The sequence below is a fragment of the Lactuca serriola genome, chromosome 1 (assembly GCF_051521515.1).
Source record: "Lactuca serriola cultivar US96UC23 chromosome 1, Lser_US96UC23_V15, whole genome shotgun sequence".
NCBI classification, from domain to species: Eukaryota; Viridiplantae; Streptophyta; class Magnoliopsida; order Asterales; family Asteraceae; genus Lactuca; species Lactuca serriola.
The window spans coordinates 149,554,254-149,626,342 of record NC_136408.1 but is presented as its reverse complement, the minus strand read 5'-3'; the positions used below and the strand labels follow the sequence as shown (position 1 = coordinate 149,626,342).

General features: G+C 37.4%; 1 protein-coding gene and 1 long non-coding RNA gene across 4 annotated transcripts; one reads left to right on the top strand and one right to left on the bottom strand.

Moving 5' to 3' along the window:
* Window positions 1-42,235: 42,235 nt before the first annotated feature.
* Window positions 42,236-48,249, bottom strand: KOB1 (elongation defective 1 protein / ELD1 protein). The gene is made up of 11 exons (XM_079037339.1): window positions 47,792-48,249; window positions 47,316-47,465; window positions 47,159-47,211; window positions 46,828-46,936; window positions 46,576-46,710; window positions 45,147-45,191; window positions 44,849-45,036; window positions 44,608-44,749; window positions 43,034-43,080; window positions 42,850-42,937; window positions 42,236-42,743 (listed from the first exon to the last, which is right to left on the bottom strand). Exons 1-11 carry the CDS (start codon window positions 48,128-48,130, stop codon window positions 42,453-42,455), a joined length of 1,587 nt encoding a protein of 528 aa, XP_078893465.1. The 5' UTR covers window positions 48,131-48,249; the 3' UTR covers window positions 42,236-42,452.
* Window positions 48,250-48,983: 734 nt separating this feature from the next.
* On the top strand, window positions 48,984-50,707 carry LOC145071352 (uncharacterized). Of its 3 annotated transcripts, none has more exons than XR_013690413.1 (4): window positions 48,984-49,186; window positions 49,471-49,906; window positions 49,992-50,060; window positions 50,319-50,707. It is a non-coding gene; the product is annotated as an uncharacterized LOC145071352 (long non-coding RNA). The 3 variants fall into 3 exon arrangements; XR_013690417.1 differs by having other exon boundaries at window positions 50,153-50,707; XR_013690412.1 differs by having other exon boundaries at window positions 49,992-50,707.
* Window positions 50,708-72,089: the final 21,382 nt, after the last annotated feature.

The following is a 72,089-nucleotide window of genomic DNA, read 5'->3' as shown; positions in this document are numbered from 1 at the left end:
AAATTCGTAGTGTCCATACGGAGTTTTGAAAGCTGTTTTGGACACATCACTCTCATGAACTCGTAGCTGATGGTACCCTGACCGAAGGTCTATCTTGGAGAAGTAACTGGCTCCCTGGAGTTGATCGAAGACGTCATCTATTCGTGGAAGAGGATATCGGTTTTTGACGGTCAACTTGTTCAGCTCGCGATAGTCGATACACATCCGGAAGGATCCATCTTTCTTCTTGACAAACAATACCAGAGCTCCCCAGGGTGAGGAACTCGGTCTAATGAATCCTTTACTGAGCAACTCATTGAGTTGACTGGATAACTCCTGCATTTCTGCTGGAGCTAAACGATACGGAGATTTCGCTACGGGAGTAGCTCCAGGAATTAGGTCAATACGGAACTCGACCTGACGCTTGGGAGGAATTCCTGGAAGCTCTTCGGGAAATACATCAGGAAAGTTACAGACTTCGGGGATGCTCGCGAGGTCTTTAACTTCCTGTTTCTCTTTGATTACATGGGCTAAGAATGCAATGCACTCCTTTCGCAGGAGCTTTTGAGCTTTGATGCAGGAAATGATACGAAGATTGGAACTAAGTTTATCGCCATAGATTACGAGAGTCTGACCCGAAGGAAGGTTGAGACGGATGGCTTTTTCGAAACAGAGGATATCAGCATGATTGGGACTCAACCAATCCATGCCAATGATGACATCAAAGCTCTTTATGGAAACTGGCATCAGATCAATGGGAAATGAATGGTCATTCAGGGTAAGGATACAACTTACGAATATCTTGTTAGCGCTTTCTTTCTCACCGTTAGCCATCTCGACGGTAAACGTTTTAGTTAAAGGTTGGGGATTATGTTTTAGGTTATGTTTGAACGAATGACTAACAAAGCTTCTTTCAGCACCCGAATCGAAAAGAATACTAGCATATGAGTTGCTGAGAAGGAACGTACCCAAGACTTCAGTGGGATCGGCGACTGCTTCCTCCCATCCTATGGCTAGGACTCTCTCGGTATTATTAGTTGTTGACTTCTTAGAGCAATTCCTTTTATAGTGTCCAACCTCTCCACAGTTATAGCAGGCTTGACCAACGCCTGCTCCAGATGGTTGATTGGCCGATTGGGCCAGAGCTTTACAGAATCGGACCGTGTGCCCCTTCTTACCACAATTGGTACAAGATAGTTCTCGGCAGGGGCCTGGGTTGTGGTGATATTTTCACTTGTCACACAGAGGGAGATTACCAGCATATCTGCTAGTAGGAGTTGGAGCTGTGGACCCTACAACAGAAGCAGCAGCAACGGGGGTAGTAGCAGCATGGACTGCTACAGTCTCCTGTCTCTTGGAGGATTCTTGTGAAGATTGACCCTTCTTCTTCTTCCAGAACTTTCTCTTCTCACCACTCCTTTTAGTCGGCTCAGAAGCGGTGGTGGTTTCCTCGATGTCATCACTGTGATTAATTAGGGTTTGCGCTAAACTCTTGGCACTATCATAGGTATCCGGACGTGCAGCTCAGACATTTCCCTTTGTTGGTTGGGTCAATCCCCAAATGAATCTTTCGATCTTCTTACTTTCAGGAGTGACCAATCCCGGGCAGAGAAGTGCGAGATCATTGAATCAGGAAGTGTATGCAGCAATATCGGAACCTTTCATGTTCAGGTTCCAGAGTTCATGCTCTAGTTTCTGCATTTCACCACAGGGACAGTACTCAACAATGAGGAGTTCTTTCATGGCTTCCCAGCCCATGGCATTGGCTACGGGTAGGGTCAGGGATTTTACTCAGCCGTTCCACCAAGTCATGGCCTTATCAATGAAGGTACAGGCTGCGAACTTGACCTTATCAGATTCCGCACGGGCATAGATTTCAAATATGGATTCGATTTTCTCGAACCATCGGGATAAGGAAATGACACCTCCAGTTCCATCGAAGGATGTTGGTTTCGCATTCATGAAGTCCTTATAGGAACCCTCCTTTCGGTGTTCCTGATTGCTTTCCTGATCCTGAGTTTGAGTACCACCTCCCGAACCACCAGTGTTCAATTGAGACATAGCAGTTGCCAACGCGGCGGTAATAGCTGCCTGAAATACCACGGGGTCAAATTCAGGAGGAGGTGGTGGCGGAGGGTTGTTGGTCTTTGAGCTGGGTCTCTTTCTTGGAGGCATCTTGATCTAATAAGATCAAGAAAGATGTGAAAACCCGAAATTTCCATTTTGTACGAACATTATCTATTCAATAGAAGCTAGACCAGTTTCAATGAATTTCAGACTTTTCCGAATAAGTTTGTGTACATTAGGGTTTACGTTTAAGGAGATAGCAGGAGAGTGGATGCTCATGGGTTTGTGAAACTTGAGTATTTCAAAACTTCATAATATTAGAGTTCAATTCTGGAATAAAAATATTTTCTGCCAAAAATATTTCAGGACTATAAATAGATTTATGAACTAAATTCATTCATTATTCACATTTCCAACTAGAGAAAAGCCATTTTCTCTCTCATGGATCTTCGGGTTTTCATCCCAAATCGTGAGTACACTTCTCTAGTTGTTTTATAATGCTTGTTATATGCTTAATAACATAGATTACATGTCAAATATATGAGATTCGGGAGTTTACCACCCAAGAACGTTCTTTGGGAGCAAACTCCAAAATGAGGTTTAAATGATACCTAGTCCCATTTCCTTGATAACTAACTAGCTTAGGCTTGTATGTATGTATATTTGAGGATAGAAAACAATCAAAAACACCAAGCTTAGGGTGTTCACAGCCCAAGAACTTCTTGGACCGTGAACTCCAAATTCAAGGGCCAAAATATGCCCTAATCACTCCTAAGGCTTTAGACATTAACCCCCATTTACTCCAAGCTAATTTGTGGACTTTAAAAACATCAAAGGCACCCCTTAAAGGGAGTTTACGTCCAAGGAAATACTCTTAGGCCGTAAACACCAAATAAGGGCACCAAAGTGTGCCTAGGGTCCTCATTAGCCTTAAACAAATGCCTAGAAATTATCCTACTTGTGCTTAGCACTTGAAAGAATAAAAATACCCATCCCTTGAGAGTTTACGGTTGTAAACTCCAAAAGAAATGGTATTTTGGCCGAAAACTCCTTAAAGGAGTGTATTAAGGCCCTAAACTACCCAAAGGATTAAACAACCAAGTAAGGCTTATTCTAGAAATCAAATAACACTTCAAAACACCATTTACCACCAAGATTGGAGTTCACGGCCGTAAACTCAAGGGTTTACAACCGTAAACTCCTTGTTTGGGGTTTATTGAGGAGTAAACACTTATATAAGGCCCTTTGTTACATTAAACCACTTTAGCCTTGTCCCAAAACAACTTAGATGCAACCATTAGGACCTATAACACTTATACACAGTGTTTACATGTTCCTGAGTGTCCCAACTTATTTCATTAGTTATTATTTGGCTAATTAGTTATATATATGCTCATTATATGATAACTAGGCTCGTGCGTGTGAACAAGTCTCTATTTGCCACCTAGCACAGTATCCGACACTTCAATCCAATCCACTCACCGCAAGTGAGTTCATACCCCTTTAATTAACCTTTGAAATACTTTTAAATGATTTAAATACTTTTATGGGGGGAATACAAGTTAAATACTTATATTTATTACATAAATCACATGTGATTAATAACTAGAAAACCAATGATTTTATCACTGTTCAAACTGTTTATCAAACTGCTTTTCTTCAAAATGTTTTACAAACTCTTTTACTTATCAAATACTTTTATTTAAACTTTGTTATACTTCTTATAAATTGCATGCCCATATATGTATAGATATATAAGAAATGTTTAAAGGGCTTAGGAAGGCCATCCGCCCTATTTCCTTTTTCTCGATTTGGATGTGGTCTGGTGGGATTTCGGGTAACCGTCCGAAGGTCGTTTCAATATTAATTATATATCAAATGTACATATATAGACATAAAAGTACTTCCATATTCATGCATATTAGTCACATCATTAGTAAGTTACCATCGGGGTAACACATGATCATACTACTACAATTTCTAGATCAATGAGTCAATTCATTCATGAGTCAATACTTATTACTATGAGTACATATACAACTATACTAGAAAGAGAACATGTACAACTATACTAGGACGAGAACATATACAATTATACTAGAACAAGTAGCATTACATTACATATACATGAATACGTTAACAATTGTGATCCACTGTATCGGAGCATGCCTTAAATGTCATGGCCCGAGTTGTAGCCAAAATTCTCTTGGAGGGAGAGCATGAGTTTGCGTATAGATCTATACTGGATTGACTATCCTACACCTTGTTGCTAGCTACAGCCGGACCTGCAGGTCTGCGGGTGCCAAAGGTCATTCCGTTATTACGACCATTCGTATGTCGTTGTTACCAGTCGATAGTATGGTGCAATTAATCACATGATACCTTAATATAAATCCGGTTTAAGGTAGTTAGTACAGTAGTAGTTCCTGTAATACAACACTACAATACTACAATAATTTACCCATTACATATATTTAGTGATTATTTCACTTAAACATTAATGTACAAAATATATTTTGTTAAATGATAGTTACACTTGGGAAATTACACACTTTTACAACAAATGAGCATACAAAACAGTTAAGCCTTGGTAGAAGGCTACTTTAATAGAAAATATTGGTTTTTCTGAGAGATTGAAACATTTACAAACATTTACTTACATTTTACAAACTTACACTTGAGACATGTTCAAACGTTTTTTATAATAAACATCGACACTAAAATACTTATGAACTCACCAGCTTAATGCTGATAAACTCTTTCAAAATAACTTGTATTCTCAGGTCATCAGTAGACAGGTACCGAAGCCAGCTTTTGAGATGATGGAGCGCATCCAAGACTCATCTTATTATTTTGATTTACATTATATTTTTGGTGTCTAAAACTGTACAGAACACGCTTGTATATAATTATATATTTAATGCAATTGATGATGTTGTTTGCTTATTTACTTTTACTGTGTTGTGATACTTTACATGACGTCCTCTGCCCCAGAACGTTTCCACCGTTCTTGGTTTTGGGGTGTGACAAAAGAGAGGTTGATAAGTCCTCTGAATTGAATCGAGAGATATGACAGATATATATTCCGAATAAGTGATAAAGCAGGAAAGAGTTAGCAAAGCAGGTAAACTATCGCTAACGGAATGATTAAGGATCTATACGTGAACGAGGATTTCTACAAAGGATTGGCTCGAGAAATACTCCCATAGTATTTCATGATTCGCTACAACACTAGCTCGATGTTTGTGGTATTAGGGTAAGTTTTAGGCATGCCGCATACCACAGTCACTCCCAAGCACATGTTGGTCGTGTCTCGAATGAATATAGTTGGCCAGGCTATATTGATCCTAGACACGACTACATACTGCCCAGGTTTAACCGCAGTACACAACACCCATTTACTTATGTTTTGTTCTACTTGTAGTTACAGATCTCGACGGTTCGGTATACTTATATACTTTTGAAAATACTTATAGTTTGAAGATACTTTTAATTCAGAGCACTTAGGCCCATTAGTGTTTATAGTTTTATACCATGTAATGTTTGGTATACTTTATTCACTATAAACAAGAGCACTGATACCAATCTGTCACACCCCGAAAACCGAAGGCGGAAACATTTCCGGGGTTGACTCCACGTTGAGTATCAAATCCAATGCACATAGTAAGTAAAGTAAAACAACCATTACATTACATATTGAAAAGTTTTACAATTGTTTCAAATGCAAAGTTGTACAGTTGTGATACATAGTATATAAATAAACAAAATGAAACAGCTCTTCTGTGCACTCCAACTTTGGACAAAAGGATCTTCGGGTAACGTTGACCTGAGAACACAAGCAGTTTGAAAATCAGCGTAACGCTGGTGAGTTCATAAGCGGTTTTGTTTTGTGAAAATGTTCAAGTTTCCTTTCTGTTTCCGAAAATGTTACACACACCAAGAAAATCCCATATTTTCTTAAAAAGGTTGGTTATTGTTTCTCAACATGTAAGGTAAAGTTGTACACTGAAAACACGTATATTCTTGTGGAAATGTATAGTTAGGTTATCTGGTTTGTTATACTATTTTGGTTATGTACAAATGTATTCCCAGGAAAGTCTCATACTTTCCTGAATTGTTGGTTACCAATTGTGAAAGATGTAAAGTTATCCGGTTTGTTACACTTTCTAGTTATGTACAATGTTTCCCCAGGAAAGTCCTATACCTTCCTGATTGTTGGTTATCAAATGTAAAATATGTACTCTGAAAGACATGTTACCCTTCTAAGATGTGAAGTTATCTGGTTTGTTACACTTTTCTGGTTATGTACAATGTTTCCCCAGGAAAGTCCCATACTTTCCTGAATGTTGGTTACCAATGTGAAAGAAGCTTACAGAAACCTGGATATCTTGTGAAATGTATTACGTTATTCATTATTACTATTAACTAAATCTATGTTATCCTAATTGCGAGTTCCATAACCACACGATAGACTAGATATGGCAATAAGTAGTCTACATCACCTTATGACTTTCGTCACCCTTGAACCATTTTGGTTCGGATGTAGCTAGCAGCCAGGTGTGGGGTAGTCAGCCCCGTATAGATCTATACACTCAAGTTACGCTCCCTATCCAAGAGATTATGGTTACGGGTGTAGTCCTCCACTCGTGTATCTCTGTGGAGTGTTCCCCGAGGACGTGTCTCCAATCATACAGGAGTAACAAATTTACTAGTAATAATACGATAGTCCTCCACTTGCGAATCTCTGTGGAGTGTTACCGAGGACAAAACAGTGTACAGGCTTTATGTTCAATGATTCTAATGTCATGCTTTTAACTGATAAAATGTGGAAAACCATTTGTGAAATATCTATAGAACATAACAGTTTAAAAATCCATTTCACAAATATATGTTTACGTGATATGCATGTTCAAACGGTTATCAGTTGTAACAATCAGTGTTAAAAGCATATAAAATGTGAAACACACACATGAAAACAGGTTTTGAGTACAAGTAATCACTTGTACTTTGCTTGTGTTCCCCCCTGAAAACCGTGAAAAACAGTGAAAAAGGGTAGGGTATGAACTCACCAGATGAGAAAATGCGACTGTTTCGAGTACTAAACGTTGGTTCGGGGCTTGATTACTCGCGATATTCCTATGTAAAATGGAATAATGTCCAAATATATCTAATTAGATTTACAATTACTAATTAGATGGAACATTTCACTCCAATGAGCTAAAACACCTCAAAACGAGTGTTTGGAGTGACCTGGGTGACATCTACGGACTTGTAATGAAGCGAGGGACTTGGGAATTGAGTTTACTCCTCAAGAGTAAACTCCCTAATGAGTTTTCGGCCATATATCCCCTACATACATGAGTTCACGGCCGTGAACTCATGTTTGGATGATTTTGAGTGCTAAATGACTTGAATGGACATGGGGAATGCTAGAATGGATTTTTCTAATGCCTTGGATTGAATTGTATGAACATGTACACCAATTATGGGAGTTCACAGCTGTAAACATGGAGTTTACGGCCGTAAACTCCTCCAAGCTCAATCCATATTTAATTTGTGATGCTTAGGACAATCACATGTGATTCTAACTAATTTTTCCAAGCCTTGGTATGAATTTAGGTCATCAATGACACATATTTAGGAGTTTACGGCCCTGGAGCATATGCTATGGCCGTAAACTCTCAAATGGAGGGTTTTTAACATGTTAAAGTCCCCAAACTATTTTTAGATGATTCTAGGATTTATTCCAAGGCTTTTGGTGGTGTTGGATGGCTTTTTAACATGTTACAATGGGTTTACTCCCCATGTTTGAGGGTTTTACGGCCCAAGCACATTCCTTGGCCGTAAACTCTTATTTTTCCCTCAAAATCCATGTTTAGGGTGTTCTAAGTCCGGGTTTGAAAGCCTTAAGGTCGTAACTAAGTCCCAATGATGATTTGGAAGGGTTAAATTGCTCAAAAACCCCAATTTTATGTGTTTACGGCCCAAGCATGCTCCTTGGCCATAAATACATGTTCCAGGTCCAAAATCACAGTTTAAACATAGATTTGAAGGCTTAAGAGGTTGGATAACAAGTTAGGAAGGTTACTTCTATGATTTGGAGCCTTAATTCATTGATTTTGGACCTAAATATTGGACGAGGAGAGAGGTTAGAGAGAGAGTAGTGAGATGAAGCAAAAGCTTCAAATGAAGGCTTAGAACACTTTAAATAGTGTTCGGGAATTAGACACGGTGGAATTCTACCCGATACCGGCGTTAGACGGGGCTTTTGGTCGCACCCGGCCAAGTTGCCATAACCCAATATGGTTAATTCTAGAAATGTTCCGATCACTAGAATGGGGTGTTAGAATGATTTCTAAATGCATTAGGACACCCATTAAGTCATTTTAGATAATTACAATTTAATGACTTAATTAAATAGCTAAATCGGAAACGAATTTGGAAACGACGATTCGTTGATCGAAATGGATTACGAAAAGGGGTTACAAGTAATGATACGAAATTTCGGGTTGTTACAGGTTTTTATACTTAATTCACTATAAACAATGCCCTGATACCAATCTGACACACCCCAAAACCGAGAACGGCGGAAACGTTCTGGGGCGGAGGACGTCATGTAAAGTATCAAAACATTGCAAAGTAGTAAACAAGCAACAACATCATCCATTGCATTAATAGTATAATTTTAATTACAAGTGTGTTCTTTCTAAGTATAAAACAACATAATGAATATTCAAAATAAAAGACGAGTCTTGACTACTTCGTCTTCACAAAACCTGGTCGTCGTACCTGTGTCTTTGTGACCTGAAAATACAAGTTATTTTGAAAGCGAGTATCAGCAATAAAGCTGGTGAATTCATAAGTATTTTAATGTCATTGATTTGTACATGAAACTTGTAATAAAAGACATGTAATTGTTTTGAGGAAAAGTTTGTATAAGTATGAAAATGTTTGTAAGTAACTGTAAACGTTTGAAAACCCTAGAAAATCCCATATTTCCTACTAGTATAAAAAGTAGTCTTTTACCAATACCCGACTGTTTTGAAAGAAGCCTTATACAAAGACTTGACTGTTTTGAAAGTAGCCTTCTATCAAGCCCGACTGTTTTGAAAGTAGCCTTCTACCAAGACCCGACTGTTTTGAAAGTATGAACCTCTACATAAGTGAAGGTTTTTCCTTGTAAAAATATTATTATTCAAATCTAATCTAGCTCATCGATTATGTAAATGTGTCACAATATAAAGGTAATAACGAAGATAGTCTATCTATATCAATTAGATTGTACCTCGTCGTTCATGTGAATGTGTCACAAACTAAAGGTAAGAAGGAAAATAATATAATAAGTAAAACTGTATCCTTTTGTAATAGGATATTCATGGCGTGGAAACTCGTCGAACAGTGTAACCGTAGACACCCGTCGATGTACATTTTCCCTACTATAGCTAACAGCCTTGGGCATGGAATGGGTCACAATATAAAGGTATTAAGGGGTATGAACTCACCTACAGTGAGTGATTCGGATGGGAGTGTCAGACAAGTGCTTGGTGTCAAGTGAAGACTTAAACACACACAATGATCCTAATAACATATAAAGACATATGTGTGTATATATATATATATATATATATATATATATATATATATATATATATATATATACAATTAGTGATTATAACACTAATTAGACAAGTATAAACATTCTAAGGTGTGGAAAACACTTTGGTCAAAGTGTTAGGAGGCCATTGGGTTGCAACAAAGGAGTACAAGGCTTTGTTAGTGAGTTTATGGTCCAAAGAGCATATTTGTTGCAGTTTACGGCCCAGGGGAGTTTACTCCTGGCCGTAAACTCTCAAATGGGTCACCAAATGAGGCTTAAAGCTATCATGTCTTAAGTGGTTAAGTGTTTCAAGGCTTAAACAAGATGCTAGGTGGGTTTAAGGTCCAAGAATGACCTTATATTGAGTTTGCAGCCTGGGGACCACCTCCCCATGAGTTTACGGCCGTAAACCCATGGTATGAAGTACCATTTTGTTTCTTGAAGTCCCTAGTTCAATGGTGTAAGGTTCTATACTAAGTTCCAAGGCTTGATAAGGTGTTAGGATGCATTTTGCTCCACTAAAAGGGGTTTACGGACCAAGAACATGCCTTGGCCGTAAACTCCTTCGATCGTGTGATTCTTTATGTTTTCTAAGCCCTAAAAAAGTTAAACCTAGAGTACAACAAGTTAGAACAAGAGTACTTACGATCTACGAGTTAGAACAAGAGTACTTACGATCTACAAAATGGAATGATTTCACGGATGAAATCATGTAAGATGACTAGTTCATGTAAGATATCAACTAGTTAGGACAATAAACTTACGAGATTTGAAGATCGAGGACGAAGATCGGGATGATACTTGAGAGGATTTCAGTCAAGGGAACTAAAGGAATGAACTAATGACCACTTTTTCATCATATAAGATGGAGTTTACAGCCCACATGGAGTTTACGGCCATAAACTCCCATGTGGTGGCCGTGAACTCCTTGTAAAGTTGTTTAAGGTCGTTCCCTTGAGCTATAACTTCGGCAGATAAACCCCGACACTTATCCCTTAAGTGTACAAGGCTCAGAACGCTCAAATAAACTCCTAATTGTGCTAAAAGAAACAGAAATGAGTCTGACTTTTAATGAAGTGTTTGACTGTATGGGATAGAAATTTTCGGTTTGTCACAATAAGGACATAATCTCATTTGCGAAGGAATCATACTCTTTGTCCCAGAAGGAACCATGCTCTTATTCCCGGAGGAATCATACTCGTGTCCCCGAGGAGCCTCTATCTCCTGTCCCCGAAGGAACCATCTTTGTATACATCTCTATCTTTGTTATGTGACTCATCACATAACACTTGTCTCATGGAAACTTTATCTCATTATCTCATTGTCACACCCCAAAACCAGGAACGGCGGACACGTTCTGCGGCGGAGGACGTCATGTACAGTATCACAACAGTGAATAGTAGTAAACAAGCAACAACATCATCCATTGCATTAACAATATAATTTTAATACAAGTGTATTCTGTCAAGTTATATAGACACCAAAACATAAATCAAAATGAAAGATGAGTCTTGAACGAGCTCCATCTTCTCTAAAACCTTGCTCCGGTACCTGTCTACTGGTACCCTGAGGATACAAGTTATTTTGAAAATGAGTATCAGCTTTAAAGCTGGTGAGATCATAAGTATTTTAGTGTCTGAATTTGTAAGAAAGTATTTGTAAGTATGTGAAGTGTAAGTATGCAAAAGTTTTGAACCTCCTAGAAAAACCTATGTTTCCTACTACAAGTATCCTTCTACCAAGGCATCTAGTATCAATGTGTGTCTCTTGTAAGAGTGTGTATTTTCCCAAATCCGACTATCATTAACCAAAAACCTAGTTTTTACATTACCGTGCATCGTGTGAATATTCACGAAGTGAATGTAATGGGAAAAATATTATAGTACTCTAGTATTGTAATAAGTAACTACTGTTGTACTAACTACCTTAAGCCAATTGTAATTTAAAGTAACATGTGATCGGCCTGTATCCTGCTACCGACTCTAGTAAAACGACGATGTAAGATGTCGTAAGAAATGACATTTGGCACCCGTAGACTTGCAAGTCCCACTGTAGCGAGCAGCAAGGTGTAGGATAGTTAATCCAGTATAGATCTATACGCAAACTCAAACGATCCCCAATTAAGGAGATTCCGGATACAAAAACGGTCATGGCAGGTAGTGTCATGGCCCGTTTAGTGGCTCACCTAACTGCATGAATGTATATGTAATGAATGTGCTAGTTGTATTGTATGTTCTCCCTCTATCTAGCCTATATGTATTGTAATGTTCTGCGTGTACTAGCTATATTGTGTGTTCTCTCTATCTAGCAAGTATTGAAATGTACTGTGTGTACTAGCTGTATTGTGTGTTCTCTCTATCTAGCAAGTATTGAAATGTACTGTATGTACTAGTTGTATTGTGTGTTCTCTCTATCTAGCAAGTGTTGACTAATGAATGAACTGACTCATTGTAAGATTCTTTGTTCTAGTAATAGTATTAGTAACTTCCTAAACTACGCATATCGTAGTTTACTAGTAATATGACCTGTACGTATGAACATGAACGTATACCCTTGCTACCTAAGGGTATTGAATTGACTGGTAGAACTTTTATGTCTATATATGTATACATAATATATAACTAATATTTAGACGACGTTCGGACGGATAACCGATGCCCTAAAGCCACATCCCAATGAGGAAAAGGAGATAAATCGAGCTAGCCTTCCTAAGTCCTTTAAACATTACTTATATAACTATACATACATAGGCATGCATTTGACAATATAAAAGTATAAAAGAAGTTTTGTAAAACCATTGAAAAGTTTAGCAACTAAGAAAGGATGACTTGATGTCAGTTTGTGTCACACCCCAAAACCGAGAACGACGGAAACGTTCTGGGGCAGAGGACGTCATGTAAAGTATCACAACACAGTATAATAGCAAACAAGCAAACAACATCATCCGTTGCCTTAAATATATAATTTTAATACAAGTGTGTTCTGAACAGTTATAGACACCAAAAAATGTAAATCAAAATAATTAGATGAGTCTTGAATGCGCTCAATCTTCTCAAAAGCTGGCCTCGGTACCTGTCTATTGATGACCTGAGAATACAAGTTATTTTGAAAGAGTTTATCAGCATTAAAGCTGGTGAGATCATAAGTATTTAGTGTCGGTGTTTCTATCAAAACATTTGAACGTGGTTTGAAGTACGAGTTTGTAAACGTTTGTAATAAAAGTTTATGAATGTTTGTAAGTGTGTGTAAATGTTTGAATCTCCTAGAAAATCCTATATTTCCTACTAAAAATAGCCTTCTACCAAGGCATAACTGTTTTGTGTGTTCGCTTCTTGTAAAAGTGTGTAATTTTTCCAAGTGTAACTATCATTATCAAAATATAGTTTGTACATTAATGTTTAAGTGAAATGAACACTAAATATATGTAGCTAGCAGTAAGGTGTAGGATAGTCAATCCAGTATAGATCTATACGCAAACTCACGCTCTCCCTCCAAGAGACTCTGGCTACAACTCGGGCCATAACATTGAAGGCATGCTCCGATATAGTGGATCACATTTATGTTAACATATTCATGTATATGTAATGTATTGTTACTCGTCCTAGTATCGTTGTATATGTTCTCTTTCTAGTATAGTTGTATATGTTCTCATTATAGTATAGTTGTATATGTTCTCATAGTAATATAATGTATATGTTCTCATAGTAATAAGTAATGACTCATGAATGAACTGACTCTTGTATGATTCATGGAACTAAAAGTAGTAAGTAGTATAACCCTAAACTACACCTATTATAGTTTATTAGTAAATTTGATGAATGACTGAATGTACTAAGTTGATATATAAATCTTTATGTCTTATACATATACACATAATATATAAGTAAGGATTCAACGACATTCGGAAAAACAACCGGATACTTTAGGACCACAACCCAACGAGGACAGGAAGTAAAGTGGGTTATCTCTCCTAAGTCCGTCAAACCTTATTTATATAACTATATATGTAGTAGACATGGTTTTTAACAATATATAAGTTAAAAAAATGTAAAATAGTTTGATAACAGTTTAAAGTCATTTGCTTGATAAAACAGCTTAAAGCATGAAAAATCCATTTGCATGTTGGTTATTAATCACATGTGATTGATGTAATAACTAACATGGTTCAACTTGTATCCCCCCCCCCCCATAAAGCATTTAAAACATTTAAAAGTATTTCAAAGGTTAGTTAAAGGGGTATGAACTCACTTGCAGTGAGTGGATTTGGATTGAAGTGTCGGATACGGTGCTAGGTGACAAATGGAGACTTGTACACACACGCGGTCCTATTTATCATATAATAAACATATATGTAACTAATTATTCAATTTATAACTAATAAATTAAGTTGGGACACTCTAGAACACGGAAACACTTTGTTTCAAGTGTTAAAAATCACAAGGGTTGCATCCAAGTGTTGTAGGGTATGGCTAATGGGTGTAGGGTTCAAGGAAAACTCCATAAGGGAGTTCACGACCCTAAGGTCCTCAACAAATGAGTTTACGGTCGTAAACTTATGGGTTTATAGCCGTAAGCTCATAATTCCATGACTATTTGATGTTTTGATGCTTTACAAGACCCTAAGAAGCATTTCTACTTGATGGTTAAATCTTTGGAAGAGATTAGGGCACCATTTCCCTCATTTGAGGAGTTCACGGCCCTACGACCATTTCCTTTTGGGTTTGCTGCCATAAAACCTTAAGGATTATGGTATTTTGATGTTCACGAATCTGAACGTTCTCCCACCTGAAATTCCAAAGGTTTCCTTCGCTTGTCAGCATAGCTTTTCTGTCGGTCTCTAGAGGCTTTCAATTGTTCACGGATCTGAATGATCTTCTCTGTCGTTTCACGAATGATTTCCGGGCCTGTGAGAGTACTGTCAGAAACTTGCCCCCTAGCTAACTGGGTGTCACCCACTTCAGCCCAGCACAGTAGGGATCTGCACTTCCGGCCATAGAGGGCTTCGAATGGAGCAGCCTTGATGCTCGTGTGATAACTGTTAATGTAGGAAAATTTGACAAGGGGTAAATGAGTATCCCATGCCTTCCCAAAGTCAATCACACAGGCTCTCAGCATATCTTCCACTGTTTGGATGGTCCTCTCACTTTGTCCATCGGTCTGAGGATGGTAGGTTGTGCTCATGTCCAGCCTTGTTCCTAGGGAATGTTGTAGCGATTGCCAGAATCTTGAAATGAACCTACTATCTCTATCGGAGATAATGCATATAGGAACACCATGCAGTCGTACGATTTCCCTAATGTAAGTTCTCATAAGCTTCTCCATCTAGTCAGTTTCTTTGATAGGCAGGAAGTGTGCAGACTTGGTCAATCGATCGACGATGACCCATATGGTATCAAGTCTACCCGTTGTCTTGGGCAACTTGGTTATGAAATCCATAGTGATCTACTCCCACTTCCATTCCAGGATCTCCGGTTGTTGTAGTAAACCGGAGAGTTTCTGGTACTCGACCTTAACCTTTGCGCAAGTAAGGCATTTACTTACGAAGATAGCGATCTCTGCTTTCATGTTAGGCCACCAGTATAACTTTTTAAGATCCAGATACATCTTATCTGAACCTGGGTGGACGGAATACCGAGTGTTGTGTGCCTCAGTCATGACCAAGTCTCGGAAACCACCATGCTTCGGGGTCCAGATCCGGTCCATGAAATATAGGGCTCCGCCACCCTTGGCTTCTAATTCTTATTCATTCCCCTGAGGAATTCACCCGCCACATGTTCAGGTTTCAAGGCTTCAAGTTGAGCCTCCTGAATTTGTGTAGACAAGTGTGAATGGATAGTCATCGTCAATGATTTGACTCTTCGACCAGAATATTCCTTCCGACTTAGGGCGTTTGCTACTACGTTGGCTTTACCCGGATGATAACGAATATCGCATTCGTAGTCATTGAGTAGCTTGACCCATCGTCGTTGACGCATGTTGACGACAAGAGTTTCGTTAGACGGAAGATTTAGACGGACTGCTTTTTCGTAGCACATGATGTCGGCACGATGAATACTCAACCAATCCATGCCGATGATGACGTCGAAGCTTTTAATCGAGACCGACATGAGGTCGATTGGAAATGAATGGTTATCTAGAGTTAGGGTACATCCTAAGTATATGCTATTCGTGCGCTCAGTTTTCCTATTAGCCATTTCTACCATGAATTGTTCTTTAAGTGTGTGCGGTTGTTGTTTAAGTATGCGAGCAAATTTATGGTTCACGAAGCTTCGCTCTGCTCCACTATCGAACAGAATGCATGCATAGAAGTTATCAAGGAGAAATGTACCAGTCACCACTGTCGGGTCAGCAACTGCTTCCCCATGGCCTATCGCTAGTACCCTCCCCGCTCCACTAGCATTCTTTGCTTTGGGGCAGTCCCTCTTGTAGTGTCCCGCATCGCCACATCCATAGCAAGCCTGGCTCACGCCAGTGCCGGTGACTTGGGTGATCGGCCTCGCCGGAGGTTTGCAGAAACGGATAGTGTGCCTTTCTTGTTGCAGTTAGAGCACTGCATTTCTCGGCAGGGGCCGTTGTGGTGGAAGTTGCATTTGTTGCACTTAGGCAAACTTCCAACATAATGCCTCACCGGAGCAGTAGCAGCAGTAGGGGTTATCGCGGCATGCACAGCCACAATTTGCTGCTTTTTGGCAGCTCGCTGTTTCTTCTTGTCATCCCAGAACTTCCGCTTAGTGTCAGCGGGTTTGGAGGGTTCCGAGATGGCTAGGGTTGTTGTCGCTGATGGGGATTGGACCCCATGGTCAATGAGTCGTTGTGCCAGTCGCTTGGCACTGTCGAAGGTAGCAGGGTTTGATGATAGGACATTTCCATGATACGGAGGCACCAGCCCCCAGATGTACCTCTCGATCTTTTTCCCTTCAGTAGGAACCATATTGGGACAGAGGGCCACCAGTTCGCTGAATCTGGCGGTATACGCGACTTGTTGAAACATAAAAGTGACCCTCTTGAGCTAAGATACCGCAACCATCTACCTACCGCAACGGTTCACCATCCGCGATCATCTCAGCACCCGGAGTCAGTTCTTCTTCAGCATCAGTAGTCCATTGTTATGTTTTTCTTATCTTTATGTAATGTACTCTATTATCCAGCATGCCTTGCACGGCTGCTTATAGAGTAGTTGTTTAGTTCTGAGACCCTATAAATAGAGACTCCTTCTGATGTATTATTACAACTTCTTACTACAAGATTTCTTCTTCAACCATCTCTCTTATCATTTGATGACTTGTGAATCATTCTGAATATATTTCTCCAAGTTATCTTCTTCATTTCTCTATCTTTCTACTCTTCTTACTCTAAATTACTACTAAAACATATAAAACTATAACCTCTCTCCGGAGCAAGTCTTCTAGACTTAATCACTAAACCTAATCTTCCTTATTAACTCGGAGTGAATGCATTCCTTGTTATGAATCAGTTTAAGTGTATTCTTGATATAACAATTGCTGTCATTTATATTTCTTTACTTTCCGCAACTAACTATCTAAATATCTAAATATATTATTGTTGAGCTTTTAGATCCTTTGAGATTAACTATTCCGGAATATACTTGTTCTAACGTTTGTTCAAGTGTGTCTCCAAGTTTTTCTCTCAACAATTGGTATCAGAGCCAAAGTGGTTGCTTTTTGAATATCGGAACTCTGATTTTTCATTATGCCTTCTATACCACTAAAGCTCATTTCTCAAAAAAAAACAAACAAAAAAACAAACAAAAAAAAACAAAATGGCACAATCGTTATCTCTGAATGTCTCCAATAGTGTTGGTGGTTCTAACCGAGCTCCAATACTGGTAGCAAATGAATATCATCACTGGTCACAAAGAATGGAGAGGTACTTAAGAAGACTGGGAAGAGATGTATGGCAATCCATGGAAGAAGGACCACATGTTCCAGTCCTTACACCAGTCCAAACTGACGGCGCGGCAACCAGGCTAGGAGGAGGTCAACCAACCATGAGCCATCCCACCAAGGATGATCTCGATAAAATGGAAAATGATGCTGTTGCTTTTTATGAAATTTCTTGTGGTGTTGCTCCTGACAACTTTGATATTATCATAAACTGCAAGTCAGCAAAAGAGATTTGGGATGTACTCAAGAACCTGTACGAAGGCTCAGAACAAGCACAAGATAAGAAGCTCACTACCGCACTCAACGACTTCAACAACATCAAAGCTCATATGGGTGAAAGTTTGGAAGACTCCTTCAAGAGGTTCAACCTGATAGTCACAAAGTTATCAAATGCTGGTACCATCCGCAGCAACCATGAAACTAATCTCCAGTTCCTTAATGGTTTAGGAAGACATTGGACTACGTCTAAGATGATAGTCCAAGGCGACAGGATGATTCACTCTTTATCACTCTACAAACTCTATGGAGAGCTCCAAGCACAAGAATCCACTGTACTCAAAGACTGTGCTGACTTCGGAGGACCACTTGCTCTCATAGCACAAGCTCCACCGCAGTCACCCTACTCTTCATCGTATGATACCCCATCGCAGTCATACGAAGCAGATTCTGAGTATGATGATGAAGAAGAATTTCAGAAGGCTATTGCTCTGGTTAGCCAACAGTTCAACCACATACCACCTTCTTCTTTTCGCAAGAATCAACAATTCAACAAACCTCCATTCAACCGTAACTTCGGTCCTCAGAACAACCATTCTCGATATCCCAAAGGCTCTCAGAACAATCAACCAAAGTAGGTACCGCAGTCACCTCAGAACAATGACTCCGGTACTCAATCAGAAGACAAGACTAATGTTGTGAATTGTCACAAATGCAATAAATAAAATCACTTCGCAAAAGATTGTAAGGCCAATGTAGTCAAGGACAGAGCATTCTATCTTAGAATGGCTCAAGAGTTGGAAAAAAAGAAAAGGCAAGGGCATATGCTGGCCACTGCAGATGATGATGGGTCAGCAATGTTGAACAAAAACTACTGCTACATGGTAAAGGATGGGACTCTAAGCATCGTCGAACAGGTAAAACTCATGATCCAAACTTTAAATTATAGTATGCATGACTGTCAACCCTACATAGATGATCTTAATGACACTTGTGTTGCCGTCCTTACAGACTATAACAAAGCCTTAGATGAGAAGAACATTGCGTCCCAAGAGATGTTCCATGTGAGAGGAAGACTAGATAACAAGAGACTTAAGATGGCAATGCTAGAGAAGGATTTAGAGTTAGAGAAAGATGCTAGAATGCTAAGTGAAACCCAATTAGAGATAGCTTTGAACCAGAGAGATTTAGCTCAGAGAGAAATTGTACGCTTAAATCTCTTAATTGAAAAAATATTTAATGAAAGTGAGGCTATTGAAAATTTGGTAAACAATGGAACCGTGGACAATACATATAATTGGGGTTGGGCAAATGGGTATCCTACCACAATGGATTCCTCACCTCGGTTCAACAAAGACAGATTGTATGTCCCTCCTGATAGAGAATTTCATTTCCCTGTCAATGACAAGACTTTTCCCGAAGATATCAAAACTCACTTCGGTAGACTGCATAATTTATGCAATAATTGTGTCATTAAGGAAATTGTGCCTGAGGATTCTGGTCACACATGTGATCAAACTCCCATCAGTGGCACCACCCATTCAAATTCTCAAACTTCATCCGTAGTTGATGAAGAAATTGTTGTTGAAGGCCCCGAAGTCTCAAAGGACTTTCCATCTTTGTCCTTAGACCACAATGTTCCACACTGTAGTCAAATGTCCCAGAAGTGTCCCACCGCAGTTTCATCTAAAACCTACTTTGCGGTAGTCAAATCATCTCTACCAAAACTATCAGTTCAAGGAACCACAACTCTTCAGCCAATTTTTCATGAGTTACCTATAGAAAATTTTGAAGTAGGCCAATGCTCTCAAATTCCAGAATCCTCAAGTTCTGATGATTCAAGCCCACATTGTCAAAATCATTCAAAAAATTCCAGGAAACCGTAGTTGAATAACAATGACTACGGTTCACCAAAATCCTTGGCAAAAAGGGCTTTCAAAGAAGAAATTAGATCTCGAGGCACAAGCACACAAAGTTTTTCAAAAAATAAGAAACATGTGAGATTTCCAAAATCTAAGAGTCCAGAAAAATTTGTTTTCACAAACTACATTTCAAAAAACTCTTCTTTCATGGAAACAAGCAAAAAAAGAAGTTCAGTTTCAAAAGTCATTCCTGCTACTTCTGACATAACCCAAAAAGGTGTCAAACTTGTAAGAAACTACGTTTTTCAGGTCTATTCCTCAAAAGACCCTAATTGGAAAGGAATTTTACCCACTCCAACACTTTTAAAATCACATCAAAACAAGTGGAAGGGAATCTTACCAAATCCACCTAAAGGGACTCAAAGATTTACACGTGCTAAACCTCATTCAAAACAAACTTTTCAAAAACCAAACAACATGCATGTCAAATCTCCTAGTCCAAAACCTCATTCAAAACAAACTTTTCAGAAACCAAATGTCAAATCTTTCAGAAGTTACTCACCTCGGACCAATACCAAGTTCAATTCACTCTATAAACCGCTGACCAAGCAAAATGTCAGATTCAATGACAAACTCTCTTTTTGTAAATGTCAGTGCAGCTGTCAAGAGGTTTTATCTCATGTCAAGTCAAATCAAAGTCAGAAACCTCATACTTTTCAAAAAACTCGCAACAATCCAAATCTGAACAAACACCCAGGACTAGGTCTAAAAGTTGACAAAAGACATGTCCATGCAACCTCGGACTATGCATCATTTAAAAATACATCAATTGTCCCTGGCTCCAAACTTGTTTGGATGCCTAAACTAACCGTGTAATTCCCAGGCTTTGTGCAAGGAGGAACAAGAAGAAGAATGGTTAATTGACAGTGCCTGCACCTTGCACATGATCGGAAGGTTAAAGTACCTTCGGGATTTCAAGCCTATATGCAATGGTGGAAATGTCACGTTTGGCAACAATGCAAACGGTGTCATCCGAGGTTACGGTGTTCTCACTACAGGGAACTTTTCCATTCAGAAGGTTGCTTATGTAGAAAGCCTTAAACCCAATCTTATTAGTGTTGGCCAACTATGTAAAGTAGGACATCGTGTTGAATTTGACGATTAATTCTGTTACATAATGACAAGTAATCGAAGCACTTTCTTAATCAAATCTCACTCTGAAGGCACGATGTATCCTCTGGATGTTTCACTCATCATTGGTAAACCGTAGTTGTGCTTTCTATCCAAAGTTGTATCCGAAGTCAGCTGGCTATGGCATCGCAAGCTAGCTCATCTCAACTTTCGGTACATCAACAACCTCGTCACTGGAGAACTAGTCTATGGTCTTCCCATTCTCAAATTCAGCAACGATACTCTCTGTCCAGCTTGTGAATGCGGTATACAATCAAAAGCAAGCCATCCTCTGATAATGGATTATTCTATCTCTGAACCACTTGAGCTATTACATATTGATCTATGCGGTCCCTCAACTGTAGCCAGTCTCCACTACAAAAAGTATATACCGGTTATTGTTGATGACTATACACGCTTCACATGGGTCTTCTTTCTCAGACTCAAATCAGAGACACCGCAAATCTTCATTAACTTCATCAAAGAAATCGAACTTCAAATCAAGCTTCCAGTCAGACGCATCTGCAGTGATAATCGAACTGAGTTCACTAATCATCTTCTCACAGTTTCCTGGTTTCCAAAGGCATCTCTCACAACTTCTCAGCACCCTATACACCGCAACAAAATGGTGTAGTAGAAATAAGGAACCGCACACTCGTTGAAGCATCCAGATCCATGCTTAACTTCGCCCAACTTCCTCTCTACTTCTGGGCTGAAGCAGTAACAACCGCATGCTTTGTTCAAAACCGAAGTATCGTGTGCAAGCGTCTCAATAAACCACCATATGAAGGTCTCAACAATCGCAAACCCAATGTTCGTTTCTTTCATATCTTTGGATGTAGATGCTTCGTGATCAACAATAGAGACCAACTCAACAAGTTTTCACCAAAATCTGACGAAGGTATCTTCCTGGGTTATTCCACTAACAAGGTTGCATATCGAGTGCTCATCAGACGAACAAGGTGATCATTGAAAGCTTTGATGTGAAATTTGAAGATTCTCACATCCGCATCGCACCTCCGTCCACCGAAACCACTGCAATCAGGGAAAGTGACATTCCAGCTGCTTCCGGACCTCTAAATCTAGTTGAAGTCAACTATGATGATATTTTTGATCCCATTGAAACGGCAAAACTATCCAAAATTCTGGTGTCACCCGCAGCTCAACAACAACATGTCGACGTATATGGACCATCTCTATCTGAAGTAGTATCGCTCAATACTTCCACCTCTCCGTTTGAAGGGGAAAGCTCTACTCCGGATCTAGTCGCAACCGTTGAGGTTCCAGTACTTGATGTTGCTTACATTCCTGCCCGAAGCGAAGCTTCACCATCAAACGAACCTTCGAACATAGATGATGAATTCATAGAGAATATTGACACTAGAACCGATCCTAGAATTGTCACTCTCCCATCTGCATTCCAGGGGGAACCCTCTTAGGTTCCAAAGCAACTCCCGTCCGCAATCCAGGGGGAACCTCAACCTCTCCCGATTACTCAAGAAAATTCTGCTCCAAGAGATCAAGATGATTCAGCACGATATTCTCAAATCCAGGGGGAACTGCCATCTCCAACCACAGACTCCTCTGACATCCAAGATATCCCTTCTACCGCAGCTGCTGATCATCTACTGCCACGTCTTCATGTATGGACGAAAGACCACCCACCAGGTCAAATTATTGGCAACCCATCTGCAGGTATCCAGACTCGGTCTTCTAAGGACTTATCTGATCACTACCACTATGCAGCATTTATGTCCTCGGTAGAACCTAGAACGATCAAAGAAGCATTGCTTGAACCAGACTGGATAGCCGCAATGCAAGAAGAATTGGAAGAATTTGAAAGAAACAAAGTAAGGCAACTTGTTCCCCTTCCACAAGGTCATACTATTGTTGGTACAAGATGGGTTTTCAAGAATAAGCTAGATGAATCTGGCTCAATCATCAGAAACAAGGCAAGAATTGTTGCCAAAGGCTATAGTCAACTAGAAGGCATTGATTACGATGAAACGTATGCCCCGATAGCACGCATGGAAGCCATCCGGATCTTTCTAGCATCCGCAGCCCACAAAAATGTTAAGGTACACCAGATGGACGTTAAGAGTTTGGTATGAGACACTCTCTGAATTCCTTGTCTCATCCGGGTACAAAAGAGGAGTGATTGATCCTACATTATTCAGAAAAGCAAATGGTGACCACCTTATGATGGTACAAATATATGTGGATGATATCATCTTTGGTTCGACTGATCAAGGCATGGTAGATGAATTTGTTAAGCTCATGACCAACAAGTTCAAAATGAGCATGAATAGAGAGATTAATTTCTTTCTAAGTCTTCAAGTCAAACAAATTCAGCAAGGAATTTTCATTCATCAAGAAAAATACACCACTGAACTTCTGAAGAAATATTCAATGGAAAAATGCTCTTCTGCTAAGGTCCCTATGGCCTTCGGTTATAAGATCTCTGTTGATCCCTCCGGTGAATCTGTGGATCACAAGACTTATAGAGGTATCATTGGTTCACTGATGTACCTCACCGCAAGCAGACCTGACATTGTCTTCGCGACTGGTGTATGTGCAAGATACCAGGTTGATCCAAAAGTGTCTCACATGACCGCAGCCAAACAAATTATTCGGTATCTTAAAGGAAGCAAATCAATGGGTTTATGGTATCCCGCAGGCAACGACTTCAGTCTTCAAGCCTTCACAGATGCGGATCATGCATGATGCAAGCTCGATAGAAAAAGTATATCTGGTGGATGCCAATTCCTAGGAGGAAGACTTGTCAACTGGTCTTCAAGGAAACAAGCGTGTGTATCTCTATCTACTGCAGAAGCCAAGTATGTGGCTGCAACCAGCTGTTGTTCCCAAGTTCTTTGGATGAAGACACAATTGCTAGACTACGGATACAGAATGCTGCAGATACCAATTTATTGTGACTCTGAAAGTGCTATAGCGATCTCTCACAATCCTATTCAGCACTTCAAGACAAAACATATTGAGTTACGGTATCATTTCATCAAAGATCATATTCTGAAAGGTAATATTGAACTCATCTTTGTTCCTACTCATGAAGATATTGCTGATGCTTTTACAAAAGCACTTGACTCTACAAAAATCAATGCATTCTTACAAATGTTGGGAATGATGAATCCAGACCCGCAATTCTTTCTAAAGTGTTAGCTACCGCAGACCAACATTGGTCTCTGTTGCGGTTCTAACTGAGAATTACATATGATAGATGGTTTAGGTATCGTAGTCTAGGTACCGCAACCATATGTCATACGTACCTCTCATGGGTTCTAATGGTCTTTTATTTCTAACTTTTGTACAAGTGTTTTTCTCACAGATTCTCTCTGAAATCTTTCCTTTGTTCATCCGCGATTAAGTTTCTCAACCGCAATGATGATTCCATCCGCAATCATCTTAAATAACTTCCAACATGTTCATTAACTCTCGAATCTTTGTGTGCTATTTAATGATCCTTCATTAAATAAAATACAAACATTCCCTTTAGAAACTGTCACATTCCCTTTCTGAATAAACCCTGTATCAAACCTATTTTAGGGATGATGACAAAAAGAATGATTCCCAAATAAATCCATCCTCAACTTGTCCTTTCCTCTCCCAACCACGTCCCATCAGTTACAACTATCTCTCTCATCACCCCACGTTTACCTGACGTATTGACATGCGTCTAATCCTACATTAAATTCAAACCCTTTTTTAAATCTCTCAAAATCTTTCTAAAACCCGTTTCATCTTCGTGTGGCTGAGATTTAATCCCAAAATCATTGATTCCCCCCCCCCCAAAAAAAAAACCCCATTCGACTTCTTACCCTCTTTTATCTTTCACCTAGGGTTAAAATCCTTTTTACCTTCTTTATAAACCCGTCTCCTTCCCTAAAATCGTTTATGCTCTCTGTTTAATCGATTGTTCTCTCTCAACTCTCCAAAACTTCCATAACTCTCAAGAACTCCATTCTCTTATCTCTCAACGGCGAAATCAGGTGCATCAAAGAAGCAATCCAAGGCGTCAGGCTCCATGAATCCAACTGGTTCCACATCTCCAACGTTGGCTTCAAGCAACTTCAGAGCAGTTTTTGAAGATCATCCGTCGTATAATGCCCCAACAAAGCTTATGATCAAGTTTCTCAAGAACCATATTCTGTTTGGTCCATTTGATGCGTTCACTGACGTTGTTCCTGTTTCTACGCTCTTCAAGTGTGCCTTTTCTGCATATTGACCATTGGAGAACCCCCAAGAAGTGCATCTCAACCTTATCGATGATTCTTTCGTCATCTTGACCAAAGAGAAGTTCTTGTCTGCCATAAATCTTTTGATTCATCCCTCCATCAAGATCTTTACACCGTCATTATCTGACATCACCACCGCACTCTACCAGATGGGTTATCAGAAACCGATCCGAGGGATTGGTGAGTTTAAGAAGAACCAACTGCCTGCGGCTTGGTAGTTCATATGCCATTTCGTCATCCGCTGTCTATCCGGCAGAACCGGAGGCATCGACAACATGGGTTTGAAGCTCCTTGAACTAGTATGGAGCATCTACACGGGCCACGATGTCAATTATGGCCAGGTTCTTTGGGATGATTTCCTCCAATATATCCCCAAAGAGCACCCAAAGGAGAAGCCAATCGAGCTCACATTTGCTCGATTCTGGTCCTTATGCAATCTGATCTACATGCGGATGCTGGTATCAACATGGGCAGTGACATCAACTTTTTTGTCACTAAGGATCTCAAAAGGTACAATCCCTCTTCTGATCAAAATTTATTTGGACCTATCCGCAGGCTTGCCATTCACATTCTTACTTTGCTTGGTCTTGAGACTGCTGATGTCTCAGATCATATAGAGGCAACGGAGGGTATTTCCTGTAACCATTCTCCCTGAGGGTACCGCAGCCTCCTCTGCTACTGCATTATCTAACCCTTCTCAACGGAGAAAAACGGTGGCATCCAAAAAGAAATCTAGTACACCTAAGAAGAATGCCCCAAAACAAACCACACCCTCAAAGAAACGCAAAACCAAACCCACCACTGTATCGAGCAGTGACTCTGAGGAAGATAGACAACCAATATCTATCCTCAAGAAAAGAAAAACAATAGAAAACTCTGGCCAAATGCGTGACCGGACTGATACTGAAGCCTCTCAACAGGCTCCGGTAGTCCTTGGGATGGCCACACATCCATTCAATACCACACTCGAATACCACTCAACCTCATCATGTGAGATTGTTTTATCCTCTTCATCATCTGAACGTGGAGACAGCCTCCCAGTTATATCTCAAGTAGATAAATCTGGACATCGCCCTAAGGTCTCCAGGGCTTCCCGACTGCACATTTTTTCTTCTGAGGAGTTAGACTCCATCCTTTTGAATGTATCCCAAACACTTCAAACACCAATCCATCCGCAGGGCATCTCTTTCGTCCATGCCAGAACTAGGCCGAGGCCAGACTTGACCACGGGTCAAGGAGACCAAGGAAGCCCAGGAAATCCTACTCTGCTTCCATTCTTTACAGGTGGTTTAGGAACGGTGAGCACCCATGTGCAAGGATCCGTGAACCCAAGGGACACCTTGGTGCATACACAAGGAATTGACGGTGATGACTCAAGTGATTCTTGGAGTCGGTATCAGCCAACTACTGATGCCGAAATCAAGAAGTATGATGCATTTAAAAGAGAATTCCAAGCCCGCAAGGAGCAACAGATCAAACAACAACAGAAGGAACAGGAAATAATGTCCGTGCCCAAGTATTGGGCAAATGCCATCAGCAATGCCCATAGTGCTACCACAATCCAAAAGGTTCAAAACCGGATGGATCAAATGGCAGAAACTATTATGAAAGCTCAAGATTCAGCCGCAGCCGCATCTACCTCGAAAGTTCCTCCTACTCCAACTCCTGTTCCATCTCCTACAGTCAACCCATCTCAAGACGAAGAGCCGGCAATTGAACTCAGCCCAGCCCTTACCTTTGGTTTTGATGATGAAGACATCCAAGAAGTCATCAAACCAAATCCTTCAGACGACGACCTTATGATGTTTGAAGAAGAAGAAGAGTCCAGCGGTTCTCAACATTCCACTTCCAAGCCCAAAGAAAAGAAAAAGAAGAAGAAGAAGGATGCTGTCACCAAGAAGGAATTCCTTAATCTCCAAGCCAAAGTTGATCAAATTTCGGTTACGGTTAAACCTATCCAACATCCACCTGAAGATATTCCAGTACCGCAATCATTAATTGAACGTGTTGAAAGACTCGAGACGAAAGAGCGTATGGCTGCTGAGCGCATCTCTCTCAAGGTCGAAATGGGGATTCGGTCCCTTGACAATAACTGCAGGGCCGATCATCAGGAATTTATGGCTGTAGCGGAACGCCTCATTATTGAGGTGACCGCAATCAAATAGGATCTTCAAGCAGCTATTGCGGATCAAGCTTCACTATCTCGGAAAGTGATAGATGAGACGCATACTGCCTATGAGTCCACTATCTATGTTCTTCATGCCACTATCAACTGGATGCAGAAATCCATCAACTCTAACTTCCATGACCCTGAGATCCTCCAGCTTACCAAAGATATACACAAGCTGCTCTTCAACTCCTCCACCCCAAACAACTCACAGTTGGCCAAGACCATGAAAGTTCACTTTGCAGAAGTCTGTGCCAAGGTGGATGGACTTAAACAATGGCTTGAGGAAAAACCCCCGTTGCATCCCTCAAGAGGGGGAAGTGATGAAGAAGTCCACCACTCGGATACTTCCATCCATCAGAGCCCTCCCATCACCACAAAGAAAATTCCTACACTTGAAGAAGTCCACCACTCGGATACTTCCATCCATCAGAGCCCTCCCGTCACCACAAAGAAAAATTCCTACACTGCATCCCTCACCTCCACCATCCCACAATATCCCATCTCCTCACTCTTCACCTATAAACAACACCCTCAAAAGGCCTGAGACTCCTCCTCACCTCAAAAATATTGAGGAAAATATGTCATCAGCAAGTTCCACAGACTCTCCTGCCACAGCCCAAAGAAAACACGACTGGAAAGCGGCCAAGCTTGTTGAACTTATATGGAGAGAATGCAGATTTGATACTATGATAGATGAGTTGCTGATTAACTCATGGGTCAATCCACTCCGCAGGCTACTGGATGAAGACTACACTCCACATCTCACATATGCTGAACCTCCATCTGATGGATATTGGGATATTCCAATCTCTCCCAATGCCAAGTATTTTGCAGCTTTTGAATCTTTTGACTGTAGCCTCCCTGATCACAAACGACTGCCTATGGAATTAGAAAGACTTAATCACTTTTATGCGAAGCATGGCTCTTCTGTTGAAAACATATGGTCTAACGATAGACCATCCGCAGTCAAGAATTACAAGATGCGGAAGTTTATGAAGGCTCTGACTTCGTTCAGTACACCCTTACCAGAAGAGAGCATGACTACATACGCACTCAGGCAGATTTCCCAAGCATGAATCCGGAAGAAATCTTCCTCATTGCCAGAGTATTCCAAAACAAGGCAGAAAAGCATCCGAAGATGCAAATAGCGCTCGACAAAGCCAAATCCTTTATGAGGGATACAGTTTGTGACTTCGCCAATTGATGGGGATATCCACCCCACCATCATGAGGAAGTTTGATCTCCCCCCCCCCCCACTTGAACCTGTGCGAATGCCTACCGAAGGCTTTGAAGAAAGATCACTAGGCGCAACAAACTTTCCTGAACTTGGTATCATATTCAAACGGAAGGTTGACAATGTCAAATACTTCATTCCGATGAATGCTATGCACCGTCTGCCCAAGAAACAACTTGATATCTGCAAGACCGCAGTAGAAAGATCGAAGCATACTACCACTAAACTCAAGTTTGAAATTTCTAGAAGAATCACTTGGCTTGAAAACGTCAAGAAGTTCTGGTGGATTTTGATCAAGTTCCTCAAACTTGATACCTGAACTGGAGTTAAAGAGGTCACTTAGGGGGAAATTGGTGAAACATAAAAGTGACCCTCTTGAACTAAGATACCGCAACCATCTACCTACCGCAACGGTTCACCATCCGCGATCATCTCAACACCCGAAGTCAGTTCTTCTTCAGCATCAGCAGTCCATTGTTATGTTTTTCTTATCTTTATGTAATGTACTCTATTATCCAGCATGCCTTGCACGGCTGCTTATAGAGTAGTTGTTTAGTTCTGAGACTCTATAAATAGAGACTCCTTCTGATGTATTATTACAACTTCTTACTACAAGATTTCTTCTTCGACCATCTCTCTTATCATTCGATGACTTATGAATTATTCTGAATATATTTCTCCAAGTTATCTACTTCATTTCTCTATCTTTCTACTCTTCTTACTCTAAATTACTACTAAAACATATAAAACTATAACCTCTCTCCTGAGCAAGTCTTCTAGACTTAATCACTAAACCTAATCTTCCTTATTAACTCGGAGTGAATGCATTCCTTGTTATGAATCAGTTTAAGTGTATTCTTGATATAACAATTGCTGTCATTTATATTTCTTTACTTTTCGCAACTAACTATCTAACTATCTAAATATATTATTGTTGAGCTTTTAGATCCTTTGAGATTAACTATTCCGCAATATACTTGTTCTAACGTTTGTTCAAGTGTGTCTCCAAGTTTTTCTCTCAATGCGACTATGTTGGAGCCCTTCATGGTTAGGCTCCACAGCTCCTGTTCCAACTTCTGGATCTCACCCCTCGGGCAGTACTCCTCAATCATGAGGTCTTTCATAGTTTCCTAGCCCATGCCGTTGGCCACTACGAGAGTTAGTGCCTTGACACGGCCGTTCCACCGCGTCAGGGCCTTCTCTTCAAATGTGCACGCGGCAAATTTGACTTTGCTCGCAACAGGGAAGGAACAAATTTTAAAGACCGATTCAGTCTTCTTGAACCATTGCGAGAGGGCAATGACTCCGTCGGTCCCCTTGAAGGACTTCGGCTTGCAGTTTGTGAAATCTTTGTAGGAGCACTCTCCCAAGCGCACAGAGATTTCAGCAAGAGTAGAGTCAATAGGGATCCCACCTCTGTTGGCATCCGTGGAGTGATATTGAGCCATGGCAGTTGCCACTGCCGTAGCTACTGCAGCATTCAGAGTTGTGGTATCGATGACCGGAGGAGGAGGCGATGGTGGAGGATTATGCCGTGGTGATTTTCGAGGAGGCATCTTTCAGCTGTAAGTTTATAAAGACGAATATGTTAGTAAGAATCAATTGTAAGCAGGGTGGAAGTGACACATGGACTAAATAGCCATAGTCCAACAGTTGAATGAGTGTTTTGAGATAACAACATAGAAGAGTAGTAGGAAAACACAAGTGTAGAGATTTTTTACACAGATTAGGTAGCTGTCAATATTACTGGTAATATTGATGTAACAAGTTCAGGGAAAATTGACCTAACAGCAGGTCTTACATCATACCATACGGGAAAAGTTTGACAGTTCCTAGATTCTTAGTTAATGTACTGAAAGTTAAGAATATTTTACATACAAATGCTACATAGAGCACAGATACGAAAGGCTATTCCTTAAGCAAAAGAAAAGATGTACTGGACATCTTCTAATGGCGATGGGAAATCCTCGGGCGAACCCTGAGGTCTGCCACTTGACGAACCACCTCTTGAAGGTGTCGGTCAAGAGCCCTCTGGCAAACTCGAAGTTCTACGACTTCAGCTCGAAAGGCAGCCAGCTGTTGCTGCAGGGTCTCATTGGTCCTCCTGGTCCGTTCCATTTCTTCTTCAAGACGGCGGATTCGGACTGTGTTGACACTAGAATTGGCATCAATTTCCATGACCCGGTCGATGGTTGCTCGACCTTGTTCAACATTACGAGCTATTCTGCGGACAATGACGGGCAGAGCTCGATCCGCAGAGCCGACTTCACTGAGATTGTACAAACTTCGGTCCCCAAAGTGAGGTAAGGGTTGACCCTGCTCGTCGCTCCAGCGATTCAAGTGGGTTGCCCACAAGGGTGTGGGACCTGGGAAAGCTGGTCGGGGATTGTCGTTTGGGGCTTGACCTAGTGGCGGTAGGTTGTTGACTTCAGGCTCAGAGTCAGATCCATTCGAAAAGCCTTCTGCGAGGTGATCATCCAAAGGGATTGGATGCTCATCTTCGGGCTCTACATCAAGCCAAACAGCATTGCCTTGGGGTGGAAAGTACGGGTCTCCGGGAAGGTGGAATCCAGCCATTTAAATCTACGCGAGAAGAGAGGTATAAGAATCTAGTACATAAGTAGTTAGTAGTAGCACAAAAATACTCCTATAGTATTTTAAGTTTAGGCTCTATTGTTCTTATTGTGGTATTGTTGGTAAGTTTTTAGACTTGTTAACATATCACAACCATTCTAGGGCATATGCTAATCACTCCTCGGACCAGCATAGTTGATCAGGCTATGCCACTCCCAGGACTGACCATACATCCCCGAGCTCACTTGTGATATTTACCAATCGTAATACTTTCGTTCTTGTCATTGTGACACTGATTTTAGTATAAATGCAGAGTTGTATACTTAGTTAAATATTTTAATATTTAAAAGTATAGACTCTTGGTCAGAGTGTTTTAATCCCAATGGGTTTATAGTTAGTATATCTTTTATGGGTTGATATACTCAATTCACTATAAACAATGCTCTGATACCAATCTGTCACACCCCAAAACCGAGAACGGCGGAAATGTTCTGGGGCGCAGGACGTCATGTAAAGTATCACAACATAGTATAATAGCAAACAAGCAAACGACATCATCCATTGCATTAAATATATAATTTTAATACAAGTGTGTTCTGAACAGTTATAGACACCAAAAATGTAAATCAAAATAATAAGATGAGTCTTGAATGCGCTCCATCTTCTCAAAAGCTGGCCTCGGTACTTGTCTACTGATGACATGAGAATACAAGTTATTTTGAAAGAGTTTATCAGCATTAAAGCTGGTGAGATCATAGGTATTTAGTGTCGGTGTTTGTATCAAAACGTTTGAACGTGGTTTGAAGTACGAGTTTGTAAACGTTTGTTATAAAAGTTTATGAATGTTTGTAAGTGTTTGTAAAAGTTTGAATCTCCTAGAAAATCCTATATTTCCTACTAAAAATAGCCTTCTACCAAGGCATAACTGTTTTGTATGTTCGCTTCTTGTAAAAGTGTGTAATTTTCCCAAATGCAACTATCATTATCAAAATATAGTTTGTACATTAATGTTCAAGTGAAATGATCACTAAATATATGTAAAGGGTAAATTAATGTAGTATTGTAGTGTTGTATTATAGAAACTACTGCTGTACTAACTACCTTAAACCAAATTTATATTCAGGTATGATGTGATTTATTGTACCATACTATCGACTATGTAACACGACAATGTAGGTCATAAAAAGGTATGAGGTTTGGCACCCGCAGACCTGCAGGTCCGGCTGTAGCTAGCAGTAAGGTGTAGGATAGTCAATCCAGTATAGATCTATACGCAAACTCACGCTCTCCCTCCAAGAGACTCTGGCTACAACTCGGGCCATAACATTGAAGGCATGCTCCGATATAGTGGATCATATTTATGTTAACGTATTCATGTATATGTAATGTATTGTTACTCGTCCTAGTATCGTTGTATATGTTCTCTTTCTAGTATACTTGTATATGTTCTCATTATAGTATAGTTGTATATGTTCTCATAGTAATATAATGTATATGTTCTCATAGTAATAAGTAATGACTCATGAATTAACTGACTCTTGTATGATTCATGGAACTAAAAGTAGTAAGTAGTATAACCCTAAACTACACCTATTATAGTTTATTAGTAAATTTGATGAATGACTGAATGTACTAAGTTGATATATAAATCTTTATGTCTTATACATATACACATAATATATAAGTAAGGATTCAACGACATTCGGAAAAACAACCGGATACTTTAGGACCACAACCCAACGAGGACAGGAAGTAAAGTGGGTTATCTCTCCTAAGTCCGTCAAACCTTATTTATATAACTATATATGTAGTAGACATGGTTTTTAACAATATATAAGTTTAAAAACATGTAAAATAGTTTGATAACAGTTTAAAGTCATTTGCTTGATAAAACAGTTTAAAGCATGAAAAATCCATTAGCATGTTGGTTATTAATCACATGTGATTGATCTAATAACTAACATGGTTCAACTTGTATCCCCCCCCCCATAAATCATTTAAAACATTTAAAAGTATTTCAAAGGTTAGTTAAATGGGTATGAACTCACTTGCAGTGAGTGGATTTGGATTGAAGTGTCGGATACGGTGCTAGGTGACAAATGGAGACTTGTACACACACGCAGGCCTAGTTATCATATAATAAACATATATATAACTAATTAGTCAATTTATAACTAATAAATTAAGTTGGGACACTCTAGAACATGAAAACACTTTGTTTTCAAGTGTTAAAGATCACAAGGGTTGCATCCAAGTGTTGTAGGGTATGGCTAATGGGTGTAGGGTTCAAGGAAAACTCCCTAAGGGAGTTCACAACCCTAAGGTCCTCAAAAAATGAGTTTATGGTCGTAAACTCATGGGTTTACAGCCGTAAGCTCATAATTCCATGACCATTTGATGTTTTGAGGCTTTACAAGACCCTAAGAAGCATTTCTACTTGATGGTTAAGTCTTTGGAAGAGATAGGGCACCATTTCCCTCATTTGAGGAGTTCACGGCCCTAAGAACATTTCCTTTTGGGTTTGCTTCCGTAAAACCTTAAGGATTATAGTATTTTGATGTTTCCTAGTCCTTAACTTAACTAGGAATGAATCTAGGCTAGTGTCCAAGGCTTAGGAAGAATTTAAAGCACACTTTGGCACCTTTAATTGGTGTTCACGGTCCAAGAACTTCTTGGGCCGTGAACACCTTAGTCTTGGTGTTCTTGGGACGTTTTGTTGGTGTATGATAAGGTAAGAAGTTGTACAATACACTAAGGTTGAAGTACTTACTAGTTAGAAGCTTGAAAAGGTGCTAAGGGCCCAAGAACACTAGTGTGTGTTCTTGGTGTTCTTGGTGTTTTGGAAATCTAATCAAAACACAAAAATGGATGGATGAAAATATGTATAATCACTAGTTGTTAGGATATATCAACTAATCAAGTTGAGAAATACTTACGTTTTTGGGAAATCGGGTGAAAACCGGGATGATAGTTGAGAGTGTTTGGGAGTTGTTCTTGAGAGTGGAAATGAGAAGTGAAGTGTTTTGGGGAGTAAACTCATGCTTAAGCATGAGTTTACGGTTTTTAGGGTAATTTATGGCCCAAACATAAAAGTTTGGCCGTGAATTTCTAAGCTACGTGGTATTCGCGATTTTGAAATTTCAAGACTCGAGACGGCACATCCTTTCACACATTCGTTTAAAGAATAACTATTATAATAGTCAAACGAACTTTAAATTTGTTAAAAATAAATAAAAATGAAATTGACTTATCATTTGAAGTGGTTCACTTTAGGGTTTGACCAAAAGAAAATTTCGGGTTGTCACAGTTTGTAAAACGATTTGAAAGCAGTTCGTTTGATAAGAACAGTTTAAAGTATAAGGAAACCTTTGTTTGAAACACAATTGTAACAGAGTTTGAAAAGAAACATTCAGTATGTAAGACAGTTTGATAAAGAGTTTTAAACAAGTAAAAATGTTTTGGAAAGCCATTTGAAGTGATCTATCTGGTAAAATAGCTAAAAGAGTAGTAAATCCATTTGTATGCTACTTATTAATCACATGTGATTGATATAATAACTAGCATGATTCAACTTGTATCCCCCCCCCCCATAAAAACATTTAAAATATTGATTAAGGGGGTATGAACTCACCTGTAGTGAGTGGTTTGGCTGAACGGACTGTATAGGATGCTAAGTGTCAAGTGAAGACTCGAACACGTACAATGATCCTAGTTAATATATAATAACACATATATGTATCCAATTAGTCTTTAAACAACTAATTAACAAATTTAAGACATCCTATGACATGTAAAACACCTTATATAAGTGCTATAAGTCCTAAGGATTGCATCTAAGTGTTGTAGGACATTGTTATTGAGTTTATGGTTCAAGGGAACCCTTCATTTGAGTTTACGGTTTTTGTGACCATAACCCATTGAGTTTACGGTTGTAAACCCATGAGTTTACGGTCGTAAACTCATGATCCTTTGACCACTTTGTGATTTGAAGCCTCATAAGTCCCTAGAAGCATTTCTACTTGAAGTATAAGCCTATGGAAGGGATTAGGGCACCATTTCACTCCTAAATGGAGTTTACGGTCCTTAGACCATTTTCCTTTGGGTTTACGACCGTAAACCCATATGGTTTATGGTCTTTTGATGTTTTCAAGCCCTTAACTCATCAAGGAAGGGATCTAAGCAAGTTTCCAAGGCTTAGGAGGGACTAGAGCACACTTTGGCACCCTTTTTAGGGTTTACGGTCCAAGAACATCTTGGACCGTAAACACCTTGATCTTGGTGTTTCTTGCGTGATTTCTTGATATATGGAAGTGTAACAAGCCTTAAGATACTCTAGGATAGAATTACTTACAAGATAGAAGCTTGAAAAGGTGCTAAAAGCCTAAGAACACTAGTGTGTGTTCTAGGTGTTCTTGGTGAAACTTGAAGATCTACACTTTTGGAATGATTTCACAGATGGAAGTGTGTTAGATCACTAGATTAAGGTAGATATCAACTTATTAGGGCTAGGAAGACTTACAAGTTGAAGATCAAGAAGGAAAATTCGGATGATACTTGAGAGGATTTGAGTTTTGCTCTTCAAAAGTGAAAAAGTGTGAAAAATGGCTAAGTGCCATATATATAGTCATTAGGGTTTATGGTCCAAAATCCATTTGGGCCGTAAACTCCAAACTCTTGGAGTTTTTGGAACTTTATTGATGCACAATAAACCCTAGGACATCCTCTCTCCTGATATCTCCTAAAGTGCTAATCCTAAAATGCTCAAACTTATTCCAAAAAGCTTTAAAATTAGGAGAAACTGTTCTGACTTCTAATGAAGTGAAGGGTTGTACAGAATAGAAATTTCGGGTCGTCACACTCATCAAGAGATACTCTACTATTCATCTAGTACTTAATACATTAAGTGTTTAATCTCTATCTATGTCTAATATCATGTTGGTATTCCACATAATATCGTTGATGTCCAGACATACATACATACTCTTATGATTATATTGCATATAATCATCTTCTAACTCTTTTTTCCATCTCTTAGGTATTTAGCAAATACCTTTCCTATCTAATCTTATATACTCTAGGTATACATACATGCCTTGATATATATATATAAATATATATATATATATATATATATATATATATATATATATATATATATATATATATATATCTTACATATACCTCATGCATACTCTTAATACACGTACATGCTCTGTTACATGTTCTTACACGTATATTCTTATTACATCTTCATCTCATTATTTGTGGACATTCACTTAGTGCTCCAAGATTCAACATATATATATATATATATATATATATATATATATATATATATATATAGAGAGAGAGAGAGAGAGAGAGAGAGAAAGAGAGAGAGATAACTCACCTTATCAGTTGGTGAAGACTAACTGTCCCATTTTCCTTTACGTTGTCATTGATGCATTCTATATCCATCTTGTTTGCTCCTACACATACACAAGCATCTCGATACTTGTCTTATCCTATTAAGAGCTTAATGACTCTTATAGTCAAAATGACCACTTAATGGATCATTAATCTAACTTCTCATTTTCTTCTTCTAATCTCGCCCAAACAATGAATTAAGCATCCTACAGTACTTAATTCATTATAGTCTACATCTAATGCATCAATTCACTAATCACTAGTTAGGGTTTCAAACACTAACTCTCATTGGATTGATTTCACCATGTGAATCACTTTCTAAGCTTGGTTAAAGCTTCTAGACACTATCAATATCATAATTGATCTATATACTAATCAAACCAAGCAATCTAAACAATTCATCAAAACACCACCAAGCCCTAATTCGCTTAATTATCTAGACGATGATTACCTCATACGCTATCCACCTTTAATCCAAGCCACAAGAACAATTAATCGCTTATTGATCCTTCTCCAAACTCAAAATCGCCAAAGCTTGGCTATGGAGGGTTTGGGGGTTCATTATGATGAGAATGAAGGCTTAACACCCTTTAAATATGTTGCGTAACTGTACCGCGATCATCTATTTACCACGTCGCGGTGGCCTATTGACCTCGGTCAATGGCAGCCACTTGCTTGCCATGTCGTGGCTATCTTGCCATGTCGTGGTGCTCTTTTTCCACTAGCATCCTACTTTGACCATCGCGTCGTGGCACCCATATACCACGCGCGGTGGCAAAGTACATGTCCTTTCTCTCTAACGAAGAAGAACTACATTTGCATCGCTTTCTCCACTCATTGTGTTGTGGTAAAGCTATAACAGCAGTTCATAGCTGATACCATTCTAGCTTTGGGGACATTTTCTTCCAATCTTCTAACCTTCATATCTTCTTTTTTTCTAACATTTCCTATGATCTTTATATCTATGCGAAGGTGGAAACACACTTTACAACCTTCTCACTGACTTAATATGGGTCTTAATGTATTATGTCACAAACTTGGTCGAAAAAAGTATAAATTTCTCATTTTACTCTTTTGACCAAAAATGCATCTTCTCATGCATTTTTCTCTTAAACTTACTTATCTAATCTCATCTTAGTGACTTAAACTCTTCTTCGCCATTTCCATGAAGTCACAACTTCATATTCTCAATTTTTTCTCATAAATGACCATTTTGTCCCCTTTTGGTCAATATTTGACTAAAAGTAAACTTTTTGTACATTTTGGGTTCTTACAATAATTCCAATAATACAATGACTTAGATCTATGGCTCCCGAAGTTTCAAAGGAATGTCCCATGTCTACCTATTTGGGAAGAACTCGAAGTAAAACTCAAATATTGATGCTTAAAGTTTTATATGAAAGAAAATCATGTAGAAAAAGTGTTCATCAAAAAGGTTTAAGAGAAAATATCTTCTGACTTGGGTTATTCATCATCTATATGTTTTATTTAATAAGAGATATAACATGAATTGATCTTTCTTAAAATAGATCACATATATATGTTTTATTTAGTCAGGGATATAACAAGCATTAGTCTTTCTTGAAATGGAACAAACCTAGAATAGAAAAGGCATAGAAAATTATTTATGCTACTACTCATTCATGATGAAGGGGAACAAGACCAGCACTTGCAGGTTTGGTTCATGGTGCAACTCCAACCAAAGAAAAGAAAAAGAAGTGTTGATGGTCGATAAAGGGTGACCGAAGTGTTGGTTATTAGAGATGAAGCGGGGGATGAAATATGGACACTGATAAAGACCATGGGGTGGATAGGGGTGGGGTGGGGTTGTTTTTGAATCTAATATTATTAAGGATTGTAAAAGAATAACAAATATATAAAAGGCAAAATAGTTTTTTTTATATGGACTCGGGGACGAAGACTATAATTTGTTAAAGCGATATATATAAAACATATAAATTTTTGAACTTAAGGACCAAAACTGCAAATTTGACCGAACCAAAAAGACCAAAACTACAATTTACTATATATATATATATATATATATATATATATATATATATATATATATATATATATATATATATATATATATATATATATAACGGTTTTAAAAGTTGTATATATTTGAATGCCCTTTAAACAAACTTGGAAAAGTTTGATTTGCATTATCTCCTTAAATTACTTCTCTTTATTTTACATAATTGACCTAACAAAAATAACATTTAAAAATAAAATGTAACTTTAGCTAAATGAACGGGTCTCCCAACTATTTTTTAAAGCTTTTAGTGTTTTAACAAAAAGTTCAAAATTAAATAAAAAGTTTCATTCAATGGTACGAACTTCTAGCTTTTCGTTTTTATGTAATTTTTACACATTTAAAGACCAACTTTGCCGAATAGTTTGTACAAAAACAGCTTTCAGCTTCAACCTACCATCTATTGCCTATTACCTATGGATTACCGGTTATCAACTAGTTTTTGTCAAACACACCCTAAAGGTCTATGTAGGATAATTAGTTTACAAACAAGATAGATAAATTTTCTAGAGATATTTTTGATGACCAATATAAAGAGGGCATTCATGTATTTATGTATTTTGCAGAGACAAAAAACTAACACGCACTCAAAAATCAATTAAAACAGACGAATTCAAACAAATATACAAAAATCAATCAAAACAGAGGAATTCAAACAAAATTCTTATTTGAATATATTGTTAGAGAACATTTGGTGGAAACACACTAGAACTATACATATAATGTGACTTAGATTACAAGATTATGTTGAATCAAGCATAATATTGTACAAATGAAGATCAACTGTTTCAACATTTAATCAAGATAACTCAATTTCGTTCAACTCACACCAAATAAAACAACTACCTACCTGACACCTCAGCTTCTCGTTTAGGCCTATTGCGAGTTCGTGGTCGAGGAAGCTCTTCATCAGTTTCAATCACAACTTCTTCATCTTCATCCTGAGCTTCTAATATCGATTCATTAACTGCTAGCTGTTTCAGTTTACAACAAAATGAAGGCGACTAATTCAGAATCTTTTCAATCCAATTATCACTTTCATATGAAATTGGAAAATTAGCAACAGATTTAGGGGTTTGAGGGGTTTTGCTATAACACTTTCACATGAAAATTGGACAATTAGAACAGAGATAGTAGACTTATGTGACAAGAAACCCATCATGAAACTTTATTCGAACAGTTGGTGTGCATCCTGTGAAATGAAATGAATCAAAATTTTGAAAAGTTTGGGGGTTCTTACATCTTCAATGAATTCTCTGTCGAGTTTATCGGAGATGTTGATGGCAGTGAAGATTGTTACGGCGAGAAGAGAGAGTGGAAAGACGAAGGCGAAGATGTAAGTGCTGGTTCCTGGGGGTCCGCCTCGTGTCACTACCAATGAACCTCTGTTTCTGCGGCAACTGCCGCCGCCGCCCAATTGGTGTTGATAGCTTGGGAAAAGAGGGGATATCTGTGACGAAGACGGAGACTGAAGGCGGAGGACGGAGGAGGAGATTGAGTTGGGGGTAACTGTGAAACTCGCCATGAACATTATCCAACCCCCAGTAGCTGAATCTGGGTGGTCAGTTTATCGATTACGAGAAGTTTATGTTATATACATATTGAACCCTCAAAAATGCAAAATTCAAAAGCTGTGGACATTCTTAATAAATTTGTTATTTATTGTTTTTAAAATATAATCAACTTATAATATTTATTATAAATATGTTCCATTATATAACCTTAGAGTTTGTAAAAACCCATAAATAAATAAATAAAATATTAACTAAACTAACAACTATGAAGGTGATATTTAACAAAAATAATCTATTCTTTCTAAATTTTGCAAAAAAAAATGAAATTTGAATTTGGAAATACCATTTCTGACTAAATATAAATTAATTTTTTGTTTCCATTTTTATTATTGTAAATCCAATTTTACTAGTAAATTTTTTATTATTTTACGTTTATCTAATCATTCAGCCATCTATGATTATAATTAATTAAATTGATAAACTAACTATGGCCTACCATTTTACCTAGGTGTGTCGAACAGGTAAATTTTTGGGTTTCGGGTAGAACGGGTATTTCCTTAAGAAAATAATACCCGATACCCGACCTATATTGTAATTCGGGTTTTTGGGTTTCATCTATTTGGGTTTGAGGTCGGGTCGGGTAATTATCGGGTATACCTGAAAATTTCTTAAATGACATTTATTGATAATTTTTTTTCTTTATTTTTTTATTTTTACATGTTGGTTGGTTTAATAAAGAATCGGGTAGGAAAATACTCCATAAAATTAACAAGTACATATATAATAACAATACAAATCATTATAATATGTTATGTACTTTTTTAATTTTATTCCGTGCGATAGTGAGAAACTGAGAATTGTGATGACGGTTCAGGACTTCAGCTTCAGCGTTGTATTCTTTTTGCAAGTTTGCATCGACTGTTGAGTTGTCGTTCATAAGAAGGAAACGAAGGGTTTTGTTTTATTTGAAGTGTGCGTACGTGACTGCATTATATATTTGGTATTATTTAAAAAACAAATTCGGGTATACCCGAAAATAAATATTCATACCTAAAACCCGACCTATATTATTATCGGGTTAACCTATTACCCGAATATTCATACCCGTTACCCGTTCTACCCGACCATTTCTACCGAATTGGGAACGGGTCGGGTGGGTAGAACGGGTTTCCGGTTTTTTCGACAGGCCTAATTTTACCCCTTCAACAACCATAAGTTTTTAGAATTTCTCCCATGCCACTCAAATTAATTAGATTTTTGATATTAAATTTATTAGATTTTCCACATACCATTCAAATTCATTTCCACTTACCATCATATTCACAATCTTTTAAACGATATTATATCATAACATAATTTAAGCAAAAACCATTAAATAGTATATCTCTATATCTATGAAGACATGGTAGATGCCAAAGAAAGAGAGTATGAAGAAGTGAAAGCGTAATCTTAGCTTCAAACAACAAGAGGGGGACAAGCTAGGATCCAATAAAGACAATCAAAAGTGGATAGTTAACACGAATAAATAAATTGAAGTCACTGGGAGTTGGATAAAAGGACCTAACATAATGTTGACATTATAGAGTATGCATCTTGGCATATTTGTGAGTAATTGGCCCGAGTGAAAGCATGGGTTGACAAAGAGAAAGAAAATTTTCATACAACTACGAATTTCAGTTCATAAAAAAAGAAGATAAATGATAGAGCACATCGTTTTACCTTTAGCGGCTTTCTATAGGGCAAGGAAACTAAAAAAGAGATGGTTGTGGGAATTATGGCACAAGTTATAGAAACAATAATTGAGATTTTGTCAATAAACGGAGTTTATCGTGTTTTTGAGGCGATTTTCATCATAATATGAACACATGTTGGTAGATCTTTTGAGAGAAGCATATAAGATGATGCCAATTAGTGACCCGTTCCTTACGACGCATGTTAAGCCAAACCTCTCTCATGGAAAAACACACAATAGCATATAGTACCCATCACCAATCGTGCTTAAAAAGTATGACTTGAACTATATTTGATATTCAAATTTCATTTTGTAAACTATAAATTGTAACAAATGAAATATTTAACATTATTAAAGTTACTTTATGATTTAGCAAAACAAATTAAAGTCAAACTACTTGGATTCAGTCGGGTTGTCGGAGAACTTTTGCGCAAGGCTTCTCAATATTACTCTTCTTTCTGATTAAAAACAAGTGAAATACAACACATTCTTGGATTTACGTCTAGATTTACATTAAAATCAAGCCTAAAAACCAACTTAATACAAACCCATAAAAGTTACACCAGGATTAACCAAGAACGATTTAATAGGTATTAATCAAAGTTATTCTACTCAACACATTAAATACATCTATCTATACAGAACTCAAACAACTTCATCTCTTAACAATCACCAACATGCTATATATCAGTCCAGTCCAATGCATGTCAAACACAGTACAAGAACAGCAGACACATTATCTGGCCTCGACTATGTGGTTGTTCTGAGTGGTGGGGCCGGGCGGAGAAAGTGGCGGCACCGCCGCTTCATGAAATTGTGCGGCTTCCAACATTTTTCTGACGGCTGCTTGGGAATTATGCTCTGTGACTCGGCCGATCTTTCTTGGAGGCTGTGAGTGGGCCCCACTGTCCCTCGAAGAGTTGCTACTTTCAATGGAAGCTAAGAACTTGTCTCTTGAGAGAGTTGTGGGAGCTTTAGCAATTATAGAAGTAAACACACCCGATTCCTTTAAACCCTCGATGATAACCTGTGGTAGAATTAAAGAGCACACAATAAGAGTGTTAACAACTTATTTCAAATGGGACCCACTTTTTTTTAGCAAATGAAAGTAGATGTTGTAATAACATTCTTACTGATGGGGCGTATATGCGAGTTAAAATGCCTTTTCGTAATAGTTTTAAGTTTATTGTTTTATCAGTCCACACCACGTGTTCACGATACCTGTAATAAAAGGAATTGTATAAAATAGAAATTTACTTTTATTAATTTGTTTGATAAAAATTCTAAAAAAATGTTAAGAGGCTTTTTATAGTTTACCAGTTGAGCTTTTCTTCTTCGGTTGCAGTTGAAGCAACTATGAATGCCTGAAACAAAACCCAATAATAAATCAATAGATAATACGGTTTTGCCTAAATAAGACCTTGTAGTTTTTCATTTTTCCGAAAAAACCATCAACTTTGTCTTTTTTCTTTTCCGAAATAAAAACCCTCAACGTTCTAATTGCTTCCAAACAAACCCTCACTTTTGTAGCTTTTCTCGAAAAAATCCTCATAATTTATAATTTTATTTGGGTTTTATGTAGAAAACTCCAAGTCCTAACAATTTTTAACAAAAAAGTCCTGATTATTAACATTATGCCCAAATTAACAAAAAATTCGTTTTTTTTATTTTAACAGGAAATGACAGATTATGTGGTTTTCCTAAAATAATGTGACTTTTCTACTAAAAAAAACATTTAGGACTTTATGAAAAAAATAATATGACTTTTCTGCATAAAACTCTTTTTTTTGGAAAAAAATCGACTAAAAAGGTCCAGATCGAAAAAAAAAAAAAAAAAAAGAAAAAAAGAAAGAAATACAAGGTCTTTTTCAGGTAAAAAATAAATTTGAGGTTTAAACAGGGGAAAAACACAAAATATAGAGTAAATTACACGAATGGTCCCTATGGTTTGGGGTAATTTGCATGTTTGGCCCCTAACTTATTTTTTTAACTTAGAAGGTCCCTACTGTTTGTTTTTGTTGCGCGTTTAGTCCTTGTCTTACCTAAAAAGACTATTTTGCCCTTGATTTTTTAATTTATTTAAATAAGGTGGGCTAGAGAAGGTAAGGTAAGGTGAGGTTGGGGGTGTGTTTATTTAAATAAATAAATAAATCAAAGGCAAAATAGTCTTTTTAGGTAAGAGTAAGACAGGGACCAAACACACAACAAAAACAAACAGGAGGAACCATAAGGACCATTCGTGTAATTTACTCCAAAATATAAGGTCTTTTATGAAATTAACCCTAGATAATACTTACATCATCCTACTTCCATTTTCTCCTTTTACAATATTATACTTTGAAAAAATTCTAGCCAATTTTATCAACATAAAACAAACAGAAATCAATTTTTAATGCTATAATTGGATTGATTATTGAAATTATAATGTCTTAATAAAAAAAATGACAACAATAATGTAATAAATAAAGAGTAAATTACACGAATGGTCCCTATGGTTTGAGGTAATTTGCACGTTTGGTCCCTAACTTATTTTTTTAACTCGGAAGGTCCCTATTCTTTGTTTTTGTTACGCGCTTGGTCCCTACTGTTTGTTTTTGTTACCCGTTTGGTCTCTATCTTACTTAAAAAGACTTATTTAAATAGAGAAAAATAGTAGGGTAGGTATGGTAAGGTGAGGGGGTGGGGTTGGGGGTGTATTTATTTAAATAAATTAAAAAATCAAGGGAAAAATAGGTTTTTTAGGTAAGACAAGGACCAAGCGCGTAACAAAAACAAACATTAAGGACCTTCCGAGTTAAAAAAACAATTTAGGAACCAAACGCGTAAATTACCCTAAACCATAGGGACCATTCGTGTAATTTACTCATAAATAAATGATTAAATGAACTTACAGCTCTATCGAATTCCAACATAAAGCATCTTTTGACATCATCTTTAGTAGGCTTACAACCACATCTATCTCTTCTTGAAGTCAAATCAGAGAATTTGGCATACGTGTAGTGTAGAACAGCAGCCTCTTCAAGTTTTATCTCCCTTTAAAAATTTAAAAACCATTTCAATACATTAATCTGTTTATTCATACCGGAGGGTATTTACGTCTTTTTTGTAAAAGGAAAAGAGATAAGAAAGTACTTTGGAGTTTTCATGTAATTATGCCATCTATGAGCACCATTAGGGCGTAGATGATCTTGAACACGAGCAACTGATTTCCCATTTCCATAAGTTAAAAAGTAATTTGGATTCCCTCGAGTTGATTCTTTATACATCCCAAAATATGTATCTTTTGGAAGATGATCATAGTTCCTTTTAAACATTGATATCTAATCAAATAAAACAATAAATAAGGATTCACTTAAGTCGAATCTTTGAAAGTATAAATGATAAACAAGGGCAAATTTGTAAAAAGTTAGGAAAGAAAGAAATATGTAACCTCTATAAAAGGATCCTTAATGTCATCACGCTCTACACTACTTTCCTGTAAAGAAAACGTAATATTTCAAGTCTTTTAATATGAATATTCACAATGTTAGATATTGATGTATAAGAGAATAGAATATCAAACTATTATATTTGGAAATGAAAATTGGAAGCTAAAATTGGCCAAAAAAACAACTTAATTGAGAAAGTCAGGAAAAAGATGTTTTCCCCATTAAGTAAGGATGAAAGTGGGTCCAAACCCGGACCGGATGGACCCGGACCCGGACCCGGAAAACCCGGAACCAGTTAACGGGATTTTGTAGAACCGGTATATAGGAACCGGTTCCGGTTCGGTTCCGGGTAAAGTGGGTCTAGAACCGGAAAACCCGGAAACATCAAAGTGGGTAGGTTGGAACTGGATAAAGTATGTTTAGAACCGGAAAACCCGGAAAAACCGAAATTTTTTGGTAATTACTTACTACTTAGTGGGTTGAACTTTGAAAATTTTCATATTGATATCCCGACTTTGAGCGACTGTAACTCACTGAATATCAAACAAAAATTAACAAAATTATAGTCTAAAATCATGTACAAATTCTAAAATACACTTTGGAAATAACCACATGTCAATTTGACTTTAAACAAATGATATTTTCATGTGTTAACATTTTCACATAATACAAAGTACAAAAACGAATAGCTGAAAAGTTGAAAATTTTCAGTTTTGATATCCCGACATCGGAGGGCTGTAAATCATTGAATGTTAAACCAAAAATGACAAAATTATAGTCTAAACTCATATACAAACTGTACACTCCAAGTTGGAAAAAACCACATGTGAATCCGACTTCAAACGAATTAGATATGCATGTTTTAAAACTTTCACCGAATACAAAAAAACTGAAAAACTAAAAACTTCTATCTTTGATATCTCGACTTTGGAGGACTGTAAGTCAATGAATATAATACTAAAAATGGCAAATTTATAGTCTAAAATCATGTACAAACTCTAAACTACATGTTGGAAAAAACCGCATGTCAATCGGAGTTGAAACGGATGAGATATGTATCTTTTAAACATTTCACAAAAACCGGTTCTGGCCCTAAAAGTGGTTCCGGTTCCAAACATCGGTTCCGGTTTTTAGACCCGGTTTACCCGGACCCGACGGACCCAAACCCGGATCACCTGAAATTAATCTCCACTAATATAATATAACTAGATACCTTTTTCAAAAATACAATACCCTGATAAGAGAAAACTAACTAAAAGTGGAATGCTATAATTGTGTAGATTTTCCAATTAATAAGAAAAAACTGAAAATGCATTGTTGTAATAGAAAGAAATGAAAGTGGGATTCTATAATATATGTTCCTTCAATCATGGAATTTGAAGGATTCGAATGGAATGGAATCTTGAATTCCAATTCCAATGTTAAACTTACATAGTTTGGAAAGACAACCATATCCACATCCCGTGGAATATCACGAAGCAACTTCCTTAAAGAATACTCCCCAGCGCCAGCTGGATGCATCAATTCATCTGTGTCAAGATGAAGTATCCAATCCATGCCTGCATTCTACCAATTTCACAAACAATTGAGTCATCACTAAATAACAAATGGATAACATAAAAGAATGACTTTTGAATTGAGTTTTTAGAATTGAGTTTTTATGATAATGAAAATGATACGCACCCTTGCCATGACAATAGCCATCTCCATGTTGAGTGATTGCTTCACAAATAACTCATAATTACATGGTTTGTAGAAGAAACTTGATAGCCATGTCTCGTTCCATATACGACTTTTGATGACAAAGGAAAATAGAAAATTTGAATGTTATATAAAAATAAAAACAAGGGATAAATGCAAGGAATAAGTACAATGTTGTAATAGGAAAAGTGAAAGAAACTATTATAAGCAAATAAATGAATGTATGTAGCTATATCTAGCATTATTAATAACTCATCAAGCTCTTTCAAACAATTGGGTAACTTTAGGAATGATGAATATATGGCACACCAACCTGTTAGCTTGTTTCTCTTCTAAGTCTTTTGTTCTGTATATGACTTTGACTCCCTAAACAAACACAAGCTTTCATTTCACATTTCACATTAAGAGAATTATATTTTAAATCCAGTAAAAGATTTTGCTAGAAAAGAAATCTCAGAATTGAAACTTACAGGAATAGATTCAAGAACTTTTGATACACTAGGAGAGGCAGCTTTCCCTTCAACAAACAGAAAGAAGGTTCCAACCCCAAGTACTTTATGATAGAACATCCATGGCAAAATCTGCTCTAAGCCAGCAGATGTACTAGTTGTAATACATATCTGAACACAGAGAAAATAATGTTAGACGAATTCAGCTAATCATGCTGATGAGAAGAGGAATCATTTACTAGTGATGCAGAAAAGAAATCAAATGCAAATACTTGAAGCTAGAAACTGGGGAATAAAGACACCAAACACCACCATTGTTCTCATCTTTTCTACTTATTTTCAAGTTCTATCTATTTAGCACCGTCTTTTCTGAAATCATAATGTCAGATCCATTAAGTTGAAAGGCACTCACTTCACTTACACTCAAAATCCAAAAGCTAAAGCACCTCTTCTACCAAAAAAGCAAAATCCAACACAAACATAGCAAAAAATTATACCTTAGGTTTAAGATCGGATTGAAATTGGAACTTCCAATCATTATAGTAAGGAAAAGCCGGAGAAGAGGATTGTCCCAGGGAGAGGCAATCGGAGGAGGAGTGGTGGTCGACGGCGGTGGCGAGCGGAGATGAGTCCATGCCTGGGAATATATGGGAGTTATGTTGGGGTGACCAATTAGAGATGGGATCGTCGACGTCTACAACACCTCCGCCGCGCCATTGGAGGGCGAAAGCGAAAGCTGCGAGGGTGATTGGGAGGAGGGTGAGGAGGAGAATTAACTTGGAAGCAAAGGAATGGTGGTTGGAGGAGGTAGTTTGCGATGGTTTGGGACCTGCCATTGATTACTTACTCCCTCTCTGTATGAAAGAGAGAGTAGATCAGCTGGTGAAAATGGAAACCCCCTGTTTGGTGTGAAGACTCATTTCCACAAAGATCACACTTCTCTTGTTGAATCAGAAACCGACTAAAATGGGTAATTTATTTATTAAAAAATATAAAAAATGAAATAAAAAACAAATTGGGCCGGATCTTAGTCGGATCCTCAAGCCCCATCTTAATCAAATAATCAACGTTTCGGTCTCGTTTTAACGGTTTAAACTTTGAAGCACCGTAGTTTTTCTTTTCTAAATTAGGTCAAATTTAGGTCCGGCAATTCAATCACTACCGACGAACTTGAATTAATAAGAAAACATAAAATAAAAAACTAATGACAACCGTTGCAATAAAATTGGACATATAAAAAAATACTTATCAAAATAATTATTTTTTTATCCCCTAATCTAATAAATAAGAGCAATTTTGCCCGGTGACATTCTATTAGCCCCTCTCAGTCGAATTTTCCCGCCGAAAGTTTCTATGTGAAGTTCCGAAAATAACCTTTATGCGTTCTTCTCCCCTAATCTGGCATATCTAGGGGGTGTTTGGAATATCTTTTGAGAGGGTAAAAGTACTTTTGGGAAAAGATAACAGAGAAAAGATGTTTGGTAAAAATTCCTTAAAAGCTTCTTTTGGATTTTTTATAGAAGGAAAACTAACTTTTTGGAAAAATCAGGGAAACCTGGCTTTTAGGAGCTTTTCCCAAAAATCATTTTACTCCCTGAAAAGATACCTCAAACACCCCCCTATTGTTACTTCCTAAATTAGATTTTGGATTCAAATTTTGAAATCCTAAAAATATCCCTAAATCTCGAAAATTATTCACATCCATCTTTTTTCTAGCCACATACATCTTCTGGTACCATCAATTACGCTCTTCGCTTTCACCATCGGCACATCTTTCTCATTTTACTCAGTTTATTTGTTTTTGTATCAACTTTAAGATAATTATTGCTTCATACTTCAGGTTAATCGGTGTATTCTTCTTCTTATAGGCTCGAAGACTTCATCTTCTTCAGGTTAGTTTGCTAAATTGGATTGGAGTTGAGTTTACTACTAGAACTCTTCAAGTCTGAATTTCCTTCTTTTTCCTGTTGATTTCTCTTTTGAACTTAAAAAACCTACGATCTAATGAACAGTTTCTGCTAATATATCGACAAATTAGGAATTACTCCTATCTGATAATCCATGTCAAGTATCTAAAGTGTCCAATCCAATTTGGCACACCAAGTGTTTGATAGAATGTGTAGGGGTGTTATGGGTTTATTTTTCACTAAGATTTGACTAAATGACATGAAAACAGGTTGATGGAAAGACGGTAAAGGCGCAAATTTGGGACACAGTAGGGCAAGAAAGGTACAGAGCCACAACGGGTGCATACTACATAGGTGCAGTTGGAGCTCTTCTGTTGTATGACATAACCTAGAGCCAAACGTTTGATAACATTCAAAGATGGTTGCGTGAGTTAAGAGACCATACAGACTCCAACATTATGATAATGATGGCCAGAAACAAGTCTAATCTAAATCATTTCCGACCAGTGGCTGAACAAGATGGCCAAACTCTCACTGAAAAAGAAGGGCTTTCATTTCTTGAAACATCAGCACTTGAAGCACATAATGTTGAGAAAGCATTTCAAACTATTTTGACAAATATATATCATATCGTTAGCAAGAAAGCATTAGCAGCTCAAGAAGCATCAAGTTGGAGAAAAGTATATTAAAACAGATTGGAGAAAAGTATATTAAAACCATATTATAAATAGTATGTTCTCATGTCTTCATGATTAATGTCTTATTTATCGCCACTTTGTTTGCATCTCAGGGCTAACTCAAAAATAGAAGAAACTGCATCAGGTGTAGCAACTGGGATGAATTTATCTCTACGTGAAAGGTAATGCAGTTGTTTTGTAAATTGTAATATTATATTTAAATCATATAGAAGTTAACCCGTGCATATCTTTCTTTGTGTTATGACTTGTGTAGTCTCCAGATCTGTAAAGATAATTTTGCCACATGCCAAGTATGTATAATATTTTTTTTATAAATATGTTGTAAATATCTTTAACCATCATACAGTAAGATCTAAATACGGTAATGGCAATATATTTTTCCAAAGCACAACAGCAACAATGATTTTTAACATCTACAGTGAAAATCTATGATGAAAAGTCCATATCAGGGGAGGCTTTGAGCAGGGGCAGATTCATCAATCCAAGGGGAGAAGACCTATAGATAGGAATATCCAAATATAGAGCATCCACACACTCTACCACACCCTCAATTCAGCAAAGCGGTAAACAGGTGCGATGATACCACAGATCCTTTGACCGGGGTATTTTGGTCCAGATTTCCATCAACTGCATGGCCATAATTCCTAGCACCAAATTGTTGTTATAACTATTTGCATTCTTCTTTTGGTTACTTCAATTGACCAACAATTCAATGTTAACAGTTTAAGGGAACTTGGCTGGACTTTGAGTATCCTTACTAATAACTATATTTTAACTATAATACCAAGGGTTAATATCATAAAATAAGTTGTGCATATATGCCCGTTTTACCCTCCATGTTACTGAATGGCAGAGGTATATTTTTCTAGCCCTATGATATCATGGCTGATTAAGGTGCAGCAAAAATCCATGTGAACATATATTTAAAAATATATATAAATAGATGGATTTTGATGATATGATTACAAGATTCTCTGTTAAAAATGCAAATCATACTCAAGATCCAGTTGTAAATGAACAACTAAACCATGTAAATTAGTGCTTATCATTTAGACCGGAGTCCATGTTGATGTCCTATAACTTCAAAAAACATAAAAATATTTTATATAATTGTAGATGAAATGAAAATTTCTTATATAACATGCTAAAAAATAAATAAATACAAGGCTAAAAACACAAGAAATAACAATGTACTTTTATAAATTTGTTTATGATAGTATGATACTTTCATTTAATTTTCTGTTATAACATTATACCTTAAACAATCCACAAGTTATAGCAAAAGGTAGTTATGTAAAATTTTCAAAGTATAATGTTCAAATAAGAAAAACTTAAACTACACTGTTATCTCACTAACCTTCATGAGATTCCATCCCCCTTTTTCTCTCAATCGATAATCATGGATGTCAATTTTTCAAACTAATCTTTTTTTCAAAATTCATGACATGTATTTGGCTATATTGATACCTTTTCTGTACAATGATTACATCTAGAAGTCATTTAGTTATTTTACTTGGATATAATGATCATAGAAAGAAGTCTTTTTCTTAATGATTTCTTCAAAATGGTCTTTATGATAGTTTACTGTTTAATCATTGTGATGTATGGTTTGAATTTAGAAGATTTATAGTGTAAAGTAATTTTCTTCAAAAAGAAAATGTAATTTGGTTTCTTTTGTTTAGGTACCATATGAAATTTTGACCTCCTTTGGCTTTTAATACAAATTTGTGATTTTTACTTCTTTAGAGGAGGAAAACAGAGGTGCACTTGTATTACCCTTAAGATTTATTGTGAATATTGTATAATGAAATATGCATTGCTATAACGAACGATCAATTTGTTCATGTTTGTTATTAGTTGACTTTTTTTTATTAAGTATAGAAAAATTTTTGGATTTTACTTTTTGTTCTAAAATATTAAGGGTTAACTTTTTATTAAATAGTTATAAGTTACGTTATATCTTTTTAGTTAGATAAACACTAATATTATATTGTTGCTTTTATGGTTTTTATAAACTTTATCTAACAAATGAATAATATTATGTTATAATAGTTGTAAACACTTGACCTTAAAACTAAAAACTCAAAATTCTAATATGTAAATCTTAAGTTATCAATAGTATTTTTCTTTTTTACCCGTGGTTTTCACGGGTTTTATCCTAGTTTGTTTATATTTGAGTAACTTTTTTTATATATATTTAGGTAACGAACTTGTTAGAAATGTTCGCATATAACAATTATTATTGGATGTAGCAAATTACAACTAGTCATAACTCATAATATGTAAACACTATCAAGATATGTAATAAAAAAATTATCTAAATGTGAACAAAATGAAAAAATAATTACCTAATAAGTCAATTTTACTTTTTATTAAGGTGATCAATTATAATGTTTGTAATATTAATAGATTTAGTTAGATTTTCTTAAAACAATATTTATGACTATTTATGAGCATTTAAATTGGTCACAACATGTTTGAAGCCGTTTTTGGTAGCATAATTATCAAATAGTTAGTGTGATGTGGATGGTGATTGACATATTTATTGTCGGGTGGGTATACCAGCATGTATTCTCAATTTTTACACGTGTACATGGTTCATTTTAAATTTTATTTAATATCTTGAACAATAAAATTCTTTAAAATGATGATGTGTTTTTTTTTCTTTTTGGATGTGGTCTCCTTTTAAGCTATGGGCCTTAGCTGGATTTTGGGATGTTTGTCTGTTGGGCCATAGTTGGACCTTATTTAACATACACGTTTAGTTATCGTGTTTTGTTAAATGAATATTATCAAATAATATATGGTTTTGAGCATTGAGTTCTAACAAGATAGTTTTATGAGAATTGAAAGTAAAAAACTATGTTTAGAATCATTCGGGAAGTATTGAAAGTCTTATGAGACTCCAATCAAAAGTCAAATATTAAAATTAACGAAAATGTAAAATTTAAGTTGGAAATAAGTAAAAATAATGTATTGAAAGTTGTAGATTATCACGTTAGAAACATTTAGATGAAAACCTCACTGAAATCCGAGTTATAACGAAGAAGTTATGACTTATTGAAATTTTGCGACAAAACCGGCACGACGTCATATGATGTAAAAAGTGAGTTTACGATAAACTACTTTTTTGCTCTTGTGATCTAAATGAAAGTCGTAGTATTCGTTAAACCGAGAATTTTCATAAAAAGAACGTCCAAATCTGACTTTGTATGAGGAAGTTATGATTTTTCTAAGAATCGGCATAGCACTACACAGCCCGAAACTCGAAATAAGGATCGAGTGATTTTTAGTCAACACAACCTAAAGGAGAATCGAAGATCTCATCAGTAGTAGTACAACGGTAAAAAGACAGACAAAAACGGACGTCGGATGAAGAAGTTATGAATTTTTAACGGACTTTTCCTGTCCCGACCCATTAAAAATATAATATTAAAAATGAAGTCAAAATTAGCCAATGGAGTCTATACGAAAATTGTAGAGCATAATTTCACCTACGCGTGAATATAAAAAACTTAAAAAACTGGAGCTCGTATGTGAAAGATATTAATTTTTGAAGTTTTGGGAACAGACTTCGAGGTTGGTCTGAAGTTGTACGCCCAACGTACACGAGAGTACGCCCAGCGTACTTCGCACGTATCCAATCCGGTGTCAGCCACGTCGCCCTTTCCTTCTCATGGAGACACCTATCACCTGTTGATGACACGTTCGAGACCCGGGAACCAAGCAGGTGCCACGCCTCGTACGCCCAACATACTCCGAGGCTTCGACCACCTATAAAAGGGGTGCGAGATCTCCGAATTTAGTTTACATTTTTAACATCTCTTTCTAGCCTATCCCAACCTCTCTCCCCCCCCCCCCCCCCGAAGCCTAGGAAACACCCCTGACACCCGAAGCAAGTCCCGACGCACCAAAGACCCGAAAAAATAATCTTTTCAAGTTGAAACTTTGCCCGCGCAAGGCCTGATTTTCAACTAAAATCCTTGGTTTCGTCAAAGAAAGTCATTTTTTAGAGGCGAAGTGTTGCCCAAATTATCATTTTATCATTCGGTTATTTCACGGTGAGTTTGATATGGGGACAATTGTATGTTATGTGTTATATGTGTAATGTGATTTCCCGTGTTATTATGATAATGGAATTATACCTTTGACCAGAAGTGAATGAGTAAGCATCACTTTGGTACTGGTATGTAGCCTTTGACCATGATTCATGTTGCTCATCATATTTCAATGTTGATCATGAAGGATCAAGAATTATGAAGACTCATAACTTGGATGGAACCCTAACAAAATACTAATGGAATTGGAATATTCCATCCATTCTCTATAAATAGGCCCCTTATGATCCATTATAAAGTTGCTCTTTTATGATCATTTCTGCTCATTTCGCACAATTGTTGCTTAGACTAGTCTTCAGAGAGCCATTTGAGAGTTTTAGTGTGTTTTACATTAAACACTTGTAATTGAATCTTCATGAATATGAGACACATTTGAATCATTCATCTTAAGTCTAAAAAACCGTTTTTCTATTAATTTGATTGATTCACAACTCTTTATTTTCCGCACTACTTTCCACTTGACGATTCTGAAACTCTGTTTCAGTATTTTCAACACTTGGACTATTCTAGTCTAGGTTTACTGAGTTTTTTTTTTTTATCATTTCTTCATTTGGTATCAGAGCTCGAGTGATCAACTTTGATACTTAGAAAACTTTTCACAAAAACACATTTTCAAGTTTCAAACTAGTGTCAACTGTTCTCAATGTCAAGTGTGAATCAAAACCAAAATGTTCTCTATTTCAGTTTCAGTTGCAAACAGTCTTGGAGCAGGAAATTATGCACGTATCCTTGTGCCTAGTGAATACACTTCATGGGCAGATCGCATCAGGTACTACCTGGAAGGTCACGACTCTGACATCTGGACCTTCATCTCCACTGGGAAACATACTCCAGAATTTTTGAAGGACATTAGAGTTCCTGAAGCCGATATCTCTCCTGAAACCTCCAAAGTTATATCTGGATCTGTTTCCTCTAGTACTCAACTTCGTGAGAGGAAAATCAAGAAGTTTGAGGTTAAGGCAATGCAAGAGCTCTTATTTGGAACTCCTCATGACATCTAACTTCCTAATGAAGATAAGATTTCACCCTTCAATGTTTGGAATGCACCCAAGAAACAAATTGAGGAACTGACAAAATCCTTGTAAATAGGAAGAAAGTTGCATTAACAGATATGGACAACTTCAAGATGTTACCTCATGAAACTCTCTTCGATGCATATTTTAGGTACAACATTGTTGTTGTCAGGGTAAAGAAACTCAAAGGAGAAAGATCGCAAGAGGATTTCAATATGAAATTCTTGAACAGTCTATCTCCAAAATGGGATACAGTGCACATGATCATACTGCAAACTATAACTGATCTAGACACCATGTATTTGTTTGATCTGTATTTCGAACTGCAACAAAATGAGTTGAAAGTCAACAAGCTAGCTCAAGCAACTCCCTTTGATAATCAAGGACTTGCCCTGGGAAATTCAGCACCCATGGAAAATTATTCTCAAAACTTAATTTCACATCACAATCCAATCCCAAACCAATTTGCTGATCAATTTACCAACCAAGGATATGGAACATATCCTTATCAAAGTTCGAGTATGGCTCAACATTACATCCAGATCTTACATGCCAACTCAACAACCTCTTCAGATCGCAAATGGGTGCATGGCTAATCACCAAGTTTCATTGGAACCACAATGGAATCTCCTCAAATCAATGAGGAAAAGGAGTATGAAGAATGTATGGCACTCCTGACCAAGTTCAATCCAAACTTCAAGAAGTTTGTGAACAAACCAATTGGGAACTTTATAGCACAAAGTTATTAGCAACCCCAACACTATCATTAGAATTCTGGTAACTTCCAAGGATGAAGCAATAGTCAGCAAAACTTCAACTCTTAGAATTCAAATTCTAAAAGTTATGATTCTCAGAGGATGAACACAAGGGTTCAAGATAACAAGTTGAAGTCCCTTGACGATAATGAAGTAATCAGGTGCCACAACTGTCAAGGTGAAAATCATTTTGCCAAGGATTGCAAAATGAAAACCAAGAAGGACAAAGACAAAGCATACTACCTTTAAAAAGCATAGCATATCAAGAAGAAGTCAAAAGACAAAGCTATCATGGTCATGGAAACTCCAAATGTGGAAGTCTGGGAAACAGATGATGAAGTGGATCAAGCAGAAGAAACTGAAGCCTACAAGAACTACTTCTGCTTCATGATTGATTATGACAAATAGCCTTCTCCTCTCCATCAACAAGTTGTTGAGAAGGTACACTTCATGCTTCGTGATAATCACTTAACTATTGATCCTTTTCTAGATGACATTGCTCACATTACTGAAATAATCAAAGAATATGTCAACAATGCTGAATATCGTGTCAGTTACTACACAGATGAAATGAACAATACTCAATACAGACTTAAAGAATTGAGATGTAATATGGCTAAGTTAGGGAATGACCTTGCAATCAAAACTGAGGCACATCTCACGTCAGTTGAACAATATGAAATTGTATTGAATCGAAGTGACATTATTGCAAAAGACAATCGTGAGATGTATGCCCAAATCAATACAAAAATCAATAGTTATAAGGCATCCAAAACCCTTCTTGAACAGAAATCACATGTCATTCTCAAGGGACCAAAACCATCATGGATAAAATATGGTCTTGGTTATGAAGAAATGAACAAGGAAATCATGGGTCTCAATACTAAACTAGAGTTGTTACCATGTGATCCAAGTCTCTTCACTGGAGACAATGAGGATCAAGAAGAGGTGGTAACTTGCAGTCTTGATGTAATTGCCACTTCATTCTCAAGCATCCCATTGGAAGTCACATCATCCCATGATCTTCCAGACTTAGACACTAAGTGTAACGTCCTAACTCCCAGGTATAATATTTATATATTTATTTTTGGGGTTTACTGAGTGACTCGACGAGTTGTGTGCCTAACTCGTCGAGTATAGTCGAACTGGCCGAGTTGGCGCTGTGTGAGGAAACCCTAATTTTTCGGGGTTGAGTCCTATTTAAAGGGCCTTAAGCCCTTATTTCCGTCTCCCTCATCACCCTTGAGCACTGTGAAGAACCCTAATCGATTTTTAGCTAGTTGTGTGAGAAGGAGATGGTATCTTGACTCTTGAGCATTTTGGTGCACCTTGAGAGAAGAAGAGGAAAGCATCAAGGATTGGAGCAAAGAAGGGCGTTTGGATCTAGAGATTCTTAATGGATAGCTTCTGTTTGAGGTAAAAAAAGATGATGTATTGATCATTTTTCCTTGTGAGATCTTAGTTTGGGGAGTTCTAGGGCTTTTTCCCCATCCTTCTTGTGTTATTGAGTCCCTTGAGCATATCTTGAGGTTAAAACCTCAGATCTGGGTAGTAGGAGGTCTTGTGAGCCCAAAGACCCAAGAGCTAGAGGAAATCCTATGAGCACTAAACCCTTGTTAGAGCTTGTATTGGCACTATGGAGCAAATATGTCGTGCATGAACGTAAAGATCGAAGCTTTACATAACAATCAAGCCTTGGTAGACTAGAATTACAGTTTGGAGTGGTAGATCTGCCTTAAAACGTTTGAATGAGAATACAAATTGAGCGGAATCGCCAATTCAATGAGCCGACTCGACGAGTGAGTTAGGGTTTTCCCCCGATGAGTCTGGACAAGTGTAACTCGACGAGTTGATAAGAAAACTCGATGAGTTAAGTTGGGGTTTTCACGATGTTATAAGGAACAATAGGAACTCGGCGAGTCTCATAGGTGCACTCGGCGAGTCGGGTCAACATGGACAGTTGACTTTTGTTGACTTTAGGATTTGGTCAAGGCAGGGATTATGGGGGCCATGGAGGGGTAAAATGGTCTTTTACCCATACCAAGAGTTACAGATAGAATAGCATGAGTTATATAATGTTGTAATCTTTAAGTGTTAATTAGAGATGCTTATTGCGTGTAGGCGGAGATTAGGCTGTGCGAGGGGTATCTAGTTTCCTTGCTTGCTTACGAGGTGAGTTTTCTCACTATACTTACCTGAGTGGTAATACCGAATGACCAGAGGGTCTTATTTGAGTTATCGACCGGAGGGTCCTATGTGCTCATATTGATTTATGTGATATTATGCAATTCTGTCTTTGTGATATATGTTATGTTATTATGTGTTTTATCGAGATCGGACCGGAGGGTCCAAACTGAGTTGTGAGACTGGAGGGTCTTCACTGAGATATAGGATTGGAGGGTCCAACCCGAGCTGTGAGACCGGAGGGTCCTCACTGAGACACATGACCGGAGGGTCCACATTGATTCATGAGACTGGAGGGTATTCACCGAGACGCATGAGACCGGAGGGTCCATGTCGAGTTATAGCCATGAGATGCTTATTATTAGTGTATGTGGTATTTTGGGGAAATCACTAAGCTTTATGCTTACCATGTTGTGTGATATGTGTTTCAGGTACTTCTCAGGATCACGGGAAGGCATCGGCTTGATTGTACACACCAATTCGTGACTATATGGATGATTTTGGGATAGTGACATTTTTATGTTGATTTGTGTTGAGACTTGAAACAATTATGTTTTTGAGAAATATATTATGAGTTTTTATGTGTTTTAAAAATGAAAATTTTGGTTTGAAAATCTACATTGTTACAAGTTGGTATCAGAGCCTTGGTTTGATGGATTCGGATGTACCTTCGGGTGTGTCTGGACTCAAACTGAGGATTTGAGAAAAAAATTCAAAAGAAATGATTTTTTAAATGAGAAAGAGTTTTAAGAGAAAAACAAGTTGGAGCAGTGTATACAATCAACCAGAGCCTGAATGGTGATTTCCCAAAATACCCTTACTTATTTGTGTTATGAGATATTCATGAGATATTAGGGATGCATGCTAGAGGATAGGCTAGTTATTTCATATCTTAGGGCTATAGTTTCTCGATTTGTGTTGCCTTAGCCTAGGGAATGCTATTGATTGACATTATCTACTATTTTCTCTGCGTATGTGTTGAGTAAGAGTACCTAGCAAGAATCTTTTAAAGAGAGCTTGAGTAAAGCAGTAATCTAGGAGAGATACCTAGATGTGCATTTGAGGAATCTATTGAGAGAGTAGTGAGATACCCACGAGAGGTAGGGTTGCATGAGTTCGGTAATGCCTTTTTGAGTCGCAGATAGAGAGAGTGGATTTGTGTGCTAGAGGGGTTTTATGTGTTAGTGGAGATGATTCTATGCCTGAATGCTTCTTGCTTTGTGATTTTTGGAACTCTTGATGATGGGAGACAACTACTAAGTGAATATAACGATATTCAGGAGGTAGATAGTTGGCATCATGGGGAGTTCTTCAGCAGCTGATGGAAGAGAAGTGTGAGAATCTAGGAAGAGCTTAGGAGGATACCTTAGTCAGATAAGTACGCTGATAGAGGAGAGTATTTGTTGGAGAGTGATCATGTGTGATGGGATTGGTGATCAAGAAGGTTGAGCAGCTACTTAGAAAATCTGGGACAATCCATGTGGAAAGTATGTGTAGATGTGGCAGGTAGTATGGGTCCATACTACTGAAAGCAGAGGACCTATACTCGAAACGGGGAGATTCCATAGGTTCTATATAGCGGGTAGTAGGAAGATAACATGGTCAAACTTATTCCTTCCATTATCTTAAATTAGATGGATTATTGGATTATAGTATTGAAGCCTTGTAACTAGTGTATTATAGTTGGGAGAGAAAAGCCTTAGGAACCGAGAACCCTCGCATGGACCATAAAACCCTCGCAGCCGTGAACTCCGAAGCCATGAACTCCGAATCCATGAACTTCGAGCCGTGAACCTCGGACTATGAACCCTCCTTAGGCTATGAACTCTATGTATATATATGAGTCACTACAAGAAAACAACCCTTTAATGACGCGCAAACAATGACACTCGCTGATAGACAACGTGCATTTGTAAGTGCCCTAAAAGATAATGTCAATTTTGCAAAATTTGAAGGATAGAGGGCACGCATTTGTGCGCGCCCTAAAATTAGTGTCAGAAAAGAAAAAAAAAGAAATGCGGAGGGCGCCTTTCATAAAATGCGCGTCATGTAAATGTGTCGCTTTATAATTTTTAAGTGAAACACGCGTTTTAGGCGGGAAATGAAATCGACGAAAATTAACCCTGCCTATTGAATCCCAAAAATTAATCCCCCCGCCTCTTCTACTTAGCAAGAAAAAGCCCTAGGTCCTTCATCTTCATCTTCAGTATCATCAAACACCTCGTTCATCGGATCTCTACTCGATCTCCTTCTTATCAGTATCATCAAACATCTTATTCACCGCCTCCGCCCTATCTATAACAAATCTCTCTCTCTCTCTCTCTCTCTCTCTCTCTCTCTCTCTCTTCCATTAACCACAACAAATGGTTTTTCGAACATAAGTCAGGGAAAACCTAGGTCGATTCTCCATGTTTTAGCAACAAATTTGTCGACATCCATATACATATTGTGATTTCAAAGTCATCTTATAAAATCAACATTCCCTTAATTTCAATTTGATGCAGGTAATACACGACCAACTAAAAGTCTCTCTCTCTCTCTCTCTCTATCTCTCTCTCTACCCCTACTGTTCGATAACAAACTAGGCACCCACCACCCCTCGTCTTCTCTCTGGTTCACCACTGCCACCAATAAAGCCCCATTATACCACAAGATTAAAGAACGAAACATTGGATTTGTGTTTTTGAATCCCAGGTACAACATTTGTTGATGTTATTTTTTCTTAGTCTGCTAATTTAGTATTTTTTTTTTTGGTTTTTTAGGGCTGCTCATGGTGTGATGATGATGCGAATAAGGGTGACACCAGTCCACTGAGTCACCCCTCCGACTTCTTACACCTGGGTAAGACAATTATAGATTTAAGGTATTTTTGTTTTTTTTTTGTTTCGAGGTGCTTCTCGATGCCTACAACCCTCAGCCCATCCATTTTCTTCTGTCTTTTGAAATCATATCTATTTTATAACTCAATTTTAGATTTTTTAGGTCTTTAATATTGATCCTTTAGGTTTTACAATCGTTCTTCTACCTCTTCTGCCCTACTTCGTCACTGTGATGCTGCTTCAGCTTCATTTTATAATTATGGAAATTAGGGGACAAAGAAAATGGTATTGCCTGGCTTTGTTTATGGTGGTTCCATAGGTGGACCTCCCCCCATCCCCATGCCAACTTATCAGAACAGAGAAGAGCAGCAGCAGGGGACTTCTGAGAGGTCGGTGATTCAAACTACTCTTCACCTTGAAAGGATTATTTCCATATGTAAAGTCGAATATGCTTGGAATCCTTCAAAGTGTTCTCATTGTAAAGTTTCTGGTCATAAGGACTCTAACTGTGGAATTTTAATTGCTAATCAAAAGAAGGAAGAAGAGGAGAAAAGCAAAATAGAAAAAGGTAAAGAAGGCGTTTCTATTGATCTTATGCAAGTTCTTTTGGCTAGCACTAAAGAAGTCAAGGATAAGAATGATGGTTTTGAATTTATTGACATTTAGAAAATTTGGATATTTTTTAGGTTAAAAAGACTAGTTTGAGTCTAGAGCCTGAGTCTCTTTGTTATGAGGATGGAGAGTTAGAGCTGGTAGAAGCATCTGATAATCTTGAAGACTATATGTGTTTTTTCAATCCTATTATCAATAGTTGCTATTGATTCTAATGGCACTCATGCTTGTTACTGGGTTGTTTTAGGTTTATGGAGAGACGTGAGCAAATATTTAGAGGTTCCTGTGGCTGATGATGATGGCACTCATGCTTGTTATTGGGTTTCCTCTAGCGAAAGGTGAACATCCAATCTAGCAATCTTAATTGCTTATCCAATCTAACAATCTTCCTCTAGAATTAATGTGTGATGTCCATTTAATCATGCTTTTGCAACTGTTCGTAACATTAAATCCGTTTTGACTTCTGAGCATTTGGGTAAAAGTGATTGATTATGGTGTTTTTGGTTATATTAAAAAGGCAAGGAACTGTACTATACAGACTATTTTAACATTTAGGTCAAACCTATTTATGTAGAATTGTGTGTGAACTTGTCTGAGTTCTAATCATCTTTAGTATATCAAAAAGGTATCATTTCATTTTTATATCCTGCCCACTTCAATTTCTATGTATTTATATATCTTTCACACCAAACATCTCTCTGAACAATCAATCGAAAACCCTATCTTCATATTTTTAAAATTCGACTCTTTTGTTTTCCTTTTCTTGAATAACAAGTCTAAATAGCATAGTAGTATATTAGATGAATTCTTGTTGTTGTGGCAACTGTTTCTTTAGGGCATGTGCCCCTTAATGCAGTGCAGGTCTCTTTTTCTCAATCTTGTCAAAATATGAATGATCAATAATAGTCTGATAATGGCAACTTACTTTGTATCATTGTATTTTGATTGAGATAAACCAAATAAATTTAATATATGAATATTTTTTTCTGGATAGTTTTTCTCATTTCTTGGAGTCACGTGGAATGATTGATGAAGCTTAGAAGTTGCTACAAATCCTGATTGTAGATTTGAACTAGCCATTCAGCTTGGTAAACTAGAGATCGTGAAGGTAAGCAAAAGATATTCCAATACTTGAATTTATGAATTATAATTAATAATAACATTTGTTTATGTGTATATAGGATATTGAACTAGTAGCACAAAGTGAGTCGAAATGGATGAATTCCCCATGTCTCTCCAAATAGGTCCTACTGGTACTATTTCTTGAATGAAAAATGATTTGTCATTAAAAGTGGTTTATTCCATAAATCATGTTAGGTTTTTTAATTAAGCCTCGGGAGCTGATACTATATATTTCTAATGAGAAATGATTTATTTTTAAAAAAATGTTTGAACAGGAAGCATTTGATATTGTTGGAATTCGCCTTGTGGATATATTTCATTTACAGTAATTGATGATAAATGTTGTGGCTGATAAAGGTTTATGGTATTATAACTCCATTCTGTAACAATCTATCTCAATAGGAAATTATAATTATTGCAAATTTGGTTTCCTGTCATTTTGCTGCTCATGCATTAGATATGGAAGCCTTTCTTTTCTGATTAACTTTTCTTCTGAGGTTCAAACTTGTTGTTCCTATTCTAAAACTATGATTCTTTCAAGTCGGGAAAGAAGTGTGTAAAGTTTATACACTTCGACTGATAGAGGGTTTGGAGGTCAAAAGAGTATACACAAACAATTGAAGCCAGAGGCAACTGAATTTGCGTGTAAAGGCTTAGGAAGGTTTCCTTGGATCAGTGAAGCTCAAGGTGGGGCTGATTAGTTTTCTCTCAATGAGAAATATTTTTTCACTGTGTGGTTTAATGGAAGATGAAATCAAGCTTTGCAATTCACTGATGAGGACTGGAAACAACTGAATGACATTAGTTATTGGATACAAGGAAGATGACCAGGGGGTGTACTTCACATGATACATAATTATGCTTCAAAACTTATTGAAGCTCATGAGTTTGTTGCTGAGTTATCATGTTATGTGAATCAGAGGAATCAAAGACAAACTGTTGCAGGGGGCATTAATTTATCGGTAAACACTTTTGGCTCTGTTTGATTGATAGCTATTTCTGTGATTAAGTTTACCTTATACATGATAATGGTGCACAACAATGTCTTTTACCAGTATTGTTTTCCTATACCATATTTTTTTTTGAACTCTTTTCATGCATGCTTCTGCTCCTAGTGTATATTGGAAGCTTCATTAGAGTCAGAAGATTCCGAAATAGAAGGGGTTCATTTTTATCATGAGATTCTGTAAGCTGTTAGCAGTTCATTTTTTTTTTGTTTCTTTTATCCATTACAGCTTATTTCTTCCACCCAATCAGCATTGATCTACCAAATTTGGTCTGCAAGGAGGGTTTATTTGGGATTGGGTTGACCAGGATTGAAACTCATCTCTTAAATTTTATAAAATTGTAAATGTGGTGAAAGGGTAGTTCTAAATATTAGCATCTGGTTTTAGGGGTTACTCAAGGAAAATGCAGATGGTAGCAAATACTGGGCATATGGTGGTGACTTTGGAGATACACCAAATGACTTAAATTTCTGCTTAAATGGTCTCATATGGCCTGATCGGACTCCTCATCTTGCTCTAAATGGTGATTACTATAATTTTTTTGCCTAGTATTTAGGTTTTTGTTTAGTTATTTCCAACAAAAATGTTTCCATGATGAATCTTTTGGTAGAGACAATGTATAAGAATTACTTCATTGAGCTAATTATGATGCGATCCTTTGTTTATTTGTTTTCAGAGGTCAAGTATTGCTATCAACCAATTAAAATTTCATTCTCCAATGGTGTAAATAAGGTATCAATATCATCACTCTTACTTATTTGTCTATATCATTTTCATGAAAATGTTTATGTTGCGTATTATATATTCATATGTCCAGTTGTGCTTTCTATATAGCAAATGTTAACCTTGGTCTTTGCGTTTTTTGTTCATAGATTACAAACACCAATTTCTTTCAAACAACAGAATATCTAGAGTTTAATTGGGTGATTGAAGGTGATTTTGGATCTTGAAACGAGACTCAAGCAAAAGTAAACACATAGAGAGTTGTTGGCACATAGTAAGCTAGATGATGCAATTGTATATAAATGAGTTCATTTTTTTATAACATTTACTCACTTTTGGAATAATTATTTGTATTTTACCTATTAGTGAAATTAATTATCTTTGTTATTTATGGTATTTTATTTTGTATTATGAGATTTGTAATGTATTATTTAATTTGAAAATTAGTAAATCTATAAATAATATTTTTGTAAACATTTAAAATTATGATACGCAAAACTGTGTGTCATCTTCATTTATGACATGGCCTTTCTTGACAGGGGCTTTCTTGATACGCATTGCGTTTCATTAACACACACGTCGTAAGGTTATGACACACAAATGCGTGTCGTCTTCCTTTATGACAAGGCCTTCCTTGATACGCATTGCGTGTCGTAAACGCATGTCGTAATTGCGCGTCGTAAATGAGCGTCATAAATGCGCGTCGTCTCTCTTTATGACAAGGCCTTCCTTGACGCGCATTTGCGCGTTGTCTGAGCCTTTTACGACGCGTAATGAGTTCTAGTAGTGAGTTTACTTAATTTTTCTTTCATTTTTCTTCTTCTGGACATGATCTCTTCTATTCTCTCTCAAGTATCATCCTCAAGAACACTCTTTTCTTCACATCTTGGGCCGTGAACCTTCATCAGGGTCGTGAACCCTTCATGTTTGGGCCATGAACACTCAAGTGTTCTTGGGCCGTGAACTCCATTTCAACCTCCTAAGTTGCTTCCAACACTCTTTTGGTGAGTTATTCTTGCATTCTAGGTTGTTTTCCAAACACCTTTGTGGTTAGATTCACTAATTTCATGCCTATATGTATCATTATATATTATTTAGGACTCTTCTGTGCTACGAGACTTCGTTCGTGAGTATAACAACCTTACTCCAGTCTTCAATCGAATCACTCACATAAGGTGAGTTCATACCCCCATATCTTTCCAAACGTTTTAATTGTTTTGGGGGGGGGGGGGGGGGGGGAATACAAGTAAAACACAAGAAATGTTGTGTTTTAAAATATAAATTGCTTCTTATGTCTTTGTACCAATGAACTGTATTTAAAACATGAAAATTTTTAGAACATGGAAATAAGCTTATAAACTTTAATAAGTATAGCTTAAGGAACAAAAGGATCTTTTTATAAACTTATCTGTTATTTATAAAAAGGGTTTCACATTATTACTTGTAAAGTCATTATTCTAGTTTGGGAGACACATCTTCGAGTACATACATAAGTACCAGTGGAAGTCTACCCTTATGACCAGAGTCTCTTGGAGGGAGAGCATGAGTTTGTGTATAGATCTATATGGGATTAACAATCCCGCACCTTGTTGTTAGCTACAGTAGGAACGGCAGGTCTACGGGGGACAAATGTCATATTATTTTTCGATGCCTACAGAACGTCGTGTTTAACCGGTCCAATTAGTATGGTCATAAAACTCACAAGTAGATAACAATGATATATTTACGTAGTAATATACTTTTCATGAACAGTCTCAAGGGATACTAGCTATGGGATTACCCATTGTATACTTTAGGGTTAGATAAAACTGAAGTCTGATAGATAGTGAAATGTGTGATTTCCGTCTTACTTCCTGTTCCTTGTTTGGTTGTGGGCTTAGGGTAGATTCACCCATTTAACTGTCTGTTCGATCTCGGTTATATACAACTTGTATGTATTAGGTAATCATAGGAGGGTAGTATTGTCGCATCGGATTTCCAGAACAACCAAGTCATCAGACAGTCTAACTTATCAACAAAACTAGATAACATTACAGTAAATATAGTAGTTGTACTTGTTGGAAGTGTGTCCAAGGTCATTAACTGGTTGGTGATATTTCTAATAATAGCAGGGTCCTCTTGGGTTGCCCTCAAGACTCAAAATTGAGTGGAACAAATAATAGGAGTAATTAGTTTATTAATTATTATGGTTTAATAATTAATTAGAAACTAATTAGAAAACAATTTGGGAATTAATTAACAGTTTAATTAATAGAAGGGTTGAATGTGAGTTAATCAATGGTTGGTTAATCAGTGAACATTCCAAAACTCTAGAAGGAAGGGGGTTGGACGAAAGTTCCCTGTGGATAAAGGGAATTCCGTTCATAGCCTTTCCCATCCCACATGGGTGGAAGGATAAAACCCTAGGAGGTATCCAAGGCTATAAATAGGGGCATAGGGATTCATTCCTCGTTGCTCATTTTTGGCTTGAGTATTCGCCACCTTCTTTTTCCCTCATTGTGGAAGAACTTTCTTTTAGTTCATCCCTCTAGTTTAATATTTGTTTCTACTCTTTTGAGTTTATTGGGTGTGAACCAAGAGAGGGATTCTAGTTTGGATCCTCATCATCCAAACAAGGTGGCACGCACAAGGAGTCAAGCTCGAAGGTCATTAGCTACTAAAGAAGTTAGTATTTCTCCTTGTATTTTCGGATTTCATAGGGTAGAAGTAATAGTATGAAGCCATAGATCCATAGGTTGCATGTACACTTAGGTAAATCGTTTTGTTGTTTCGATTCCTTCGCTGCCTAGTTATTGAGTGTATTTGATGCATATATTACACAACAGTGGTATCAGAGCCAGGTTCATGGTTACCTTCACCCTACATCCATGTTTTCTAAAAATATTGTTTTGGAACTGAATGATGAAAGTTTAATTGAAAAATTCGTAATTTGATGAAAACCCTAATTCACGACGTGAAACAGTAGTTCACGACGTGAACTTAGCAGATTAGCATTATCGATTTTTATCTTGCTTATTTTTCGAATTCAAGCTTTATCTTGCATGGATAAATACCTAATTGGATTAGATCTGGAAAATTAAATATTGTTTAAATGTGTATGGATAAATATTATTTAATCATATTTTAAATTTGAATATTTATTATTATTTAATGGATTTTAATATTTTAATATTATTTATAATAAGAGTTTTATAAATTTGAATATTAACCCCTCATGTTTTATTAATTATTATATTGCATCCTTGTAATCAATTTGAATTAATAATAGACAACTAAATTTAAAGGTTTTAAATTTAACCCATATATATATATATATATATATATATATATATATATATATATATATATATATATATATATATATATATATATATATATATATATATATATATATATATATATATATATATATATATATGATCCATATCTATTATGTGTATACGAGAATTGCAATATGTATCCTTGCATATTTTAAATATTGACATTGTCGGTCTTACGTCGACTAGGCGCACCCGTTGTAATGTAGGGATTTAAGGAGATCTCTATGATTCCTAATGAGGTTGGTTTTTAATATGCTTCGCGCTTACCACCCTCACCACCCTATTGCATTTTGAGAATGGAGTTACCGAAAGGGGTATTCTAAATACAAGTATAAAACAAAATCCCATTTTATTTAAATAAAAGTGAATCTTATGTTATCCATAAATATTGCACATTCTCTTTATAACTTGTTGATGGAGCTCGTGTGGTTAACCGTCAGGTCAATTTGAGAGTATAGGTAGAGAATGATGTGAGACTCGCGAATCTCAAGTGTAACTTTAGCCGGAGACCACACAATTTTGTATGGGTGATTCACCATCTATTCAATGATCTGCGGCATCCCCGTCATTGAATTTGAGATGAACATAATATGAGATTAACATGTCGTTAATAGTCAACGAGACTCAAAGATCTAGGAGTTTCATAGTGATTGAAATTGACAAAGAGCTTTGTCTACCTAAAAAACTTCATGGTGTTTTTATGGCATCCCTTTACACATCATGAAGCCAAATATGGATCCTAGCCATATTTTAGTAATTTGTTTTAAGGTAATTGCTAATTAAGGATTTGTATCAAACTAATTGGAATCTTATCTTTTGTAGATGTCGAACCAAGCAAACAACAACAACAATCTTACTCTTCCTCCTCCTCTAACTCAAAACTCAAGCTTCTCTCTAATGCTAGTTCTTAATAGGGAGAAACTCAAGGAGGATGGATCCAACCATCTTGATTGTATTAGGACCTTGAGGATCACGTTAAGGTATGCGAACAAAGAGTATGTTCTCGATGAAGATGTTACCATACTTCCCTACCCCAAAAGAAGTTACTGCCTACAACAAGCATTACGATGAATCAACCAAAGTGGATTGCCATATGTTAGCGACCATGGCTTCTGGTCTCCAGAAGAACTTTGAAACATGGGGTGTATTTGACATAAACCAGCAACCCGAGGAGATGTTCCAAAAGAAAGCTAGGCAAGAACGATTTGAGATTGTTAAGTCCCTCGTGGCATGTAAACTACAAGAGGGAGCTTATGTGTGTGCACACGTCCAAAAGATGAAGTCGTACATAGATAGACTTGGGAATCTAGGTGTTGAGCTACCTAAGGAATTGGCCATTGACATGGTTTTGAACTTGCTTACTAGATCATATTCGGAGTTCATCATGAACTTCAATATGAATGGCCTTGACAAGACCTTGATGGAGTTGCATGGCATGCTCAAAACTGCTGAAGCGAGCATGAAGAAACCCAAAAACTCTAACCTTACTGCTCCAATATTGGTTGTTGATCGTAGTTTGCTAAAAGGAAAAGGGTGCCTCAACCCAAAGGAAAGGGTAAGGGTAAGGTTGGATAGTCTGAACTTGCTCCCAAGAAAAGCGCTCAAGCTAAAATAGCTCCTTCTGCTGATCCAAGTGAAACCATTTGTTTTTACTACCAGGAAAAGGGACACTGGAAGCATAATTGCCCTAAGTACCTCGAGGACCTTAAGAAGGGAAAAGCCAAGGTGGCTAGCACCTCAGGTATGTTCATGATATAACTCCATAGCACATCTACTTCTAATTCTTGGATTCTTGATATAGGGTGTGGTACTCACATTTGCTCTGATATGCAGGGACTAAGACAAAGTAAGAAGTTGAAGCAAGGTGAGCTCAACCTAATCATGGGAAACAGGCACAAGTCATCTGTTACAAGGATTGGGAACTATGAGCTCATGCTTAGTGGTGGTGTTTATCTTAGTTTATTAAATTGTTGCTACTCGCTTGATATGGCACGAAACATTATTTCCTTTCATGCAATTTATAAGGATAGTTGTCGTTTTTCTTTTGATAATGATAATGGTGACATTTTGGTTTATAATAATGTTTGTTTTATTTTTAAAGCTAGTCCTTGTAAAGGTGTGTATGAAAGTATTGTTTGTGATGGTGATGTTGATGTTGATAAACTAATAAGGAATGTTGGTTCGTCTAATAGTGAATTAGATAAATCATGTTTGTGGCATTGTCGACTTGGCCATATAAACAAGAAATGCATTGCCAAGCTCCATTATGATGGAATCTTGGAATCATTCGACCTCAAATCGGATGATGTATGCGAATCTTGCTTACTTGGCAAGATGACAAAAGCGCCATTCACAGGCCACTGTGAAAGAGGAAGGGATTTGTTGGACCTCATCCACACAGATGTTTGTGGACCCTTCAAATCTGCCACAAGACATGGAGAAAGATACTTTGTAACTTTTACTAAGGATTTTAGTAGATATGGATATATCTATCTAATCAAGCATAAGTCAGAAATGTTTGAGGTGTTCAAAGAGTTTCAAAATGAAGTAAAGAACCAATTGGGCAGAGATTAAGATGCACCGATCCGACAGGGGTGGAGAATATTTAAGTCTTGAATTCTACGATCATCTAACTAATTGTGGAATAGTTTCACAATTATCTCCTCCTAGAACACCGCAGTTGAATGGTGTGGCTGAAAGGAGAAATCGAACTTTGTTAGAAATGGTTTGATCTATGATGAGTCGAGCCTACACTTTCGATATCTTTTTTGGGGGTATTCCTTAGAGACAGTCGCCCATATCCTAAACCTCGTACCTACTAAGAAGGTTTCTAAAACACCCTATTAAATATGGAGTGGGACACGTCCTTCTCTAGCATATGTAAAGGTTTGGGGATGCGAAGCTTTTTTTCGTCGCGAGGCAAACGACAAGCTCGAACCCCGGTCAGAGAAGTTTTACTTCATTGGTTATCCACAAAATTCGTTTGGATACTTGTTCTACAAGCCTTCGGAAAACGAAGTGTTTGTTGCTCGAAGGGGATTCTTCCTTGAGAGGGATCTCATTTCCAAAGAGGACAGTGGGAACCACATATAACTTTAAGAGCTTTAAGAGACAAATGAAGAAGAACCTTTAGTAGACACTAGCACTCAAACTGAGGTGCAAGAACCTGTTGAGGAACCGCAACCAAAGGCTGACCAACTTGTTGAGAAAAATGATATATCTCCACCACCCCTTCACAAATCCAATAGAGTTCGTTATCCTCCTGAGTTCTATGGTTTCCAAGTGAGCACAGAAGGAGACATATTGATCAGTGATCGTACGCTGGTTGATATGGATGAACCATCCAACTATAAGGAAGCGATGGCAGGCACTGAGGCTGCCAAGTGGAAGGAAAGCATGGAGAGCGAGATTCAGTCTATGCATGACAACCAAGTTTGGAATTTGGTTGATCCTGTCCCTGGCACTAAAATTGTTGGGTGCAAATGGATCTTCAAGAAGAAGACATGCATGGATTGGAATGTGCACACGTTCAAGGCTAGGTTGGTAGCAAAGGGTTACACTCAGACTCAAGGAATTGATTATGAGGAAACTTTTTCACCAGTAGCCAAGATCAAGTCTATTAGGATATTACTTGCCATAGCAACTTTTCATGATTATGAAGTATGGCAAATGGATGTAAAGACCGCTTTCCTTAATGGAAAACTCACAGAGGAAGTGTACATGGCACAACCTGAGGGTTTTATAGATCCAAAATATCCAAATAGAGTGTGTAAGCTTGAAAGGTCCATATATGGACTATAACAAGTGTCTAACAGTCGGAACCTTTGCTTTCATGAAAAGATCAAGGAGTTTGGTTTTCCAAGAAGCGAAGGAGAGTCATGCGTATATATCAAAGCTAGTGGGAGTAATGTAGTCTTCCTAGTGTTGTATGTGGATGACATACGCCTTATATGAAATGATATCCTGACGTTGCAAGGTGTTAAGACATGGATTGGGAGTTGTTTCGCTATGAAAGATCTAGGAGAAGCTGCATACATACTTGGTATAAGGATCTATAGAGATAGATCAAAACGGCGAATAGGACTGAGCCAAAGTACATACTTGGATAAAATCTTAAAGAAATTCAAGATGCAGGACTCCAAGAAAGGTTATCTACCTATGCAACATGGCATGAAATTGAGTAAGACTCAATGTCCTAGTTCTAGCGATGAACAAGAAAGAATGAGTCGAGTCCCGTATGCTTCTGCTATAGGATCGATCATGTATGCAATGACATGTAATCGTCCTGACGTGTCATTTGCTCTGAGCATGGTGAGTCGTTTTCAGGACAACCTAGGAGAAAGTCATTGGACGACAGTAAAGAACATTTTGAAATATCTGAGAAGAACAAAAGATATGTTCTTGGTATATGGGGGTAAGGATGAGTTGAGAGTCATAGGTTATACAGATGCCAGTTTCTAGACTGATAGGGACAACTCATGTTTGCAGTCGGGATGGGTATTCTTGCTCAATGGAGG

Bases quoted from the DNA above. Each gene is read 5' to 3' on its own strand.
- KOB1 (XM_079037339.1), bottom strand. From the start codon at position 48,130: ATGGCAGGTCCCAAACCATCGCAAACTACCTCCTCCAACCACCATTCC. The intron at 46,711-46,827 runs GTGCGTATCATT...TGAAATTGGTAG, and splicing joins TGGCTATTGTCATGGCAAGG to AATGCAGGCATGGATTGGAT. The intron at 42,938-43,033 runs GTAAACTATAAA...CTTTTATTACAG, and splicing joins GAAGAAGAAAAGCTCAACTG to GTATCGTGAACACGTGGTGT.